This window comes from Hemicordylus capensis, chromosome 1, assembly GCF_027244095.1.
Source record: "Hemicordylus capensis ecotype Gifberg chromosome 1, rHemCap1.1.pri, whole genome shotgun sequence".
In the NCBI taxonomy this organism is placed as follows: Eukaryota; Metazoa; Chordata; class Lepidosauria; order Squamata; family Cordylidae; genus Hemicordylus; species Hemicordylus capensis.
Window position 1 is genome coordinate 147,848,459 of NC_069657.1, and position 60,948 is coordinate 147,909,406.

General features: G+C 47.2%; 1 long non-coding RNA gene across 2 annotated transcripts; it reads left to right on the forward strand.

Annotated features, from left to right (window-relative positions):
* The first annotated feature begins 33,068 nt into the window (after nucleotides 1-33,068).
* LOC128341270 (uncharacterized) lies at nucleotides 33,069-60,584 on the forward strand. Of its 2 annotated transcripts, XR_008314296.1 has the most exons (5): nucleotides 33,069-33,181; nucleotides 33,474-33,546; nucleotides 33,739-33,997; nucleotides 43,163-43,277; nucleotides 59,732-60,584. It is a non-coding gene; the product is annotated as an uncharacterized LOC128341270 (long non-coding RNA). The 2 variants fall into 2 exon arrangements; XR_008314295.1 differs by lacking the exon at nucleotides 59,732-60,584 and having other exon boundaries at nucleotides 43,163-46,445.
* The last annotated feature ends 364 nt before the right edge of the window (nucleotides 60,585-60,948 follow it).

Genomic DNA, 60,948 nt, shown 5'->3' on the forward strand with positions numbered 1-60,948 from the left:
AAAACCAGGATGCTTCATTAGTGGCCTTCAGCAATTCTGCATTGTTTGGTCTCATGTCTCTTATCCTTCTCTTGGCAATGCCCCATAGATTCTCTATGGGGTCAGGTCAGGCGAGTTTGCTGGCCAATCAAGCACAGTACACTGTATACTTTTCAGAGGTCCGATATTGTTCTATTCTTCAATCCTTGTCTTCTTGGTTCCATGTAATATTCTAATTTTCTGAGATTGTGGATTTGGGGTTTTCATGAGCTGTACGCCATGATCATCACAATTATAACAAATTAAGGCTCGACTTATCTCGCTTTGCATGTAATGCATCTGTCTCATATATCAGTTTCACCTTTTAATTTGCATTACTGAAATTAATGGACTTTTGCACGATATTCTAATTTTCTGAGTTTCACCTGTATACGGCTCTATAGCTGGAAGCTCTCTAAGCGGTTTACAATGATTTAGCATATTGCCCCCCAACGTTCTGGGTACTCAAGGACTGGTATAAGCTCACTGCCAACCATGCTGTTTTAAGATTGAATACTACAATGCCTGCTGCATGGGACTGCTCCTGGAAACTGCCCAGAAATTGCAGCTGGTGCCAAATGCATCTGCCTGGCTAATTGGTCCTGACTTTTGGCTTTGGTCCTGACTCCTGATGGTTGATTCCTCAGTTCCAACCCCCACTGCAATTCTAACTCCCAGTTTGACCCTGCCCGCCCCCGGCCTGGCTTCTTACTCTGAGGAAAAAGGAAGCTGCTTTATACAGAATCAGACCATTGGTCCATCTAGCTCAGTATTGTCTACACTGACTTAGAGCCTCCAGGTAGGAGTCTTTCCAGTAGAGATAAGCCCAAAGTGATCCGGTGCCTCTTTGGAGAGGCGCCAAAATGCTTCAGCTCCCTGGTGCTGAAACGTTTGGGCGCGGGGCAAGGGGTTCTCTTAAAGGGAGGGAGGCAGGCAGGTCCTACCTGCCCTTCCTCCAAGTCTCTGCTGGCCTGCCACAGTGCTGTTGAAGCAGAAATAATTCAGTGCAAGTGGCAGCTTGTGCCGCTTGCCCCTTTAAAATTCTGTGCCATGGCGATGGGATGTGTCCCCCGGCATTGATGCACCAACGTGTCGACGCCACACGAGGGATGCCGGGGAATGCATACCATTGACATGGCGTGGCATTTTACTACTACTACTCTACAAATATTTATATACTGCTCTTCAAACAAAGTTCTCAAAGTGGTTTACACAGAAAAATAAATAGTACATAAATAAGATGGTCCCTTGTCCCAAAGGGCTCACAATCTAAAAAGAAACAGATCTAAAAAGACAATCTAAAAAGAAAAAGGCCGAAAATGGAAGCAGAATCTATCTAGACATCTAAATCATATCAGTGATTTAGTCCAGTGCTGTTTGCTATAAGCTAATGAAGTAACGTCAAGAAGATAGCAAAGGTGATGGTGGATGGGCAGATACCAGCAACAGCCACTGGAGGGATGCTGTGCTGGGGCTGGATAGGGCCAGTTGCTCTCACCCTGCTAAATATAAGAGAATCACCACTTTAAAAGGTGTCTCTTTGCTCAGTTAGCAGGGATTTTAAAGGGGAAAGTGGCACAAGCTGCCATTTGCACGGAAGTATTTCTGCTTCAACAGCGCCGTGGCAGGCCAGCGAGGGCTTGGAGGACGGGCAGGTAGGACCTGCCTGCCTCCCCTTAAGGGAACCCCTCATCGCCCTTGGATGTGCACCGAAGCAATTTGGTGCACATGCCTACTTTCCAGACCTACCTGGAGCTGCTAGGGATTGAACCTAGGAGGACCTTTTGCATGGAAAGCAGTCGCTCGACCACCGAGTCACTGAGCTAAGGCCCCATCCTATAAATGAGGATCCCTAGGGCTGATGCCCACAGCCTAGCCTTGAAAGCCAGTCATCGTCCTCTGCTTACTTACCTCAACAAAATTAGCATGGATCCCCATTGTTAACCTTATGCCTCCAATTAAAACAAAAATTGCTTCACTGAAGCAAGGCCGAAAATGGAAGCAGAATCTATCTATACATCTAAAGCACATCAGTGCCATCCAGTGCTGTTTGCTATAGGCTAATGAAGTAACGTCAAGCAGATAGCAAAGGTGATGGTGGATGGGCACACAATGGGGGGGAAATGGACATTAATCCAAAAATAGTCACTTTTAAAGTATTGTCCCTCTACTGCATGCACTTACCTATTCTCCTGGTTGCCGAGAAGTAATATGGGGTAATACTGCCTCCAGAATGGCACTACACTCACATACTCATTGCTTGCATGCATCCTAAAGTAGCTGCATAGATATACTGCCACACCTTTCTGTGAGGGAGAAGGTCAGTGTGCACTGTGGGTGGGTGGCAGTTGGGTTCTGGTGGCCGAAGGCTATGGGTAGCCCCGATGGTTGGCACTTCAAAGGCTTTTCCTGATGAACTTCTGGATGGGTGATAAACCCTTCTGCTTTTGCCATCAGGCCACATTTTTGCTGTCAGAGATTAGTGAACGGGATTAGTGCAGTAGTGTTGTAGGAAGCAGGGAGCTGAGAAACATTAAAATCTGGGGCTTGACCCAGCCTGGAAGCAACTCTCCCACCCATCTTCCCACACACACACACACACACTTGTGTACTGGGCAGGCCTTTGTCCTCCCAAACAGAGCAACACTCTTTCTTGGGGTCAGGGAATGGTCAAGGCAGTGATTCCCCTAGTGGAGGTGAAGCTGTCAGGCATGCCCCAGTGAATAAGGTGACAGTCAGCTCTGGTTCTGGCTCATTACTGGAAGATTAGTCCTTGATCCCAAGTGGCCCAGCCCAGGGGACAGGTACTCTGAGAAGCAGGAAAGGTTAATTTCAGGGAGATTAGGCCTGTGCCTCACTGGGACGTGAAATTGAGGTAAATCTGTTCATCTGAATGAGAAGAACAGCTGCAGCACTCAGCGGGGGAGCTGCTAAAAATAGCCTGGTATTTACCTGTCAGCCTGGACAGACTCTGGAGAAGGCATTGTGGCATGTTGGGAGCATGTCTGTGCAAAGTCTGGCCTTCTCTGGACTGGTCTGTGAACTACTCTTGAGAAAGTCCATCCCATTCCTCATCATTGCGCGGGGGGGGGGTCTTCAAAGCAGAGGGAAGAAGGGGAACAGCATTCATGTATTCTGAGACCCAGCCCGCCCAGCCCCAAGATTTCTTCACACAGCTTGAAGACAACAGGCTTCAGGGGAAGGCAGAAAGGGCTTGTTGTGGCCCAGACAGTGGTGGTGCTTCCTGCATTTCTTAGCTGCCCCCAATGAGCAGTGCTAAGCAGGGGGAAAGGTTTGTCCCAGTAGGAATCCTGTAGAGAGTGTGTGGGAAGAGTCAGAAAGGGAAAGTGAGGGAAAGGAGAAAGAGAAAATGGAGTTGTTGCTGAATACACTTCAATTAAATCTACATAAGTTTTCTTTGAGTGTATTAGGGAAGCAGCTATAAAACACAGTGCCTACGGCCTGGCTGAGCTGTGTGTGTTCTGACACTGAATCTGCAGTGAGACTTACAGCTGTCTGCACAGGTGTGAACTGTTGAGGTTTGCTCTCCTAAAGGTTGCTCCAGAGACCGTTGTGCAGATGTAGCCTTTGCACTAATTTAAGTAAACAGGGCCTTCCTCAAGCAAGACTGGACAGTAATGTGCAGGGTGCTGCTCCCTGTACAGGACCATACAAATATATAGGGCTAAACAGGACTGGGAAAGGGTGCTGTCAAAGTTCCCACTCTGACAGCCCCCACACTCCCTGAGGGCTGAGCAAACTGTTAATCCCCGCCTGCCTAAAAATACTCTTTGATGAAACCTCCTGCTGGGAGAACTCACTGAGTCATCCCTTATCTCCCACCTTCCTCTTCCAAGCAGTTTGGGACTATAAAATCAATCCCATGGGGCTTGAGACAGGGCTGCTAGCATGGGGTGTGGGGATGAGCAATGCTGCTGCCGCCTGGGCTGAGCCGGCACCATCATGGCTGCAGGGAACACAGGGCCTGTCAGGGAGATGAGCCCACAATTACCTGAATCACAGCCCACTAAGATGCCTCCTAAGTGGCTCTTAACAAGATTGTGTTGGGATTTCAAGGGATTTGTGAACGGCATGCCATCCGGCTCCTTCCTGCTCATTTGCAGCATATTGAAGAGAAATGGAGGGAACAATCTCAGGGTCAGCAGTGGCTTTGGGGGCCATTATCACACACTCAAGCTTGTTAGGCAAAGTGGGCCTGAAACATCAAGGACATTTGGTGTGGAGCATTTCAGGCTCCCTGGGTATTCCGTAAAGTTGCCATACTTCAACAGAGAGGATTTCAAAGGGAGGCTCCCACATGAAGCTGCTGAGTTGGAATTAATTTGTAGATTTGACACCACCAGACTTAGACTCAAGTGGCAAGCTCAATGCAGCAAATCATTGCCCCTCTTCAGCTGATTCTTCTGTACACTTTTCCCTTTGCGTAAGCAGTTGGGAGTGGGTCACACCCTCCCTGATTGGATCTTTTACTCTTTTGATGGGATTTCATTTTCATTTCTGCTCTGCATAGTAATGTGACATAGCTATCTCTTGTATCACTGGGCCTTTGGGCCTCACTTTGACAATAGCTCCCCACCCATATACCTGCCAAGTGAAGGTAACTGTTTGTTTGTTTATTATTATTTTTATTTATTTAACATGTTTGTATGCCACCCAAAACTAATGTCTCAGGGCGGTGTATAATAAAAATAGTACAAGTTAAAGCAGAATTAGAACATTAAAACAATTTACAATTTAACACAATATTAGAACTGTGAAAAACTCTTTAAAAACTGTAAATCTAATTAAAAGCCTAGCTTAACAAATGTGTTTTAACTGCCTTTTAAAAATTTGTCAGAGATGGAGAGGCGCTTATTTCAACCGGGAGCACAATCCAAAGCCTTGGGGCAGCAACAGAGAAGGCCTGTCCCTGAGTAGCCACCAGATGAGCTGGTGGTAACTGAAGATGAACTGTATTCATGTATCTGATGAAGTGAGCTCTGGCCCATAAAAGCTTCTGCCACAATCAATCTGTTGGTCTTTTAAGGTGGTACAGGATTCTTTGTTGTTTTCATCATGGAAATCAAACATCACCAATGTGCCAAGCAGGGGCATAGCTAGGGGAGAGGGGGCCCGTGTTCGCCCCTCTCCCCAGCAGCCTCTTGGAGTGAGGGAGATCATGAAAAAATAGGGAGGGGTGGAGCTGGGGGGGGCATCAGGAGCTGGGGGCCTGGGTTCTTTGAACCCATCCCTTCAATTATAGCTACACCCTTTGTGCCAAGTTCTTCAAGGAGAAGAGGAGAGGAGAGCTGGTCTTGTGGTAGCAAGCATGTCTTGTCCCCTTAGCTAAGCAGGGTCTGGGATGGGATGGAGCCACTCTGGGAAGAGCAGAAAGTTTCTAGTTCCCTCCCTGGCATCTCCAAGATAGGGCTGAGAAAGATTCCTGCCTACAACCTTGGAGAAGCTGCTGCCAGTCTGTGAAGACAGTACTGAGCTAGAGAGAACAATGGTCTGACTCAGTGAAGCGATTCTCACAATCACTGGAAAGCGGGCTAAGGGAGCTTAGCCCACTTTCCAGGGATCGTGGGAACCACTGGGCTTGCAGACGAGTCTGGTGCTCCCAAGGCGGCTAGCCCGCCTAACTACCCGTCCCCTAAGATGAGGTTAATGGAGCAAGTACTCCGTTAACCACACCTTTTTGCTTGTGTGTTGCTGCAGCATGCAGCGACACATGAGTAGACCCCCGACTGGGAGGCTACAAGCAGCCTCCCGGGCTTGGGGGTCTCTTTACGTGGGGCATCCTGGAGCTTCTGGGGGCTGCGCAGCCTATTCCCACCGCCCCTGCTGGCTCCATGATGGAGCCAGCAGTCGTATGGACAGCCGATCTGGCCACCCAGCTACAAGTGGCTGCTTGTCTGTGGAGAAAGCGGGCTAAGCCCGCTCTCCCTGCTGTTAGCCCCAAAGCATTTCTCACTGATCGTGAGAAGAACTTCTGTATATGGCAGCTTCCTATGTTCCTAAGGCACCTGATTGTTACCAGACTGAGATCGCTCGCACCTCCTTCAATTAGTTACTACGTCTGGTGACTACACCAGGACCAGCCTTCTCTTTTGCCCCCACCCCCACTGACTCTGGAATGTGCTCCCTGCTGAAATAAGAGTCTCCTCATCTCTGACAACTTTTTAAAAGCCTTTAAAGACATTTATTCACCCAAGCTTTTAACTAGACTTGTGGTTTTAAATTATTTTAAGTTTCTAATTCCTGCTTTAATTTATTTTATATTGATGTAAGCTGCCCAGAGACAGAAGTCTGGGGTGGTGTACAAATATAATAAACAGACAAACAAACAGATATCCCTTTTCAGTCACTCTCCCCCTGTGCCTTGCTATCAAGCTAACTACCACCACCACCACCTTACCTTGGAAAGATATGTATTATTGTGACGGCCAAATGCCTAGGGAGGATTCACTTTCACTCACCACTGACTGGACTAAACTCAGCATCCTTCTGTCTGACAGGTTCTCTGCCAGCTAGTATTTAGCATGACAAAAATGCATTCCGCAGAAAGTTGAAATGTGAATTTGGCTGAAGCCAGGGAAGAGTGAGGATCCAGAGAGCAGCAGCAGCAACTGAGGTGAGTGCTGCAGGCAGCGGGGTGGGTGGGGGCAGGGCAGGGGGCTTGTGCTTGCCACCTCCATCATCTCACCTTACCTCATGGATGAGCCACCCCTGGGTAAAAGAGCATTCAGTTAAAAACAGTGCTGAGCCATGCTGGATGTTTCCTGAGTGTGAGGCAAAGACAGTTTCCAGGCAATGGCAGAAACTAGGGCCAACCCCAAGGAAGGAGCCTTGTGATGTCACAGTGCCAAGTTCCTGGTATCTCAAGGTAGGATGAGGAAAGACCCCTGCCTGAAATCCTAGAAAGCCACTATTGTCAGTACTGACAATATTAACCTAGAGGGGCTATACTGAAACAAGATAAGGCTGCTTCATATGCTGGTCTGATTAGGAAAGCCAACACAGACCTGCAGTTTACAGAAGGGTATGTAACAATGAAAGCTGAGAATGGATCTGAATCAAGGAGGGTGGCACTGAAAAGGCTCTGAACTGACCAAAGGGGGGAATAAGTGGTGTGTTCTTACTGCTTAGAATCTCTGCTTTTGTAGAGCCAGGATTCCCTAAAACTGATCAGTTTGCCTCAGTGCCCAACCATTAACTACACAACCAGCTGGTTCACATGATTATAATTAGGGTAGGACAAACATCCTCCGATTTTCCTATTGTCTGTGAGTAAAAAGCAAGGTAGAAGCGGGAGGAGGTGATGATCTGCTAAGCAGCGGCTGGGTCGGAGGCTTTTAATCCTATCTCATTTAAGAGTTGGAAACAGCTGCTGGGTAGAACAGAGCCCTCTGACTCAGCTGCTACTTAGCAAAGAATCACTTTATCCCACTTCTATCTTGTTTTTTGCTCACAGACAATAGGAAAATGGGAGGATCTTTGTCCTACCCTAATTATAATCATGTGAACCAGCCTGTTCCAAAAAGATTTCAAGCACGTTCTCCAAGGAGATCCTCTTCAGAAATTATTATTTATTACCCCAAGGAGCTCAGAGTAGCACACACAGTTTCCCACCCATTTTATCCTCAAAACAACACTGAAGCTAGGTTAGCCTGAGAGACATTAAGGCTATGTGCACAAGCAGCCCTACCCAGGTTAAGGAAGCCCTACCTGGGTAGGGCTGCTCATGTGCAGCATACACAGTAGGGAAGCCTAGAGCGCACAATTCATGGTGGAATACCTAATGCACCACGTTCACGCTTATCATGCGATGCATTGTGGGATTCTTTGTGAATGGGAGACAGCGGGTCCTGGTCTCCAGGGATCTGTGCTGGATTGTGTGGGTGCTCAGTGACACCCATGAGAACACACAAGGATAATCTGGGGGGGAAGGTAGATGGAACCCTGTCTTCCTCCCCACTGCCTTCCCTGCCCCAGTGGGAAGCATGTGAATAGCTTTATTGACTGGCCTAAGATCACCCAATAAGTTGCATGATTGTGTGGGGATTTGAACATAGGTCTCCCCAGTGGATAGAGTCCAACATCCTACATGGGTTCTTGCCAAGTGCATTCAATGTGGCAGGTTTCCTGTGCCACTAAAGTACTCAAAAGGGTAAAAACAGGTGCTTATATCAACTTGCTGGCCCTTCCCCCTCTTCAGCTGCAGACACTGACCCAGACTTCCATCACAAAAACCCTTCCTCTATGCCGCTGTGATGCCCATTGGTATTGCCACGCCCTGCCTCCCCTTGTTAGTGAAACTTTGCCAAGAATGAGAAATAGCATCCTTCCTCTCCCCCCTCCCTCCCTCCCTCCCTCCTCCCATGTGCCAGCTTTATTCACCGGAAACATTCCCATCAGCATCCATTGATCACCAACTTTATGGCCCATAATCCTCGCCCCATTGACTCAGGGCAGGCAGCGGAGGAGGGGCAGGATGTGGGACTTCTTTCTCTGAGCTATTATACTCTTCTAGCATGATGGACCTCTCCTCTTGTCCTGGCAGCTGCTGCTAGAAGCCAGTGGGGAAGGGGAGAAGGTTACTTTTCTAGCAGCCTGACAGTTGCCAGATTTTGTGGTGAGGGGCAGGAGGGGGGCTAACATGAAAATCTGTCTCCTCGCTATCTGAACTCCTGGCAACAACAGATATGATTTCTACAGGCATGGGGAATTCACAAGAATATGTTTGTGCATCTCCACTTACCTAATGTGTATCCTATAGGGCTGGCTTGGCAGTTTTAGACTGGCTGTGCCCTTTTCATTCAAAGTTGGCAGCAGCACCATCAAACTGGCAATGTGGTCTGCAGCGCTATCCAAGAAATGTTCCTGGACTAATGCTCTGAGGAGAGCCATGCCCACGTACACGTATCCAGACATGGGGCCAATGGATTTGCTACATGCAAAAGTAGCAAGATCAAATTTGCTGTGCCAACTCCAGATGACACAATTTCCTAGGAACATAGGAAGCTGCTATAGACCAAGTCAGACCCTTGGTCTATGTAGCTCTGTATTGTTTACACTAACTGGCAGCAGCTCCTCCAAGGTTTCAGGCTGGAGTAGCTCTACCTGGAGATGCTAAGGATTGAAGCTGAGACTTTCTGCAGATGGTCTACCACTGAGCTATGGCCCCATCCCCAAAGGTGGCATCCATGGGTCTCCCATCCAGGCACTGACCACACCAGGACCTGCTTGACTTCAGCAAGGTGACTGTTTCGTGTGACCTTAATTATGCTCTGGGATCCAGTGTCATGCTGGCTGAACCTGAGCTTACCTTCAATCTGTGTGCCTGAGCTTACCTTCAATCTGTGCCCATTGCAAACTGGTAGCTGGTGCTAGCCTGCAGCCTCTGCTTAAAGACTGATGAGTTTCAGGGAATGGCTCCAGAGTTGAGTGCTGCTCACTGAGAGCCTTACATGTTGATAAGTCCCACCCCACCTGAATCCAGCCTTTGCTTCCCTTTGAATTTCAGAGTGAAAGTCCTGGTGGAGAATTCCCCTTCCTATGCAACTCTGCAAGACGCAGGGGCCTTGCCAGAGTCTGACCCCCAGCCACACTGCCTTGCCTTTATTTACACAAAGTATACCTGCTGGATATGTTTAGCAGCAAGTTTCACAGTGCTGAAGGCTGAAAGTCTTTTCTGTCTGCTCACTTTCCTTCTTGGGGCACATGTATCTCGGGGGCAGTGTGCATGCTTGAGAGCCTGTTCTCAGGTTCCCCCATATGGCAAGGCTCACCGCTGGGCAGTGGAGGTGTTTGCTTCTGCAGGCGGAGGCTCGGAGGCCTTGTGGCTGGTGCTGCTGTGTGCTCAATGGCTTGGAGCCATGCACAGGAAGGGCCTTAATTCAGTGTGACGGCTCCACTCATTGCGATAATGAGAACAAAGTGAGGCTGCCGTGCGGCACGGTGCACAGGTGTCAGGCATATCCAAGGCAAAAGAAGAAGAAGCAGCAAACTCCATGCTCGGAATCATTAGGAAGGGACTGAAAATAAAACTGCTAATCTTATAATGACATTATACAAATCTATGGTGCGCGGCCACATTTGGAATACTGTGTACAGTTCTGGTCACTGTATCCCAAAAAGGATTTTGCAACAGTAGAACTGGAAAAGGTGCAGAAAAGAACAACCAAAATGATCAGGGCTTTAGAGAGATTTATATACAAGGTAAGGCTACAACATTTGGAGTTTTTAATTTAGGGGGGAAAGGCAACTAAGAGGAGACGACATGATAGAGGTTTATAAAGTTATGCACAGTATAACACTAAAACCAGGGTCATCCGATGAAACTGACTGCCAGGAAATTTAGGACAGAGAGAAAGGAAGTGCTTCACACGGCACATAATTAATTTGTGGAATTCTCTGCCACAGGATGTGGTGATGAGCACCATTTTTGATGGCTTTAGAAGGAGATTAGCCAATTTCATGGAGGACAAATCTATCAACTATAGGCTACCTCCAGGAACAGAGGCAGGATGTCTCCTGGAGACATCTGCTGGGCTGCTATGAGATTCAGGATGCTGGACCAGACAGGTCTTGATCCAGCAAGGCTCTTCTTATGTTATGTTCTTGCATTCCAATATATGTTCTAAGATATGTTCTGAGTTATGTTCTGAGACATGTTCCAAGGTATGTTGCATGATAAGTTCCATGGTAGATTCTGAGATATCTCTGAGATAAGTTATTATGCACATTCTGAGAGGTACATTCCACAATAAGTTCCAAGATAAATTCTAAGATATGTTTTGAGGTACTTTATATAAGTTCCAAAGTCAATTCCTTGATACATTCTGAGATGTTCCAAAGTAAGTTTCAAAATAAGTGCCAATGTACATTCTGAGATAAGTTCTGAAGTACATTCTGTGATAAGTACTGAGGTAACTTTTAGCTAGGTCTAAGGTATGTTCCGCTATAAGTTATTCAAAGATATGTTCCAAGATATGTTCCAAGGTAAGTTCCTAAGTATGTTCTGATATAAATACCTGGGTGTGTTTCAAGTTATATTCTGAAATACATTGCAAGATCATTTACAAAGTACATTCCAAGATAAGTTCTTAGATACATTTTGAGATGCATTTCAGGGAACATTCCAAGCCAAGATAAGTTCTTAGATAAATTATTAGATACATTCTGAGATACATTCCAAGACAAGTTCTTACATATGTTACAATATAAGTTCTTAGGTATGTTTCTATATAACTTCTAAAGCATGTTCCAAGATAATTTCTGAGGTATGTTCTTTCATAAGGTCTGAAATAAGTTGATATGTCAGCAATGCAATGTGCATATTAATTCCAGCTCTCAGCAAAAAGATCCTTTATTGCGGGGGTGAGTGGTGGGTGGGCTAAAATGTTGAAACACATAAGACATTTGGTGTAACACACCATCCTCAGCTAAACACACAAATAAGCACAGATAAAAACTGTTCCCCAGCTGTTAAATTACACCAAAATGTCTTATGTGTTTCAACTTTTTAGTTTTTCTTTTGTGCAATAAAGGGTCTTTTTGTTGAGAGTTGGTCTGAAATAAGTTCTAAGGTATGCTCTGATACAATTTCCAAGGTATATTCCAAGATAATTTCCAATATACTGTTTGCTCTGAGATAAGTTCTGATAAGTATGTTTTCGATAATAAGCCCCATATGATCTAGGACCAAGTTTTTGCAAAGACTGCCTGTACCCATATTAACTTACCCAAACATTAAGATCTGCATCTCAAGCCCTGCTTTCTGGATTGCCTCTTACACAGATTTGTTTGGTGGGTACCAGGGTTGGAGCCTTATCAGTGGTGGCATCTTGGTTGTGGAATCCCCCCCCAGAGATATATATCAGGCCCTGACACTGGGTACTTTTAAGCAAGTCCTGAAGACATGTTTGTTTTGTCTTGCTTTTGACATAAACAGGCTGTTAAAACCAGTTTTAATGCTACTTTCAGATTTTATGCTGCTTTTCAAACACTGTATTATATTTACTTTTCTTTTAAAATGTATTGTAGTTCTCATTGTATTGTTCTCATAGCTTTGTGAAATTGCATTTTAAAAGCATTATACCAATGACATACTTGCCAACATGTCCCTATTTTCTCATTAAGGTGAATGGGAAAATAGGGACATGTTGGCAGGTATGAAATTATATAATAACGAATAATAATAAACACTGTAGTCACACCTTGGTATCTCAGCTATATGCACATATATAAATGAACAAGTCTATTCTTTTGCAACTCATTTAAAATGGATTTCCTCCTTAAACAAAAATAGCAAAGCAGTGAGCAAAAGTTTAATAAATGATTAAATGTTCATGTTGTACTTCTTTAAAAAAAGAGGAAAAATAATAATAATAAATGGACAATATGGTGCCTGAATATTGAGGGGTGGAGCAAGAGAGATTATTGTGATCAATTAGCTGATAAATACATCTGCCAAATATTTTGTGAAGGTGTGGAGAAGCCAGGCTTGCTCTATGGGAGACAAAGGCATTGTGAGCCCTGTGTGATGCTGTTTAGTGGTGTATCTGTAGGTACCAGAGCTTGATGCCAAAATGAAGAGGTGAGCACAGAAGTGGCAAAGAAGTGGCAAACACAACTTAATCAGACTATGCCTGAAGTCTAGCTGATCTGGAGTGCTGATTGGCAGGAGGCTGGGAGTGCTGTGGGGCTGGTGGAGCTTAGCACTGTTAATATCATTTGTAGCTCTGCAAGCAGAGATAATGAAATGGCTGTTCTGCAGCAAGCTCTCGCTGCCTCATGGACCAGATCGAGTCCCCACCCCCACTCCTGTAGGCACAGTTCTCCTTTATTTGGGATGGGCTGGAAAGGGAGAAGTCAAGCATGACAGGAGGCAAAATCTGCCATTTTGCCAAAGAAACAGAAGCATCCTTACTCCCGAGTCAAGATTAAGGGATAGAACCTTAGTGAACATCTGAAGCTGCCTGAGTCCATATAGATCAACGTTGTCTACACTAGTAGCAGCTGCAATCCAGGATTCCAAGCAGAGGCTTTTTTTTCTCTGGCCATGTCAGGGATGGAGGCTGGGAGCTTCTGCAGACACGGCATGTGCTCTCACATTGAGCTACTGATGTTTCGAAGAAGTCGCCTCATGGAGAGCTCCGAAGGCTGGAACTGGCAGTCTGGAGACTGGCAGGCCCAAGAGAGCCACCCCAGGGCTACTTCCTGGGGGGCTGCCCTTGGCCCTTGTTTCCACACACAGTCTGGAATGGTTGGTTTTGCTTTGCACTTGGGAAACATCCAGCTTGGCTCAGCAATTATAATTTGTAATTGAGTTCTTAACTAAATGTTTTTAAACTTAATGATCTTTTAATCTGCCACTTTGTCTACCAAACTGCGTTTATGTGCCTGCTTCAATGAACCTAATGCCACAGGACACTCTCCTGTGCTGAAGTGCATCCATTACCAGTTCCAAACAGAGGGCCTTTATTATTATTATTTATTCTTGTTTACACAGACAGGTGTTATTGACTGGTTTGTTTTATCCAGACATCGAGTCCTTCCCAAGGACCTGGGATGGCTGAACTTTATTATCAGTGTTGTTGCTGTTATTATTATAGATATCATCGCAGAATATTATATTATTATTATTATTATTATTATTATTATTATTATTACATTTATATCCCATTCTTCCTCCACGGAGCCCAGAGCGGTGTACTACATACTTGAGTTTCTCCTCACAACAACCCTGCGAAGTAGGTTAGGCTGAGAGAAAAGTGACTGGCCCAGAGTCACCCAGCTAGTATCATGGCTGAATAAGGATTTAAACTCGGGTCTCTCCGGTCCTAGTCCAGCACTCTAACTACTACACCACACTGGCTCTCGTGGCTGTTCCCAGTAAAGTTGCTTCTTATAATTGGTTGATGGTGATTTATTATTATTATTATTATTATTATTATTATTATTATTAATGGTTTACACAGTAAGACAGGTGTTATTGACTGGTATTATTATTATGGTTAATCATCATCATCATCATCATCATCATTCGATTTCTATACCGCCCTTCCAAAAATGGCTCAGGGCAGTTTATACAGAGAAATAAAAAATAAATAAGATGGCTCCCTGTCCCCAAAGGGCTCACAATCTAAAAAGAAACATAAGACAGACACCAGCAACAGTCGCTGGAAGGATGCTCTGCTGGGATTGGACAGGGCCAGTTACTCTCCCCCTGCTCAATAAAGAGAATCACCACGTTAAAGGGCGCCTCTTTGCCCAGTTAGCTGTCCCTTACAGCTGCTCTTCCCACTACAGCATTAAGTCCCCTACTCCTCCCTCTCCTACTTCTGAAGCAAAATGGAATATAGATCAGTGCAGGAGGACCTCCGGGACATTTTCCAGATTACACACTGCAACAGTTTCGCAACGTGTCCGTTAAGCGTCCCTCCGCATTTCTCATGTTGCGACATCACGGTTGCTGCGCTGTCACCAGGGTTCTGTCCATATTTCTGATGCCTTGATTCAGGTTTGATTCAGGGCCAGATTAAGCTAGTGCAGGGCCTGTAGCATATGTTATAAAGGGGCCCTAAATTTAAAAAATGCACATAAATATTAAAACATAAATTATTTACTTGCAACACTTCAGTAATACTATTACTTACATGTAGGTATCAATTTCAAATGTGAAAGTTAAGAAAACTACAATTTAAAAGTTACGTTTTCTAGATTTAGCATGAGCAACCAAGGGTTAAATGTCTGTTGCAGGTAGGTCTCTTAACTGTCCTGCAAAAGACAAGCAGCTACAGAGCCAGGAAGTTCTTGCCTGAGACGTGTTCAAAACTCTAGGTGCCATGACAGAAAAGGCCTTGCTTTTCATGCTTGCCCACTGAACATCTGATTGCAATTAAATACAAAGCAAACTGAGAAATAATACCACTTACAACAGAAGCAGGTATGATCACTGCCTGTGAATATGTAATTGCATAACTCAGACCTTTTTTTTTTAAAGGGGCGGGAGATCCTACATAGGATGGTCTACAACGTAAACCATGCACATGCCCTTCCTGAGGGACAGTCCAGCAGACTCAGAATGGTTCAATGGAAGAATTTCTGCCTTCTAATTGGGGGTACACCATGATGTTTAAGCTGTTTGACCCAATACTACAACAAACAGAAGTGAGTTAATTTGCAGTGCAGACATAGTACAGAAGTTCAGGATTCTTCCCAGAAAGAATGGATATGCAGTTGATACAAAACAGGAGATTATAGCACTGAGGGAGGCATTGGGCATATGTGGAAAACCAATGTAAGGGTAATGGACTTAAGTGGTATCATTTGCATTTGGAAGCATATATAGCTAAGAACTTTGTGACAGTCCTTATGAAGTACACACCTCTGGTCCTGGGTTTGTTTAACATGAGTGAACTCATGTTTGTCTAGACTGTGAATAGCAAAACCCTTAAACTTTTTGCCATTTATATCAGGTTTTGTCCATTATACGCAGTTGCCTAAAATACACATGGAGAGCACAATTGTAAGTCCAGTGTATATAACACATCTCATGAGGATGACAAATGCTGCCCTTGAAGTTAGCTATGTTAGCTAGCTAGAAGAGAATGAGAAGACATGGTTTCTAGAACCAAGTGATTTCTGGTGTCTTTTCCCTGTTACTCTATCACTTGTCACTTTTTGCTTGCAGTATTTACAGCTTCTAATAAATGTACTTCTTGCTGGTTCAAGGGGTTCTTTCTCCCGAATTTAGGCACCCTTTCACTCCCTCTAGGAACTTTCCATTTAAACTCCTTGCATGACCTGAAAGATTACCTACACCCATGTATTTGTATTGTGGCAGATGCTCTGGTGGACTAGAGCCCACCTCCTCAGATACATGAAATCTCAGTTCTGAGGAAATGCCCTCTAGTCAGCTAAAACTTCTGGCACAATGAATCGGTTACAGACAGTGCAATCCCACACGTGTTTACTCGGAAGTAAGCTCCACTGTATTCAATGGGGCTTACTCTTGAGCAAGCGCATTTAGCACTGCACCTTCAGCCTTTTCGGCACCACGGTATTCCTTGCGTGAGTTTGCCGCAGCCCACTAAAACAGCTATCCTTCTGGCACCTGCATGCTCCGGATTACAACTGGAGTGCTCAGTAGAGAGAATCCGCTTGAGTCAGTCGCACTGAATCTTACTAGGTGGGAACAGGGAATGACGGTGGGCAGGGGCGGGTAGACAGTACACACTCCTTTCTGTTCTGTGCATGAAGCAGCAGCCAGTGCACCCAAGGAGACAATGAGCGAGCGGAAAGAGGGGTCAGGACAGGTGCGGCTGCGAGGCCGCGCACGCATGGTGAGAGAAGCGCTGGAGGGAGCGGCTATTTACGGGCAATCGCAAGTGACTTGTGTGTCGCTTGGTGTGCTAAGGTTGCATGCCGCAGGCATGAGGACAGAGGGAGTGCGTGCGCGGGCTCCCCACACCTATCATCAGCCTGCACGAGAAGCACGTAGTGGGCGAAGGGCAACTGGGCAAGGAGGCAGCAGCCAATTGGAAATTGGGTGGGCGGCAGCAGCGGCCAAACCGGGAGAGAAATGGCTGGCTGGACAACAACAATGGACGAGGAGAGAAGCCGCACCACAGCACCTGAGCAGAACAGGGCAGCTGGAAGCCAGGCATGCGGAGCCCTCGAAAACGCGGGGCCCATAGCAAATGCTACATTTGCTAATAGGTTGATCCGGCATAGATTTGACTGATGCATTTTGGCTCCATAATGTTGTTAAACAGTTGCAGGAAAGTGCTGTGTTTTTCCATTGTATGGAGACAGTGTGGTGTGGTCTGGATGGTTCACTTGGATTTGCCAATTTTTACAGCCCCTTTCCACTCATTCCTGAAATAATGTTGTCGCTCATGTAATTTCCCCCACTCAACGCGAGTTCTTGTGCAAGGGTGCAACCCACAATGGTGCAAGGGTGCAACTCGCTTCTCATCTACTTTCAGCTTTTGATTTCGATTGCTCATGTTTTTCATTAAGATTTTTTTTTTAACACATTCACACTGTGGATTTGCTGGCTCATTCAGCAGTTCAAGGATCTGTTGATATGTAAAGCCAACAATAGATTTTTCTTAATATATTGTCACCTCTCTTTTTCATTTCTGCCTTCGGCACTAGGTTTCGGTCACATCTGTCACTGGAATTTGATATGTAAAGCCGATTTTTTTTCTTTTAAAAATATATATCTAATTTATTTCCACTCCATTTCATTTCTGCTTTTGTCCTTGGGTTTTGATCCCATTGGTCTCATACCCCACGTGTTTGGTGGTTCTGCTTGCGCAAAGGAGAAAATTGTTGCACCTTTGCACAAAAGCACTGAGAATTATTATTATTTTTTTTAAAAAGAGTTTGTTGTGTCAGCGGTTGCCCACCCCTTCCGTGACCCTATTGGCTGGAAATGGAAGGGGGCAGTGAATGTGACCCAGGTGGAATATGGACACCTCCTGCCTAGAAAATCCACTGCAGTGGCGGGGAATACGGATGGCCAAAACCCTGTCACGTTGCATAGAAAACTGCATCAAAGCTGCTGCGCTCGCAGTTTCAAACTGCTGCCTAATTCCTCTGCTCTTTGCAACACTTTAAGCATTGCAAATCTCGTAGTCCATAAAACGCCCAGGAGCTTTTTCATACAGGGCTTTTAGTTCGCATCTCCTCCAGAATGGAGTGTGTGCATTCACATGGCCAGATTTACCCCGAAGTTCCTATGAGCTATCAGAAAACACTTCACACACAATTCGGGTTTTTCACTGTGCATTAAGAGTGTAGCCCAATCTATATCCAGGGTAAAAAAAAAATCTACTTTTTGCGTCAGTTTTTTGGGGCAACTTCGAACTCACAGTAAAAGCCTCACAGTAAATATGTGGGAAAAGCCTGCTGTCTGGAAATGCTCCAGGCCCTCTTGCTATGCAGCCACTCTTGCCTGAGTCTTTGACTATCTGTGATTATTTGCCAAAGCAACCAGTTCTGTCCAGTACTTAGAGGAAGGTACCCGGGGCCTCTTAATCACTAGCAGGGTTGATGGCAGTACCTAATGCCCAAGAACATCCTGTTCCCCAAGTCCCTTTAGAAGCCAAGGAGCTGTAATTTTCTGGTTTCAGGAGTCACCTGGCCTCAAGTTTTTGCAGCTTTTCTTGGTTAGTCCAGTTTCTGCAGCTTTTCTTGGTTTAATCCAGCAAGGAGGGAGGCAAGCAGCTTCTCGCTTTCTGTGGCCCCAAGTTCTAAAAGGAGGCTATGCTCAGAACAAATAGGCTAGAGCAGCTAAGCCTGCAGAGAAGCCCATTCTCAGAGCAAAATTGAAGAGTATCCAGATTTTGGTTCATCACAGCCAAAGCAATCAGTTCTGCAAAACTTTGGAGGATCTGATATTGCAAAACCACTGCAAAACCTTGGAGGATCTGAAAACCAAACACAATCTCAATCCACTCCTTGCCATTTGACACTTATTTCTTTTTTAAAATATGGACAGAACTCAGAGCCAAAAAAGCTCAGATCATTAAACCAGACTAGCCTGGTACGTTTGTTGCTGCAGGTAAGAAATCAAAACTGGCACCAGGTGGGGCTGCTCCTCTGCTCAGAGAATGAATGCACAACCAAATAAAGGTGCACAGTCAGATGAGCAAAACTAATGCAGGATCTCCTGCAAAACTAATCCAGAACCCCTGCTAACTGAGCAACGAGACACCTTTTGTGGGGATTCTCTTATATTTAGCAGGGGGAGGAGAGCAACTGGCCCTATCCAACCTCAGCACAGCATCCCTCCAGTGGCTGTTGCTGGTATTTGCTTTCTGTTTCTTTGTAGGTTGTGAGTCTTTGGGGGACAGGGAACCATATTATTTATGTATTATTCATTTATATATATATACTGCTTTGAGAACTTTGGTTGAAGAGTGGTATATAAATATCCGGAGCAGGAGGAGGAGGAGGAGGAGGATCTTGCTCGTGTAAGCACAGGCACAGACTCACGGACACTGACAAGATATAAGAATTTGAAGCGGTGAAGTCCTGCTGCCTGCTCTAGAGTCAGCAATGATCATTCAGTCTACAGGAGAAAGGGGAATTTCGATGGTGGCAATGCGTGCTGTGTGATTATCCCTAACACAGAAGAAATACTAGAAAGACATTTCCTCAAATTGTCAGACATGGTGTTTTCTTAGCCAGCGGTTATAGGAAAAGTGCCTGATCCTAGCAGGTGGCCTCAGGCTACAGAGCAACTGCATCCAAAGAGCAGACAAGACAAAGAGTAAACTTTAAAGCAGACAAGGGAGCTAGAATCAGAAACAAGCGTGGCCCCCATCTACATGACAGTAGTGCTCTGTCCCAGCACAGACCATATTTTATAAGGGTTTGGCTGGAATATGGTATTTCAGTCACTGGAATTGTTTGACAGAGAAAATGCATCTCCTTTTAGCAGGAGGAACAGGACATTACATACTTGCTCCTCCTATCCCTATAAAGTAGTCTAGCCTAGTTAGGAACCTACACCACCCCTTCCATGAGCATTTCCCTTCTTTAAAGCAGGTGACCATGAAATGGAACAACCTCATCCTTAGTGCATCACAGACTCACAGTTTTGAAGTCACTGGCATTGCACGATTCATTACCGAACTTGCATTCAACAAGCATCTGGCCCATCTGATGCCCAGCACGATCATGGAGCTCCTTGAAGTCAAAAGGGAGGTTTCTTTCCCCCTTGCTCTGGTTTAGCTTCTTGCCCAGCATTTCCATCACTTCTGAATCTCCACTTTCAATAATCTGATCATCACTGTCCAGAAAGCCAAGGAACTCTCCTGCCCAATAGAGGTCATGGCCAGAGAGCTGGGAGAAGCGGAGTCGGTTGAGGTTGCAGAGGGTTACTGCTGGAAATATCATGTTGGGGTTGGTCTCTTCCTCCAATGTGGTGGCATGTGGGTACTGGAAGTAGAAGTCCACCCGTTCAGCATAGACGTGGATTAGGAAGCCAAAAGAGCCTAGGAAGGCTATTGTCCACAGGAAGTTTCGGACTGTATAATGCCCATGACAGAAGATGTGGTTGATGCCATGGAGTGTTGACCTACTGGCAAACTCCTCTAGGCTGGGGGCAAATGGAGCACTTGGGGATTGGTGTACAGAATGAGAAATGTCCTCAGTATGCTGGACAGCTTTGGGCAGAGTGGGAAAATGATGCCAGGAGAGCATCTCTTCTGGTCTTGCAATCCCTGGCATAATCGTGGCTTCCTCTTGAAAGCAAGAATAGGGAAAGCCCAAAGGCACACCACTTGTAGGCAGCAGACTTCAGAGTCTAGATGAACTGATGTGCATTTCAGCAGCCCTCTCCATCTAGCAATGAGGTTTGCTCACAGCACAGCATTAACAACCATGGGGCGGGGGAAAGAAGTCTGGCTTCATGCCTCACCTTGGTCCCCTCTGGGAGTTTCAAGATGGTAAACATGCTCGTCTAGGGCAATTAGCACTGCTGGATCCCGGAAAAGCGACTGCCGGGTGGGGGGAGCGAATGCCTCCCTCACAAACCACTGGCTGAGTCCATCTCTGTCCCCTGAGACTGAGGTTGCTAATTAGCCGGAGGCATCATTGATTCACTTCAGCACTTAGTGAGAGAGATTGGGGGTAGGAGAGCAAACATATCTGGCTGTCAGGAACTGCCTGGCATGGAGCCCCAGGCAGGGGGGAATGGAGTACTGGGGCCTGCTCCCTTTGGGTTTAGGGTACATGATGGAAAATGAATATCTGAACTGGAAAGGGACTCTCTAAACGAAGGGGAGGAGCATGGCCAGTATCAAATCTCCACGGTCAGCAGGCAGGGAGTTGAGCCCCACAAACTTTTGTGTGAGGGGCCACAACTACTCTAGGACCATGGACCTCAGCCTGAAAGATTCTGTGTGTGCAGGATTCAGGCTGACAACATTACAAATGGCAGGCCCCCATTGCTTATATCCCAAAGGCAAGTCCCATTTCAATACAGCCTCACCCACTCACTGATTTGTCTAGAACTATTTTTTAAAATGCAGTAAGCGGCTTATATCCGTTTTATCCCACAGGGTCATGTGGGATAAAACAGATATAAGCAAACAAACAAGCTCAGGCTGCTTTTCGGCCTGGTCGTCCGACTGGACCCCAAAGCCAGAATACTACCAGTAGTGTGTGGCCTAGAACAGCAAGTGTCCGGCCTGTCCTGGCAGATCTGTAGCCAGGGCTGTCCTTAGGGCATGGCAAGCAGGGCGACTTCCCTGGGCCCTGCTCTTTTAACCCCCATTAGAATTAACTGGAAGGGGGCCCTGCACTGGCTGATTGGCCCCGGGGCCCGCACCCCACCACAGCTCTCTAAGGATGGCCCTGTCTGTAGCCTTTGCTTAGGTGAAATAAAGAAATTGAGGAAAGATATATTTTTAAATGTGACCAGTGGAGGGCAGGATTTTCCAAGTCTGGGGGTGGAATAGACTTAGTCCCTCAACTGTAGGATAAACATATTCCTTCTCTCTCGAAGTGCAGCGACCACTTTCTCATTCAAACTGCGAGTCACAGATAGGGTGGCCAAGGAAACTATCTTGGCAAGGCTCTCTGAAAAACCAAGGGGGAAAGGTTTGGGGCTAATAGCAAGAGGGCTCAAATGCCTGGGGCAGAAATAGACAAGAACATGCCATTCTTTTGATGGTCCAATATGTACATAATGGCTGTAAACAGAGTGAAATGGTGGAATGCAAACATAGCCAATATCTGTCTCACCCCATCAGCTTAGAGGGACCCAAACATCACAGTATGGAGGGACTCTTATTCAGAATGTAAAAGGTTATAAAGAAAAGTAGAATATATGAATATTTGATTTAGTTCACAGTAGACCAGACATATACCATAATTGAATGAACAAACAAGCTCTCACTTGATGGGTGAAGGGTAATTGATTTGAACTAGGAGCTGGCAGGGGGTAAAGGGATGTCTCCTAGGAAAGATGGAAAGGAACAGCTAAAAGCTTTTGATAAAGCGTTTAAACAGAGTTTGCATGGTACAGAGCATGTGCTCTGGCAAATCAGGGGGGAAGGCCAGATTACCTGGACTCCTAAATGCAGCTCCATGGGGGAGAGGTAAAATTTGGCAAGGGCTGCCACTTGGGTCCTCCTAAGGCAGTCCTAAGTCACTGCCCCATCCTGGACCTAGGACCCCATCCTGCCAAGTCTACCCAGTTCTTGGCAGGTGTTAACCTGGGTAAGTGGGAATGGGGCTCTTTCAGCAGATACAGACTCCAGACAGCAACGCTTAGCTTCAACAAGATCTTTCTCCCCCCGCCCCCCCGCCGCACCTTTAGCAAGGCTTTAAATCCATTAGCTTTGCATAATTAGATTTTTCTCAATTACCAGATTATGATAATTACTGGCTCGTTTTCTAACAGCCAGCTCATAATCCGGTATCATTGCACTTGGAGCGGAGCCAGGTGCGTGTTGCTGGAGTAGTGAGACTGTCAGCCCCAGCAAATGAGCCAGAAGGCTTCGCCAGGAGACACCTCACAGCCCACACTCACCTTGGTCTTGCACCTGACTGTTCAGCAGAAGTGCGTTCCCCTTGCCTTGAACTGATCGTGGCATATTGCACAGCTCCCTCCCAACCACCTGTGTGAGACTTAAACTTACAGGAGTGGGGGTAGGAAGATATGGGTCTGGACATCCTAACCCACATCCTGGTGCCATCAACACACTCAACTAGTCTTTCCCATTTCCTCAGCTGCCTTTTAGCATGGACCATGCTGGATTCCTCTATAACTGTATAGTCGTCCTGTTGCTACAGCTTTTCTTGTTCCCCAGTCAGCAGAACACTGACGGCAGAGAAGTCTTCAACTTCCCAGTGACAGGGACTGTTTTAAGGATGTCTCTTCCCAAACGCATCTATACAAATTACACTCAGAATTAGCTCTTTCTCTTTCATCCATTGATAGGGACTTGCATCATTAGGGGGTGGGGGTTCATCAAAATGCATGTTGAAGCTTTAGCCTGAGGAAACAAGCAGTGCAGCCAGGGGCGTAGCTATAATTGAGCGAAAGGGTTCAAAGAACACGGGCCCCCAGCTCCTGAGGGCCCTCCAGATCCCTCCCTCCCTATTTTCTTCATTATCTCCCTCACTCTGGGGGGCCTCCAGAGAGAGGGATGAACACGGGCCCCCTCTCCCCTAGCTACGCCCCTGAGTGCAGCCAGGTAGCTATGGATTATCAGCATGTCTGTGTCACCTAGCATAGTCTGTTTCCTGCCCACATCATATGGCAACTATTCTGGTCACTGGTGAGATGAATTTCTCTCTCTCTCTCTCTCTCTCTCTCTCTCTCTCTTCCCCACCCCATTGCAAGGGTACAATATAACCTTATCTTATACTTTTATAGTATATCTTATGTCTTATTACAAGGGTATACTATACTCGTATCTCAACCATTTGAGGTGGGCTATTTAGTTATGATATACTATATCTATATTTACTGATGAATATAGTGAAAGGCTCAAGGCAACTTCCAGAAACAGATACAGGACACAGCATAATTCAAATGTATAAAATCAGACTGAGACACAGTGTTTGCCCAGGGTTATTCAGAAAAGGATGTGATCCTCAGATCCAAACCCAACACTCGGCCTTTATGCTTTGGCAGAGAGAATGGAAAGGAGGGTGATGCTAGCTCAAAGACGAGCGAGCAACTGCTTATGGAAAGGACTCCATGTGTGTGCATGCACAGGAGAGGGGGTAATGGATGTGCCACGATCCTGGAGACAGATGTTGCTTGCACTGTGTGGGTTACTGACCTGAAAGCAGAGGCTTGTGCAGTAGCAAACAAGTAATCAAAACAAAAATGCAGACAGGAATTGATCCGTAGTACTAAGCCTTTACAAAAAGCAGCATAAATTCCATAATCCAAAGCAACATTTAGTTCTTAAAATAGCTATAAGGAAAGTATTGTGTGATTCTTTTATGAAACTGAAAAAGATGTGGAATAATTAATTACACAATGTACCTGCTTTCCAAAAGCATATAGGGATCAGCTCCTATATACAGATCTTGAAAGACTTAAGAAGGGACTTGTTAGAAGGTTTCTAAAATTTGTTATAGTCTGGAGAGAGTCCTCTTCTCTCATAACATAAAAACTGGGGGTCACCCAATGAAGCTGATCCTAATGTATGTTTACTATGAAGTAAGACCTGTTCACAGAAAAGGTCCTGCTTTTCCCTGTTAAGTTAGGTAAAGTTGTGCCATTGAGTCGGTGTCGACTCCTGGCGCCCACAGAGCCCTGTGGTTTTCTTTGGCAGAATACAGGAGGAGTTGACCATTGCCATCTCCCGCACAGTGTGAGATGATGCCTTTCAGCATCTTCCTGTATCGCTGCTGCCCAATATAGGTGTTTCCCATAGTCTGGGAAACATGCAAGTGGGGATTCAAACCAGCAACCTCTTGCTCCCTAGGCAAGTTACTTCCCCGCTGCGGCATTAGGTGGCTTCGATTTTCCCTGTTAAAAAGGTAAAGTTACCAGTCCTTAAATTAGTCTTTTCTTCCTTCTTGATTTGCTGTACTTTAAAGTTATTTCCATTTCTCCTTGCTACTGGCCTATTAATCAGTCATAGCCTGGTAGCTCCCAGCCACAATTGGCCCTTTAGTTAGTTGTTTCCTATTTGCTGCCCTGAGCAATTCTAACATTTGCTTGTTTGCCTTTTCATTTTGTTTTTTATTATTGCAGTTGCAAAAATTAACAAAATAGCAAGGCAATGAGGAGATTGCTTGGGCTGTAAATAACTAATTAGATTCCAGTTGTGACTGGGAGCTACCTGGACATGATTAATTAAAGGGCCAGTAACAAGGAGAAGCTTTAATAGCAGTTTACCAGTCCATGCTGGACAAGCTGGCACTTCAGTTGTATTGAAATTGTTTGTTTGTTTTAAGTCACAAATCAGGTCTGAAAAGACCAAGAGGACAACACACAAAAACACTGAAATGCAGCAGTTTGGCAGTGCCGTTGTCTGGATTCTCTGTAAAAATGAAGAATGTTCATTCTGGAGAAAACAGCTAGTGTGGAAGCAATGCTTTCTTTCCTGTCTTTTGCACATTCTCCCCATCCTTCAGTGACAATTACATTTTTGCATTTATGCACTTCTCCCCCCCCACCACCCCACACACCTTTCCTTAAGAAAGAGGCAGAGCTATCTTCACTGAAAATGGTACACGGTGCAGGATCTTTTGGGCCTGAGGGTTGGGGTAAATTATTATTGTGGATAGCTCTTGGTAAACCTCAGCACAATATGCTTTCGCCATTGGAAGTAGAAACAGAATATTAGGGATTATTAAGAAACGGACAGAAACCCATTAAACAAATAATGCCCTTTTACAATACAATGGGCACCCATGCTGAACCCTCTATGCTGGGTGGGTCATAATTCCATCTCAAAAATCTGGGCAAAAGGCCCCACAGAATCATGGCATATAAATCGCCAAACTAGGAAAAGATAAAATGTTTAGCATGGCAACTTAGAAAATAGACTGAAAAGAAGGGAAATGATTGAAGTATGCATAATTATATAGTGAAGAGGGAACAGTTGCTTACCCTTTCACTTAATGCTGGCACAGGAGGGTACCTGGTGAAATTAGTATGCATGTAGCAGGTTTGAAACCAACAAAAGAAAACATTTTACATGGCTTATTTGTGAAATTCTCTGCTTCTAAGGGCTTATCCAGATAATAAGTAGAGATCTCACACCTCTGCAGCATTCTTCCTATCTTTATTTGTGCCTGCCCAGCTCCTTTGCTCTTCTGGCACCAATTGCCTAGGTAAGCTTAATAATCACCTCTGTGTCCCACTTCTGCCCCCTTCCTCTTGTAACTCCCCACCATTGCAAAGCCTTCCACTGGATAATGGGCTTTCCCCCTCTAATACCACATTCAAGCACGTCTGTAAGACAAATCTTTTCATCCTGGCTTTCCCTGGCTGACCCTTCTTTACCTTTTGCCTTCTTTCTCTTTCTTCCTTAATGTGTCCCATCTTGAATTAGATTGTAAGCCTGCGGGCAGGACCTGTCTTTTTTTTTTGTACATCTCTTCATGATTTTAGTTGCTTTAAAGTGTGTGTGTGTGTGTGTGTGTGTGTGTGTGGTGGGGGAGCAAACTGGATGTAAGGAATTATTTGGAAAGGGGTTGTAAATAAAACAGCCAGTATCATAATGCCTTTATATAAGTCATTGTTGTGGCCATATTGGGAGCACAGTACTGTATACAAATCCAGACACCCTGTGTCAAAAAGGGTATTGTAGAGCTAGACAAAAGTGCAGGGCAATGTAAAAGGTCAGGGAAGGGTGTACAGCATCTTTCCTAGGAGAAAAGGCTAAAACATTTGGGCTTTTTAATTTAGAAAAAAAGACAACAAAGTGGGGGAGAGATAACTGAGGTTTATGAACTGATGAATAGATGTATGGAGAGCGTGGGTAGAGAGTAGAGATGTGCAAAACCATTCACGCTCAAAATGATTTGAGCTTGAAATGGCTGTTTTGAGTGTTTCGAAATGAAACACCCTTTAAATAAAGGTCCTGTTTCGAGCTCAAAATGAAATGACCCCATTTCGAATCATTTTGAGTGTTTCGAGAACCATTTTGGAGGGCTGTTTTTCCCTTGCTGCTTGGTTTTCTGGCACTGGCTTCCAACTGGCTTGCGATCTGATCTCCTTGGTTCTTGGTTGGCTTGTTATGATCCAAATCAAGTATTGTCATGGGCAACACCCACTTTAAAGGCACTTCTTCCCCCCCGCCCCCATTAGAGTTAGTGCTTCAATTAAAAAACTGACAAGATGTCTGGGAGGGTGCGAGGCAGAGCCAGGAGCAGATTTCCAGGCAGAGGGAGGGGTAATGCTGCTGGTCATTGTGGATGATGGTGAGAGGGGCCTACTCCCCAAGATGTTCCCACTGCTGTTGTGCCGCACAGGCTCACCTTTCTGGAGGTGCCTGGTCCTGCAGCACAGCGCACAGCCGCCTGTGGAGGCGGAGGTAGAATTAACAAGGAGGTCCTCCCCTGGCAGGGAAGAACCTGTGTGGCAGCAGAGGAGGAGGTGTCATCTCATTGGCTGCTAGCCCAGCCAGATCACTCTCTCCATCCTCCCCAATCCCCATTGGCAGTGCAACCGCCACCCCCACTGTCTGAGATTGAGAAGGAGCAGGAGGAAGTACTTCTGCTTCCAGGGGCCTTCTCAGCCCCCGACTGGGGATGGTGGCGGTTACCACCCAATGCACAAAAGAAATGGGCAAGCAGGTGATTGTAAACCAATTCAAGTTGTTTCTAGTTCCCCATTGTTGCCCAAGGCCAAAACACTCAAAACAAAACCAAAACACTCAAAACACACGAAATGGCCTCAAAATGTTTTGAGTGTTTTGATGAAAAATTTCAAGGATTTTGCGTCTGTTTTGAGCTCAAAATGAAACACAAACTCCATTTTGTGCACTTCCCTAGTAGAGAGAGAGTGTGCTCTCTTGTTCAGAATACTAGAAATTAGGGTTCACATAGCAAACTTGATTGGCAGTAGGTTCAGAACAAAAAAAAGGAAGCATTTCACAATGATTAACCTGTGGAACTCCCTGAGATGACTCTAGAACAACTAGTTTGGGGGAGCAAAAGGATGGTAAAAAACATTATTAGAGGAGCGAAGATTTTACTATGCATTAAATATTTACAGAGGTAAGGTAACACTAGTGTATTTACTTTATTAATGAAGCTGACTGAGGCTGTTGGGACAAGAAAAACCTGTCTACAACTTTCTTCAGATGGAGAGACTGACAACTTTTTTTCAAAACCCATAATGTCCCTTAACTGATCATTTGTTATTAATTCAAGTTAGGACAAGAAAAATCTGTCTACAACTTGCTTCAGATAAAGAGACTTTGACAACTTGAAACTTGAATTAATAACAAATGTGTAGTTTAGGGACATTATGGGTTTATGTTTGAAATGCTTTCTTTTCTTTGTTCTGAACCTACTGCCAGTCAAGTTTGCTAGAGGACCATGGCCACCTAATGGTGCAGCAGGGAAATGATTGACTAACAAGCAGAAGGTTGCCGGTTTGAATCCCCGCTGGTCTGTTTCCCAGACTATGGGAAACACCTATTTCGGGCAGCAGCGATAAAGGAAGATGCTGAAAGGCATCATCTCACAGAGTGCAGGAGGAGGCAATGGTAAACCCCTCCTGTATTCTACCAAAGACAACCACAGGACTCTGTGGGCGCCAGGAGTTAAAATCGACTTGATGGCACACTTTACATTTTAGAGGGTCATAATATACTATGCCTGAATCATTTGATGCAGCAATGACCACTAGCTTAGAGGGCCTTTTCAAGGGGTTAGAGAGATTACCTGGGGACAGGTATATATAAACAGCTAGCTAAATGGAACTTTCAGAGACATTAAAGCTTTGAATACCAAATGCTGAGTACAAGCACTGAGTACAAGCACTTATTGTAGGGATCATATAGGGATCAGCTCCTAGGAGCCCCTGGTGGTGCAGTGGTAAAACTGCCGCCCTGTAATCAGAAGGTTACAAGTTCGATCCTGACCAGGGGCTCAAGGTTGACTCAGCCTTCCATCCTTCCGAGGTCGGTAAAATGAGTACCCAGAATGTTGGGGGCAATATGCTAAAATCATTGTAAACCGCTTAGAGAGCTTCCAGCTATAGAGCGGTATATAAATGTAAGTGCTATTGCTATTGCTATTGCTTTCATCCTCTGCTTGTGGCCTGCTCAGAAGCATCTGCCTAGCCACTGTTGGGATGTGGAAACAGGATGCAGGGCTAGGTGGACTCTATTATGTTAAGGACAATGACAGCAGCAGCAGCAACATGCATTTCAACTGCTTTACTGTCCACATGAGTCCTGCTACTCTCCATTTAAGGACCATAGAGCAATTTCAGGTCTGCCTGTGGATGCAGTGAGGGAAATAGCTTACTGCTGCTCACACCTTAAAAAAACCCCAGGACAAATGTGTGTACTAGTGCCAGAGAGGAATGTATAGCCTTCAAAGAGCCAAATAAAATAAAAGCAAATGGTTCATGAAATAGCCGGGTATTGTTACAGGAGCCAGGTTGTGGCCTTAAAAAAGAGACAATTGTGCAGTGGCGTGGCAGCGCCAGAAAATAATTGGGGGCAGGGGGAGCACAGAAAGGCCAAAGTGCATCTGTGGGTGGGCTGTGTTCCACCTATTAGATTTTTGAAACAGAAACTGGGGTGGCGGTGGAGGGGAAACCACTTGGCCGGGCGGGGGGCACCCGTGCCCCCACTCTGGAGCTACTCTTGCAAGTGTGGACTAATGCTCCTGCACTGGAGTGACATGGAATGATCATTCTCTATTTTTCTTTAATTTAAAATGTATTTTGTAAAACATACACACACACACACTGTCATGATGCATTGAGCCAGTAGGGTGGCGTAGTTAGAATGTTGGACTAGGGAGATCCGGCCTAGTTCAAATCCCCATTCAGCCATGAAATCAGTCCCTCCCTGGGTGGCTGCCTATGGCAGATTAACGTTGAGGGCCCCGTATGCCCGGCTTCCAACTGGGAATTAAAGTTAAAACTTTACCTGTTTTATTTGGTCCATGCTAGATAAAATATCCCTTTTCTGCTAAATGTGCCTTTTAAGAGAAGGCCCAGCACAGCATCTGTGCAGTGGCTGTTGCTGGTGCCTACCACATTTTTCTTTTGAGAGTGTGAGCCCTTTGGAGACAGAGAATCATCTGTCAACTCTTTATTTTTCTATGTAAACCACTTTGAGAATTTTGATTGAAAAACGGTATATTCAAAAACGAGATTTCCACATCTCTGACAGCTTTTAAAAAGTCTTTAAAAACATTTCTTCACCCAGGCTTTTAATTAATGTTGTTTTAATGGTTTTAATGCTGTTTTAAAATATTATTTAAAAATTTTTAAATTGTTGTAATTTGTGTGCCCCCCCATTTTTTGTCTTAACAAATGTTTTATTTTGTTTTTATTCTGTTGTAAACCGCCCAGAGATGTAAGTTTTGGGCGGTATAAAAATGTTTTAATAAAAATAAATAAATAAATAGATAGATATAAATGTTCACTGTTGTTGTAGTAAGTGTGAGTTTGTGGCTTGGTCTCCCATACTCCAAAATATAGCAAGTGGAAAAATTGATTTACTTTACTATGCAAGTAAATAATTTATGTTTTAATATTTATGTGCATTTTTAAAAAAATTTAAGGCCCCTTTATAACATATGCTACAGGCCCCGCACGAGCTTAATCCGGCCCTGGGTGGCTCTAGGCCAGTAATGTGTCTCTCAGCCTATCCTACCTCACAGGATTGTTGTGAGGATAAATACAGCCAAGTACACTGCTCTGGGCTCCTTGGAGGAAGAGCGGGATATAAATTAAAACTATATTTAGTAAATAAATGAAATAAACAAAAAGCACATTTCTCACCACAGACAGTATGTGCCCATAGCTATCACAAACCACACACAACAGTAAAAGATGCATTATGAGGAGGAAGACCCACATTTTCCCATTGACACAGCATTATGGATTAAGTGCTGAGAAAATGCAATTGCCCTGCAGTAGAAGTGCAGCTCTGAGGGACCACGTCTGGGCTCTCTGCATCAAATGGGTAACATTTAGCATTTTTCATGCCCAATGCTGAAAGTCTAGAAAGCCCTGAAAGTCATAATGGCTAGCAATGCAAATGAGTTCATAAGGGCTGCAACCCTGCACATAGGCTGTTGAGATGTCATTAAAACCAATGGGAATTCAGCTGGGCGGGATTGCAGCCTAGAAGCACTACACAAATGTAGGGACAATAAGGATTTAAGCAGCTATTGGGTGGGATGTGCAGGAGCTTCACCATCCCTACACTACAAGATGCTGGCAACATATGATAAGGACTGGAGTACTTTATTAGCAGCCTGTGCTATTTATGGCTTCCTCTCTTTATCCTTTGCCTGGCTACTAGCAGAAACAGAACATACTGCATAATTGCACAGACCCAGAAGGGTCATTCCTGTCCTCTATTACTATATTCAGAACCCCCCCCTGACTTTTGCTTACAGCTTGAGCAAGTTGTATTGTTTGAAATGATAGGTAAGATGGAGACACAAATAAGGGAGAGGGGAGGATAGATGGGTGGAATGGAGAGTGAGGGCTTCTGGGTAATTTGGGGAGTGCTGTGGTCAGTAAAACTCCTTGGATAGGCAGCTATAGGCTGCCTAGGTTTGCAGGGCAGTACCTGAGAGCTTTGTCCAAAAGGCAGACCATGTGGCATACTGGTGCGGGATGCATAAACTCCATTTTATTTATTTATCATATTTTAAACATGCTTTCTCAGAAGTCCCATTGAGTTCAATGGGACTTGCTTCCTAATATATATAGCCAGGATGGTTGCCTTTGTTTGAATTTGATATGGATTGGAGATGTAAAAATAAAGTGGGTTCGGTTGGAAGGAGGCAGTGCCTTGATTTTTCATGGGATCCCATTTCCAAAAGAAAGCATAAACCAGAACCATCAAGCTTTCCCTCTCCCATTTTGAACAATATTTTATAGGTCTAAACATAGCCACCACCACCCCCTCACCCCACTAGCTGGCGGACCAAGCAGCACAGAGGCAGTAAGCTTCGCCTGAACACAGAGGAGCCAGCCTGGTGCAGCAACATCATTAAGTGCATTGTCTGTAATTAGGATGAGAACAAAAGTTGCAGAAAGAAAAACATGTTGTCCTAATCTATGCTTTTGCAAAAAAACAAGGCTGCTAAACATGATTTGACTGAAGTATTAAAGCCAGCTTTATGCTTGCTTTCCCCCTTCCGAAAGCCTTTGCAACATATGGAAATTAGCCGTATTTCCATAGGATCAAAGAGTATATTAGCTTATCTGAACAGTGGGACTAACTATGCAAATCTCAGGGAGTTTTTTCTCGCTCCCCCCCATCCCATCCAAGCCCCTTCGGTGCAGCAGAGTATGATAAATGCCACACAAACATGCAGTTTTGCTTCAGAAACTGGGTGCAGCGGTTTCATTATGGCTTCCCCGTTGTTAGAGATGATCACATAGCCACACATCTCAGAATCATGTTCATTCAGCAAGAAAAGCCCTTTCTCACTATTGCTCGCAAGGACATGCCAAGGAGCAGATGGCTTGAGCCAACCAGCTTCTCCATGACATCGTCAGAGTCACTGGAGATGAAAGGCTAAGTTGGAGACTTGGGGATTATGGGGGAGGCAAATGGGCAGCTGGCCATTTTTTGTCTTGAGGTGAGGAGGGAGAACCTTTCCTCATCCCTATGAAGATGTCTGGGGACGGTGTGTTGTGGTGTGTGTGTTTGTGTGGAGAGTGTGCACTGCCTATAGCATGATAATGATGGGAAAACCAGATGGCCCATTATCCTCTCCCACTCCCATTAACAAATTGGTTTGAGGAGGATGAGGAGGAAACAGGCAGGTTAGGGATGTCACCAACCAATCAGTGCTGTGTGTAGCCACCTTCTGCCATGAATGTATGGGAGCAGCTTCCCCTGAGCTCCATTAGGGAGAGAAGGCTTTAAAGCTATTCACATGTTGCACTGTATGCACATACAGGTGTCCATATTTATATTTATTTTTGTATAAATGACTGTACATGTACTCATTATAAAGGTCAGTTTGGAGAGTGGATTCCTTGAGAATGCAGACTATAGATAGCATGTGCTGCTGTACAGTACGTCGGTGTTGAACTGTACTGCTGAATGGGTGAATAACTGTATACAGTACTGTACACAGATGATACGCCTGTTGTCTGTGGATATATCTAAGTATTGAAGTGCAGTTTCACAGATCACTCAGCACTCCAATAAGGATGCATTGTTTAAAAAGAAATATTGTTCCGTTCTCACCTAAAAGTGATTAGAAGTCACTTGGGGTTTTTTTGTATTTTTTGCTAAATCTGCTCTTATGCAGCTGAAATGAAGACTGGAAATTTCTATTTGGCCATGACCTCCCAAGCCAGATAGCTGCCATATTGGCTCTGCTGTGACATCATTGCTGCTGCCTTTCTTTGAGGCCTGGACATTTTGAGTATGGAGAGTGACGTTTCTTGCAGTAATCTGACCAAAAACAACTGTGATTTTGAAAAAAAACCCAGAAGGTGGTGTATAATACTGCTGTGCAAAAGCACAACAAAAAGCACATGGTGGGGGCGGGAGTGGTGGTGGTGGTGGTGTGTATACCTACCAAAAAGAAGTGATGGAAAGCTTGGGTAGATGCAATGAATGAGAAGAGAAAAGGTGTTCAGGAGAAATCTGTGTTGTTTGTGTGTCAGGACATTTCAGTGTTTGTACAAACTACAAATAAATTATAAAATGTTTATTATCCTCCAATATTTTTGTATTTTTATTTATATTTTTATTTGATTTTTTCTGCCCCCTTTTTTCAAAAAGGAGCCACTATGTGGAGAAAGTGAGGGGTGAACAGTTTCATACCTGTGGAGGAGCAGGGAGTGAAGACCACAAGGTTGGTATTAGAGGTAGCTTTATAACTCGAAAATCTCCCCCACCCTGCAAATTGTCCTCTTATATGGCATGCCAGTATAAAGGGAGATTATTTTTATTTTATGTTAAGGACAATGACAGCAGCAGCAACAGCATGCGTTTCAACTGCATTACTGTCCACATGAATCCTGCTACTCTCCATTTTACCTTGCAGGCTGGCTTGGGGATTCTACAACAACAAACAACAACAACAACAACAACATTTTAAAAGAAAACTTACCAGCGAATCTGGTGGCCTCTGGGACCTAGGCATGCAAGTGGCCAGTGCGCACATGTGGCAGCCTTCAAAATGGCCACTGCGAGCAGGGAGAGGGCCTTAAAAGCCCCCAAACGGCCTGAAATGGCCTTAAAAGGATCGGGTGGGGGGAGCAGGAACCGTTGGAGACCCCCTGTGGCTGCGGAAGCACCCAGCAGTAAGTTTTCATATCTATATCTATATCTATATCTATATCTATATCTATATCTATATCTAGTTGTAGAATCACCCACCCCCTTCAAGCCGGGCCCGAACAGGTTTGTCCTCAAGCTGAACTGGGGCCTGGCTTGACGTGCACAAAACCGAACCAGGCCCGGTTCGATTAAAGTCTGGTCCAATTCGAACTGAACCAGGCTTCCCGGTTTCATGCACACCCCTAATTTCTTGGGGCAGTTTTCACCATATTGAAATCAAAATAGAAGACCTTATGGTCTTTGCTCCCCTCATCTCCACTCCAAGATAATCTTCATTGCCAGTGAAGAAATTTGTGAACATGCAGGAATCTACAAATGGCAGATTTCCTGAATTTCCGTTTACAAATCCTTTTCCAGTAATTTTCACTAATCAGTGGAAAACAAATCCACACAACTCAGTCAATCCTCCCACACATATCAAAAGGCTGCAGGGAGGTTGAGCAGGGTTGATGTTATAATCACCTCAGCCAATGGAAGAACATTTTTGATCTGCCAGGGAAATGTTAATCTTTAAACAGGATTTTTAAACAAACTACTTCATATAGGATGAAAAACATTGCAACACTAACTAATGGTGAGCTGTGTTATAGATTAATACTACTAAACATGCTATACGAGATTTAGGAGACATCCCCATTATATTTGTCCATATGTACCCACACTGCATGTAGATGTGCCTGTACACATGCAAACCTATTTAAACATAGCCATGAGGCAGTTGGAAGGCTTGCTACAGAGGTGGCATTGAGAAGGCTATATATTTCCTGTAATTTGTGTTGTATCTCTGAAACTGGAAGGTGGGGTTGTATGTTCGCCCATTTTGTCAGCTCTCTGGAGCTGGGATGGGTCATTCCTTGTATTGCTCCAAACTCCCTCCATTATTGCTCCTTTACTCAGCTCCAAAGTAAAGTTTTTGAGGGTCCTTTCTAGATCAAAGAGAGATACTCTTCCTTTCTAAAACTGCTGTGTGTTTATGTGTGTGTGAGAAACGTCCAGGAGATAATACCCTGATCTGCAAAACTAAAATTCTTATGAGAATATGTATTGGTGTCATTGAAGATGCCATATCCTTCTGCAGTTGAAGAAAACATGATGCTGAGCAAATCCTTCTTGGGACTTTGCATATCAGAGTCCTACTTTCTTCTTTGGCCTAGAGGGAACCTGATGTGGTCTAAAGATGGGGCCGCCAAGAACAAAGGGCCCAGGCCCTTCTGTTGGGATCAAAAGACAGAGCATTGAAGAGAGTGCTAACAATGCACAGCTGGGAAGTGCACATGATACCTCTTGGCTGGCAGAAGCCAGAATTGCCAACAAACTTAGGCTTTGAAGGATGCTTCGACTGATTGGGTTAGAAGGGGAACATTGATCCTGCTTTTATGTATCCATTAAAAGCCCCAGAATAACCAGCATCTTCAACCACCGACTCTTAATAATGCTGAGGGTGGAGGGAGAAAGAGCACACTGGCTTGTGCAGGAAAGCCCAAAGTGGAACACATTCCTGTTAAAAACCAGCTCTCCCCTCCCCTGCCACACAGTGCGCACACATTTGTGCACTTCGCTCGCCATTTAGAAGAGAGAGAGATTAGCTACTGGGACAGGCTGTTGTGGGAGGGGAGGATTTGCCGTGATTCACAGACTCCAAATCAAGGCCGGGTGCCCTTCGCAAAGAGACGTTTCAGCCAGACACAAACAACTGGACTCTTTCCCCCGTGAGGCTGCCTGTCTTGGAGCTGCCAAAGTGAACAAGCCAGGCAGCATGTCTCTGTCAAAGCTAATCCAGCACCTGCTGGGGTGAGAGTTGCCCAGGCACACACGAGGCCCAGTCCCGGGAGGGCCACTGAGCAGAGGCAGCTGCCTGACTCCGCCATCTATTTGTCCCTTCAGGTCGCTCATTTCCAGTTCACCTCCACCCCATGAGGAACACCCCCCCCCCCCGGGAGACTCGGTCTCTCTGACATTAAGTCTGGAGTGAGGCCGTCTGGCTTCCCATGCAGAGGCACCTTCTACAAGGGACTCCAGGCCAGGAGTAGAGGGGGCTGTTTCTGGGACTTCAAAGGGGTCAGGAGTGGAGATGCCCCCTCTAGAATACTTGGGGTGCTCTGTCAGGACAAGGGAATTGTAGGAGTTACCCTGAAGGCTATCTAGCCCTGTCCTCCACACTGAGACACAATTCATCAGGAAAACGGCATGGGGGAAAGGTGAACCCCCTTCTCCTCCCTCCCCAACATGATCCCAGGTGAACCCCCTTCTCCTCCCGCCCCAACATGATCCCAGGTGAACCCCCTTCTCCTCCCGCCCCAACATGATCCCAGCTGGGTTCATAGCTTATCATCTGGCTGCTCATCATTCTCTCATATATATATATACACACACACACACATACATGCAAGCATGTATTTAACATCACATGCAGTTGTTTGACCCCCTCTCAGTACACTCAGAACTATTATGCTCACCTCTATTCAACATCCCTTCCTTGTCCACACAACATTATTGGTTCCAATGCACAGTAAAATAAAATAAACAAGATGTTTACCAAGGGAAGTAATGACAAAATCTGAGATGAGGTGAGGCTCAAGAGAAGCAAAAGAGTTGCACAGTTGCTAGCCTGTTCATGTACACAATGTTATATTCCCAGCAGCATATCAAGATGTGCTTGTTTTTTTGTGTGTGAGAGATTCTGATGCTCCATCTGTTCATGCTGAAGAATCTCTTCAATGTGAATTGCCCCATAGATAATGCTTGCATTGCAGTGTTTATCGAACTGGAGGTATGTGTGTGTGTGTTGTTGTTGTTGTTGTTGGAGAAAGGGTCATACAACAATTGTGCATGTCTTATTGGCAATAAGTCTTGCAAAAGATAAGGAAGCGATTCCCACAATCACTAGAAAGCGGGCTAAGGGAGCCTAGCCTGCTTTCTAGTGATTGTTGGAATCCTGGGCGAGCCTGGTGGTTCCAAGGCGGCCAGCCCGCCTTATTCCCGCTCCCCTTAAACAAGGTTAACAGAGTGAGTGTTCCATTAACCTTGTCTCCCCCCCCCCTCGTGTGCTGCGTGTGGTGACACACAAGTAGACTCCCGGCCGGGCGGCTGCAGTCAGCCTCCCGGCCTTGGGTGTCTCTCCTGAATGCCCTGCGTGCTTGCAGCAGCTGCAGCCCTGGGTAGCTCAGATCCACTACCCAGTCAAAAGGTGAGGCAGGAAAGAAAGTGAGGACCATCCCACCTCATTTTTTTTTACTGTCTGCAGCATCAGGGTTCTGAAAATGGCTGCTGCCTCTCCACTGCCCACATGGAGCATTGTGGAATGCAGGAGGACTTCTTCCTCTCAATCCCACCTTGGACGACTGTCGCAGCGCAGCTCGTGTGGGTGTGTGCAAGTGGCAGCACCCCAAAGAAACAATGATCGTGTGGGGGAAGGGAGGCAGGATCCTACTTTCTGCTTCAGCCCTCCCCAGCCCAAGCCCCGTGTGAATGAACTCTATGTGTTCTGAAAGCAGGGACAGTCCAAGACATTTTATTGGCAGAGGCAAAGAAGGACATGGCACGCACCCCATCTACAGGCACACCCACTTCTGTGGGGGGGGGGAGGTGCTTGCTGCCCACTGCACCTCTCCTCACACCTACACCTGAGGCAGCCACCTCATCCTGTCTCATGGAAAGGCCATCCCTCACGGAAAGGGGAAAGCAGCTGCTATCAGCAGAAGCAGCACACAAAGTGAGGCTTAAGGGTGCTGGTGCTCAGATCCTGGACTTAAAAAGCGCAGCTCTGAAGAGGAGGAACCAGATTCTACCACAGCTCCCAGAGCAGATAGGGACGCTAGGAGGCCGACATCCCCTGAGGGACAGCCAATGGTCAGCCCTCTTGAGAAAGCTTGAGAAACAAAGGACCTAATGCCCCTCTGTGGAACTGCTGCTCCCCTTCCAGGCCTCCCTCATCATCCCCAGGATCTCAGGAGCAGTATCAACGAGTGGCCTGAGCCAAAGCCCAGACCTGGCAACACAGTGCCAGGGCCCCTTCTGGATGGATTTGCTCAACCCGTGAGTGTGCAGTCTGAAGGGAGACCTGAGGCTAACAACCCCCAGTCCTCCCCAGTGGACCGGCCCTCCCATGAGAGGGATAGCCAGCTGCCAGCAAGCCACGTGGGCAGGGCACCCCATTGTAGCGCCGGGAGGGGAGCATATGTTTGCAGGGGTGGGTTTAAAAGGCAGCCCCAAGCAGGAATTTCCGAGCAGCCAAGATCTATTTTTTTCACTGAAAGGTTGGGGAAGGGAAGCCCAGCCCTTTCCCCTTTGGGGGTCACCAGGCCGGTCAACAAGGTGAGCAGAGCTCCGGTCTTAGGAGAGTGCCCCACTATACTGTGAAGACAGAGGTGCACTGCTCATTCATGAAAGTGTAAGGCCATGGGGACACCCCTACACAACTCACGAGAAGAACCATCAGAGGGGAGGGAAGAGAAGAGAATTGCCGAGCAAAAACTACTGATGCCTGACAGCAAAATTGTCCTTCTCCCGTGGACTGCTCTCTCACGAGAGTGACAGGCCATGGGTACTCTATATCGAGCCAGGCTGCTCTATGGAGGAAAGCCATGGGGACAGGTGCCCCGACTACTGCTGTCCCAGTCTTGGCGACTGTGGCCAACGTGCTGCCAAACGACATTCCCCTGCCAGCTCATCCACCAATGTGGACATGTGCACCCTTGCCCTGAAATGGCAGCCCCGCTGTTCCTGTCCAGGGACAGGGTGTGTGTGGAGGGGTGTTTGCAGAGATTCTGTTCTGTCTTTTATCATGGAGATTTGGAGGCCCCACATAAGCAGGGCCACCTTAGGTGGGTTGGCTCAGCTCATGAGCATGCATTCCAAGGGGAGACATTGTAGGGGAAGAATGACGGTTCAATCCCCAAAGAGCACAGCAAAACCAGTTTGGTGAGAAAGCAGCAAAGCAAGAGGTCTGGAGACAGTTCTTTAGTACTGAAGAACTACAAGGATTTATTTAAAGAAAAGGTTACAAACGAATGTGAAAAAGCCTGCAGCTTAATTTCAGTTGTAGCTCATAGCTGGAGAGAGAGACCAAAACCAAACAGCCATCTCTGGAGAGACAAAATGGAGACTAACGCTGGAAGAACAAAGAGGGAGGAGTCCAGCACTTTTATCCATGACCTTAACCTGCCCCCCAGTGGTTACTATGGGACATTGCCGCTGAGAGCTGGTGCTGCCAGGGTCCTAGCTCCAACAAGCATGGGGCCCTCATAGCCACACAGCCTTACAAAGTAGGCTGTCCTGTGAGAGGGCAAGCCCACTGGCAGCAAGTGGGCCCAGCGGCACAGCCCCTGAGGATCACTGGCAGCACCAAGGAGGCATGGGTGGTTAGAGCAGCCTTCACAAGACATGCATGGGAGCATCTCCCTCTGGCCCAGCCACCACCAAAGGGACGGATACTTGGGCCAGTGTTGTCCTGGTCTTGGCGACTGCCACCAAATAGCTATCAAACTGTGCCCCCTGCAAGCCTTGTCCATCCCAGTGTCTCCCCCATCCGTGCATGCAGACAGTCCGCGGCACATTTCACAGGGAACGGGTTTTTGTTGTTGTTGCACAGATTCTGTTCTGTCTTTTACCATGGAGAGTTAGGGGCCTCACACAAGTGGCAGGGAAGCCCTTAGGTGGGTTGGTTCAACTCGTGATCATGCAGTCCGAAGGTAGACCAGCACCCTCACAGCCTCATGGTTCTCCCCAGTAGACTGGCCTTCTCATGAGAGGGCAAGCCCACAGGCAGCAAGCCGCTAGTGGAGCTGGTGAGGTCTTCATGGACTGCTTTGCCAGGGTTACCCCCGCCCCCCCATCCCAGGTTATGGTGGGAATGATCCCCCAGCAGCCTTTGCCCTCCCTCATCTACATATCCCTGTTGGGAACCCTTGCACTACTGCTTAATACTGGTGCAACAGGAGGAAATCCTTTATCTGGCTCTGGAGAGCTAGTGCTGCTTGCTCAGATCCTGCTGAACAGTTCCCCGCTGGTTCAGGCCTCCTGGCTAAGAAGACCCTACTATTGCCCCCCAGAGTCCACTGGATTGCTTGTGGTCTGATCCTCCTGCCTAGTATCTGCTCCAGCTGCTTGTGTTGATTGCACTGTTCAAAGTGTAGGAGCTGGGCCATATGGCTAAAAGAAGTGGTGTAGGAGCCAAGAGTGAATCTCTTACGCTGGGTTCTAGATTGAGGTAGGTGTGTGCAGTATATTTAGAAAGTTAAAAGGGAGGTGCAATCTTATTAGTTCAAGAAACACGGGACCAAAATGCTTAGAATCCTTTCTGTGGGATTTCTGTGTCATTTGCTATAAATAGTAGAAAATTCCCAAGTCTGATTTCCACCCACCCACCTACTTGTCCCTTGAACCTTTAACATATAGCACTACCTTTCTTCCACCTGCTGACATTTAATGCATCTCTCCCCACTGGGCAATCAATTAACACTTGAGAACTAGACATGGGTATTGCTTTGCTGAAATGCAGAACACAGCTTCCCAGGCTTTTTGGTTGGAAGCATGAGGCCCTAATCAGTTATAATTTAGCACAGGAAAGAAAACACAGAGGAAACTTTGTCTCAAAAGGCTGGTCTTATACCTGGCCTGGCCTGCAGCACATCTGACATGATAGCAAATGAACAAAGAGTCCTTCAGCCAAGGAAGGACCTGAGTTCAAATTGCAGCTTGGTTCTTGGGTAAGTCCTACAGCCTTGGTTTCAGTTATTGATTTATTTAATAGAGAGAAGCACCTCTTTCTGTGGTGTGTACAGATACCTATTTTGTTCCACTGTCAGTTCTGGTTAAGCAGATTTTGCAGGTTTTCGAAACAATATGAATACCTGACAGACCTGTTTACTAGAGCTAGAGGTGAGTGAATGCACAAATGCTATCCCCTCTCCCTTCAACAGTGCCTTCATCTCTCTAAAACAACAACAGCAAAGCCTTTCTGTCTCTAGTTTAAAGTGTGCATAGAATTGCAGATAGTACCTATATCTGATGAGATATATTTACTGATTAGTTTAGATCCATGCAATCCTTTAATCAGTCGTGTGTGCGCGTGTGTGTATAAAGCCAGCTTTTGGAAAGGTTAGGCTCATCCCTTTTCAGGCTCATCCAAGGTAAGCCCTTGATTCTTCTCCAGCCTCTTGGAATCTGAGGTCTGGAGAGAACATGTGCGGTAATGAACACATAAAACTGGGATTAGGTGGGCTCCTGGAAGGAAGAGTTCGAATTTTAAAATATGGATTTTTCAGAAGCCAAATTTGCATCCTTCCTCTTCTGTCTCTGATTTTTGTGCCCAGGCATGCAGTTACTCAGGAGGGTAGGTGGGAATTAGAGCTTGGAGTGGGAGAAAAGGTTCACATTGGTTTTTCTGCAAATTTCATGATGTTAAATTTCAAGAATAATCCTCTGACAGTGTGAGAACACTGGAAAGGTGGGAGTTCCTGAAGCTGGAGACACTGGAGGGAGGTTCCTTGGGGCTTTACTCATGTTCCTGTTTATTGTAGACAAATGTTCTCCCTGTTGGGGCTTCCCCCGCTCTCCTGTGCTTACGGCTGGCTGCACATTGTTCAGGAGGTGCTAGGGCTCCCGGGTGGCTTGCCGTCGCTTTGCTTTGGGAAGCACGGTTTGCTTTCTTCCCCTCCAGCCTCAGCTGCACTTTGCAAAGTCAGGCGCAGTTTTCCTCAGCCGACTGGCTGTGGCTGGCTGGCTGCATGGTTAAACTGCAAAGGGCTCGGTCGCTAATTAGGCCATCTGTTACCTTTGCGAATTCACCTGGCTCTGTTTTATTGAGCTCTTTCGTTATTATAACACTTTTTTAGGCTCATCTGGCACCTAGTTTCCTGGAAAGAAAATGGGGTTATTTCCCCTAGTGATAGGACAGGGTTACAAATAAGGCAAAACAGGCTATGGAAGAGGACCCCAGGAAAACTGGGGGGGGGCATCAGAGCAGATCACACTTGGGAGCTTCCTTGGGTGATGCACAAGATTTGCTTGCTTTGCCTACTGGTTAGGTACACTAGGTCCTCTTCCGATGATGTCTGATAATGACACCTGCGCTTACCTCTGATGATGATAACTAGATTAACTTCTTAACCTGAAACAAAACACAAGAACGTCAAGAGAAACTAACATCACAAAGGTTGTACTCTTTCCCCCTGTCTCCATCCCCACTTCCCACTACTTTTCTTTCTCCCTTGCCTTAAAATGCCTTGCCCTATATTTGATTTTCTCTTCCCTCTCTTTGTCTCAAATGGCCCACTCATTTAAAAATTTGGGCCGAAGTTATGTCTGTATTGCTTAAAAACAGAGGTGTATATTAAACAAAGTTGTGTGCTTTAAGTTTGCGTTGTTAAAAAATGATAGCCTACAATAAACTCTGAATCGATAAAAATGAAGAGCGTGCGGCAGAAACAGCAACTCCTGCCTCACTGCTTCAGTGCCCAGCACACAAATGTCTCTTTTGCTTGCTGGCCCAAGTGGCGTCCTAACAGCACCAGCAGTGGGGTGGAGAGAATGCTGGGGAAGTACACGACTGGAGCACTGGGGCGGGGCGGGGGGGGCGGGCAGGAACCACAGCCGCAGAACACTACCGTGCTGCCATTGGCCTGGCAGAGACTCTGGGTTGAGACTTGGCAACCTTCCATATGGTGCTCCATTAAAATTCTCTGCAGCTCAGAAAATGGCTCCTTTAAAAGTAATCACATTGTAGGGGAGCAATCCCCGCTGGTACTATATCTGGCAGCAGCGATAGAGGAAGATGCTGAAAGGCATCATCTCATACTGCACGGGAGGAGGCAATGGTAAACCCCTCCTGTATTCTACCAAAGAAAACCACAGGGCTCTGTGGGCACCAGGAGTTGAAATCGACTTGATGGCACACTTTAACTTTAATCATCATATTCCCCACTTTGTACTTCTAGTCCAGTGTGCGGAGCAGAGTGTCTGTGTTTTGAGGTTGCCATCCCAACTCAGACAACTCTCCTGCTTCTAACAGGCCTGCACTCATGAAGGAGGATGTGGCTACCAGTGTGTCCTCGGTCTCCCCTCTGCATGTCTCCTCCCTCTGCCCCATTGCCCACCCTCTCTCTCCTCACACCTTTGTTGCTCTCCAGCAGGTGGAGAAGGGGACTGGGAGCCTGAAAATTGAGTTTTCCAAAAAAGAGGTCACCATGGGACCAAAGATGGCCAACCTCAGTTTATGAGTGTTAAGGGATAAGCGCAGGAACTGTAAGTATAAGAGAGACACCAGCCTTGCTGGGCTGGTCATCCAGGAGGTAACTGCATCTTTGGAATGGAGACACAAGTGTTTATGCAATGGGAAGGGCACGTCTCCCCTCATGTTTCATTCCTTTTGCTATGTAAACAGGGTTGAGGGGAACTGGTCTTGTGGTAGCAAGCAACATGATGTCCCCTTAGCTAAGCAGGGTCTGCCCTGGTTGCATATGAATGGGAGACTAGAAGTGTGAGCACTGTAAGATATTCCCCTCAGGGGATGGAGCCGCCACTCTGGGAAGAGCAGAAGGTTCCAAGTTCCCTCCCTGGCAGCATCTCCAAGATAGGGCTGAGAGAGATTCCTGCCTGCAGGCTGCAACCTTGGAGAAGCCGCTGCCAGTCTGTGTAGACAATACTGAGCTGGATGGACCAATGGTCTGACTCAGTATATGGCAGCTTCCTCCTGTGTTCCTATGTTCTATGATCCTATGACTTTTGTTGTTCAAAAGCAGATTGTTGTTTGCCTACAAGATGCACAGTTCTAAATGTCTCTGTCAGAACCTGTGGCGCCACTACTGCAAACCCAGGAACAGTGATGCTGCTGTAAAGGACTGGCAGTCACAATACCAGTCTTACCACAGTTTTTCCTCACTCGCAACAATGGAAAGAAGTATAATTATTCTGCTGGTGCTACTGCTGGTTCTCTACAGTGGTGCTGCTGCTTCCAGGCCTGTAGCAATAGCGCTGCAAGTTCTAACGGAGACTTTAGATCTGAGCATCATGTTGGCCAACAATGATAATGATAGTGTTTCTCTTTTGTTGGGCTGTGCATCTTTGTGTTGCCCTTCCCTGCAATTCAGCTCTTCTCTTTCTTAAATAAACTTGGTTTTCCTTAATTGACAACCACTGGGTACAAAAACATGCTGCGTGATTGGGCGGGGGATTGAGATACATGAAGAGCTGTAGCTATAACTGAGCGGATGGGTTCAAAGAACCCCCAGCTTCTGAAGGCCCCCCAGATCCACCCCTCCCTATTTTCTTCATTATCTCCCTCACTCTGAGGGCCCCCAGGGATAGGGGCGAACATGGTCCACCTCGCCCCTAGCTGCTCCCCTGAGTACATGGAGCAATGTTTCAGCGCTGACTCTATGGAGGCAGCTGTCCTTTCACTGATGTTTCTTCCGTACCTCTAAGGGTTGTGGGTTTAGGGTAGGCGTGGCTACAGTTATCCCGAAATAGAGGCAAGGCTGGTCTAAGTTTGCAAAGAGGTTGGTTGCAGCTCAAGGGGACTGAGGTCAGAGTCCTGATGATCAGGGAGGAGCAAATGGGAACCTGCTTGCCGCTATTTGAGTGAGCAGTGGGGACAGCCAGCATCTGGGGTAGCAGAGAGATTCATGGCCTCAAGTCAAGAGCTTGCATGGTTCATGGGAAAGCAAGACCGTGGATAGGGGTGGGTAACCAGTGGAATCTGAAACCAGAGGGAGCAGGAAGGGAAGAGGGAGAGGGGGAGAGACTGTATTTCCACCCAGTAGAGGAGGCCAAGGACCTCCAGAGCCCTATCCAACTGTAATGCATGTAAAGAAAGCTTATTGGGGAATACTGATCACAACACAGGAGGGAGTTCTACTCTACACCTTCCCAAATCGAAGGTGGCTTCTCTGGAAAAAGTGATCCATCAGGACAGCAGCAACACCGCAACAGGAAGGACAAGCAGATCTCACCGTGGGGGCAAGAAAAGGTGCAAGACTCCTAGACAGAGAGATACTGAGCCCTTTCTCGTGAGCAGCGAGAAAGGGCAAGAGAGTGAGCAGGGAGGGAACCTTAAAAAGCTTACCTCCCTGCAGACGATCAAGGGCTCCCTCTTCGGCCGACCATTACCGGCTGCTGCTGGTAGCTTGGGAGTCGGATTGTCAGGACACGTTAACCCACCCGCAGTGTTCCCACAACGCTCCATGCAAGGTACAGTGCATTATGGGGATCGCCCCTCCCCAGGACTGGCCGGGATCCCTGCCATCTGCCCGCTGTGGCTGCAAGCAGCCAAGGCTGGCAGACGACCACAGAAATGGGGTTAGGAGAGCGCTCACTCTCCTTACCTTGTTTTAGAGGGTGGCTCCAGAGCCGCGTTTGCTGCCAAGGTGCCGTTGGGATTGGGCCCGATCCCAGAAGTACACATGCGCAGGCAAAACTGGGCTGGGCTTCCTTAGCCCAGTTTTGCTTTCGTGTGTGAATAACTTCACTGGCTAGCATCCAGCTGTTGTCCTGTCCATGCTTAGGACATGTAGCATAATCACACTCATTTCTGACCTGGCAGCCATGCACTCTCGGACTCCTGCCTGGCATCCTCACTTCTCCATCCAATCTACACACAGTTCTTAGCCATGTCTAAACCTCTGGGGCTCTCTCTTTCCAAACTCCGTTTCTCTCTGCTTCCTGGGCACCTTCGGGCTAGAGTCCCATTCTCCTAGCACCAGTAGCCAAGCTGTTTAACAAACCAGTCCGTAGCTGCAGTTCCCAGCACACCCCCTTTCTCTGGCATGATCGATGGCCACTGCCTCTGGCCAGTTTCCAGTCTCTGTGGAGCTGGAACAACATGTTTCCTAGACGGCCATAAACCCAGAGGGATCAGCCCAGTTGCCTCCTCTGCACTGATTCACTTGGCAGGCCAGAAAGAGAAGAGATCTGTGAGACTCACCTCCCCCCTACCTCAGACTGTCTGCACCTTATGTCCCTGCCTTTATGCCACCTAGGTGCTCAGGTGCTGCTGGCTATGCTGTCCCGGGAGGGACAGAAGAGCCCTCTAACTGGGTTTTCTTTTTCCTTACGCCAGAACTGGAAGCTGTGAACCCAAACACAAATCCTTACCTGTCAGTCCTCAGCTTTCCCCTCTATCAAAGTCAGGAGTGAGTTTCTTCTCCTCAAAGTTATCCCGAGGTATTCCTGGGGAAGGGATACTTATTTCAGTAAAAAAAACAGCTTCATAAACTTGACTCAGTATAAAGTAACTTCATATGCTCCATTGTTCCCTACTTGATTGGTTCAAGGGAGAGTTATACACTTTACTTTCTTACTCTCTACCTTTATATCCCTCTCTTCCTCCAAGAAGCCTAGAGCAGTATACATGGTTCTGTTTATCCTCACAACAACAACCCTGGGAGGTCAGTTAGGCTGAGAAGTAAGTGACTGGCTCGGAGTCACCCAGTCAGTTTCATGGCTGAACAGGGATTTGAACTCAGGTCTCCCTGGTCCTAGTCTAATTGCTACATCGCCTTGCCAGTCAAAATGAGCAACAATACCAAACTTGTGGTTGCCTCCCTGTGATTACCTCCCAGGAAAGATGGACCATCGGATGGAAACTGATTGCTTTTGGCTGACGTTCCTTCATCAGTGTGGCGGCTGCTCGGCCTCCATAGCAGCTCCCACACTGGCCTGGAAGCATCTAAGGCTTCTGCCCACTTCCTGGGGTGCCAGGTTTTGCTTGTTTGGTGCATAAACATGATGTTGGAAGTAACTGCATGGGCAAAAATCGATGCACACTCCCAGACTAGTGTGGAGCAGCTGCAGAGGCGGCAGGCAGCAGCCACACTGATAATGGAAAAATGTGTAAAGGGCATCTTGCTTGAGGGAGACTGAACTACATGGAAACAGATCCCATGCTACTGTTAGTGCATATGCAGGAGGCCAACCAGGGGGTGACTGTGTGAGAAAGATCCATGTATCCCCTGCCCCTGTGAGCTTGCTTCATTCACACACATTCCCCTGGAGCAGGGCACATTCCCCTGCATAACTTTGATCCTCCAGCAGTTGGACTACAGTTGCCATCATCCCCAGTCACAATGGCCAAGAGTCAGGGATGATGGGAGTTGTAGTCCAGCAACAGCTGGAGGACCCAAGTTGTGCAGCCCTGCCCTGGAGCATGGGGTCACACCAAGGGAAAATGGCACTCATGGGGCTGTGAGTGCCTATGAAGGGAGTCTGGGTCTGTGCCACACACAGAAGCCTGCCACACTGTGGCTCCGGTATCTACCTGGGTGAGCTAGGAGCACTGAGCCAGATTTGCAGGTACAGTATCCCCCCCCGCCACTTACCACCGCAAGCAGAGTAGAAGCAGAACCAGGACCCAGCGGGATCAGGTGGGAAAGACCGAGGAGGTTGGCCTCACCCACAGAGTTGTCGACAGGGATGTCGCTCCTCCACTGCTGGGTGCTGGTGCGGGTGAAAGGGGTCCTAGTCGTGCGAGAAGGAGGAAGCGTGTGACGTGTGACAGCAAGCAGGGAGCTCCCCCTCTCATTCTCTCTCGCCCCCCCCTTCTCCGCCTCTGGCTGCCACTCCATTAACTCCACTGGGATCAGTCGATAGCAGCGGTAATTGTTCCCTGCTAAAACGCATTCCTGCTGTTTAGAAAGGCTAATCCAGAAGCTGCAAAGGTCAAGTGCTGACATTTCCCAGCGCGGTTCCTGATGCAGAGACAGAGTCACTGGGGGGAGGGGGGAGGGCCCCCAAAGGAATCAGCCCAAAGGAGTGGGTGCTGTTTCCATGCAGGGAACACTTGCTCTATTCCCTACTTTGTGAACACAAGTCTGCCTCCCAACCACTCTGGTCAGTCAGAGGCAGTCAGAGGCCAGTCTTCAGCCAGAAGGCCTCAGAAATGCTTGTCGGCCTGGGATCCTGGACCTCTGCCCTCCACCAACCTGCCAGGGAAGAACTGATGCAGCTACGGGCCAGGAGATCAGCCCGGGTCCCTGTAAGCACACACCCAGCTGCCAAGAGACGACTAATTTGCCTGAGGAATACGTGACTTCCTTCAGCCCACCACAAAACCTCTCGAAAGCATATTCCCTAGAGCCTCACTGAGCCCCCCATGTTGCTCTGTGGAAGCGCTGGAAGGGTCAGCTCCTCCGGAGGGGCGAGATGCCTCTTCGGCTCCCCCACTTGCCCCTGGGTTCCTACAGGCCCAGGCCATAGCAAGATTGGCAGCTCCCAGAGAGTGCCGCTGGAAAGCGCTTCGTCTGGAAAGGTTTGCCTTTCAGATGGCTTTATCACAGTCTTGGGTGAACCGCAGGAGCCACTTCAAAGAAATAAGACCAGAAAACCCGAGAAAGTGTCTGTTTGGTGATGGGAAGAAAAACGGCAGGAGCTTAAATCCTTTAACAGACACATTGATGTCTTAACCTGCCTCTCTTCCCCTCATAGCTGCTGCTGCTGCTGCCCGGGGGCTCCTCATCGCCAGCTATGTAGATGCTCCTCATTCTTAATGTGCAGCACGATTGCTAGTCTAGTCCTACCACCACCCCCTTGTTCCTCTAAACTTGGGCTTTGATATCTCCATCAGTATTAAGGACAGAGACAAGGGGCTGCTAGCTCTGAGGCAAGAAATGAAGGCAAGGCTTGCAGAATTCTGCCTCTCTCTCTCTCTCCCCCCCCCCATGCCTTGTTGCGTTCAAGGACAGCCCATAAACTATAGCACAGGTTTAAGAGGCGTATTATCCCTCTCCTCACTTTGTCACACTACAACCAGCCACTACCTATCCCTGTCTCTTCTTTGTCACAACTCTTTCCGAGGATACATGGTACAGCCACCTCGCTGAAGCTAAGCAGGTCTGGCTCTGGTCTGTTCCTGGATGGGTGGCCATCAGCAATCCCACATATGCAGCCTTGAGTTCCAACCTGGAAGAAAGATTGAATATGCATCTGTTAAACAATGAAATAATAAAAATTCTGCTACCCTCTACCCCCTTGGTGCATGACCTGTTTTGTGGACAATCCTCAGGCATAAGAGAAATATATAACATGTACTTGTAACACCTTATATGGCCTGGAAACAGTATTCCTTAGAAATGCTTTCTAAAACTCATTACCCATGACAATCGTCCCGTGAGGCCTTGCTCCATTTTCCATCAAGTTGGGAAAGGACATTGTAGAACTGGAAAAGGTGCAGAAGAGAGCAACCAAGATGATCAAGGGCCTGGAGCACCTTCCTTAGGAGACAAGCCTTCCTTGTGAGGCAAACATCTGGGGCTTTTTAGTTTGGAAAAGAAGTTGTTATGGGGAGACATGATCAAGGTGTATAAAATTATGCATGGAGTAGAGCGGGGGAAAGAGAACATTTTCTCCCTCTTTCACAACACTAGAACCAGGGATCATCCCATGAAACTGATGGCCAGGAAATTTAGGACTGCCAAAAGGAAGTACTTTTTTACACAGTGCATAATTCATCTGTGGAATTCTCTGCCATGGGATATGGTGACAGCCACTAGCTTGGATGGCTTTCAGTGGGGTTTAGACAAATTCATGGAGGACAGGTCCATCAATGGCTACTTGCATGGTGGCTATAGGTCACCTCTAGCTTCAGAGATGCTTTTAAATATCAGTTAAAGGGGGAGCAACAGTAAAGCAGGGGAGTAACAGCAGGAGAGAGAGCATGCCCTCACCTCTTGCCTGTGGGTTTGTCATAGCATAGGCATCTGGTGGGCCACTGTATGGAACAGGATGCTGGACTAGATAGGCCTTGGGCCTGATCCAGCAGGGTTTTTCTTCTGTTCTAAGGGAACTCTATGAGAGCAAGGAGCAGGGCCTTCTCGGTTGAGGCACCTGTCATGGAACTCCTTCCCCAAAGACAACTGTCTCTGCCAAGCACTGCAAATCACCAGTAAAAAGATATAAAACCTGTTTATCTGAGCAGGCTTTTATGCAGCATGTGTGTGAGTGCTGTTGAACTGATGTTGATTTGAAATTAATGTTGATACTATTTTAGCAGATGATTTTTATTTTTATAGAACTGTACGGATACGTGCTTTCTAAGCTGCTTTAAGGCTTTGCAAAAAGGAGGAGGGACAAAAAGGATATACATTTTTTTAAAAAAAATTAATTAAACAAGCATCTCAGTCCTGAATTCTTTTTCTGGAGCAGCATTTATGAGGGCTGAAGGCAGGGATGGATTAACTAATATGCAAAGTACACTTACCCTCCCCAGCTTTGAATTCTGTATGGGCAGAACAGCTGGAGGTATCAGCACAACAGTGTGTTGTGGGAAAGGTCATGGTGCCGTCTATGTACTGTGGTGGGGAGTGTCCCAGCTAGCAAGAGCTGACTCATGAGGTGGGGAGAAGAGGCCCTTTACATTTTGCACTGTGCTCTTTCTCAGTCCCTGCCTGTAAAAGCCCCGAGCCAGGCAGCAGCGATGGCCTCAGTGGGGCAGGGGCTGGCGTGTATATGTGGGGGGTGTCCCTCTCTTCCAGTGCAGCTTCATTTCCCTTTCATCCTCGGCCTCCATCAGGCCCCTTCTGCATTTCCCTTCCAGCTGTGCAGGCCCAGCCCTGGCAACAGTCATTGCTTGCTCTCGGCGCAGAGGAAGGCATCAGACGTGTGAGCCTTAAATGAGAGCTCTTCAGTTAACGACTCCGGCTGAGCATTGAGCACGGGGCACGCGGGCAGATTGGCGCTGAGAGAGGTGGGCTGGTGCGCAGCTGGGCACCGAGAACGTTGGAGAGGCCGCACGAAGCCATTGATTAACTGCAGCGCTCGGGAAGGCTGCCATCCCAGAGACCCCGGGACCAGCATCTGCCTCTGCAGGCAGACCCCTCCTCTCCACGCTGTCTCTGGCCTGAGCACCTACCTCTCCTTCCTTCCCCCTCCACCCAGACACAGTGTCCTTGCCTTTTCTAGCTGGGAGAAGAGCACCCCCTACCTGATGTCCCACCTGCTTAGCTGTCCCCAGTCTCCTTGAGGCCATGCCCCCCCCCCCCGGCAAGAAGCACTTGTCAGCTCCCCCTCACCATCTTTCCCCAAAGATGGATGCTCCCTCTTTTGTTCCTCTGCCTTTGCCACATCTGGGGGGTCTATCACTTCCGGCTGCTCATTAATTGGGCCCCTTGACCCGGCACCCAAATTGGTGGCTGCAGCACACTAAATCAGCCGGTGAGCACAGCTTGTCCAGGCAGAGACTGATGCCCCCGCCTGCTGTCATGGCAACGGGCCTCTGCCAGCACCGGGGGTCAATGCAGGACCATCGATCAGGGGGAGCCGTGGTGATCATCTCCTACGATGACTGTGGTGATGTTGCACTGGCCCATTTCAGCAGCCCCAGGAGCAATTTGCAAGTCCATCCTGTCTGCTTGTGAACCAGAAAAAGAAAACCGAAAACTCCTACTCAGGCCTCCGCAGAAATAGAGGCCTGAATTCCAGAAAGGAGCCCGCTCCAGCCTCCATGCTTTGGGATCCCTTTCGCTCAGCGGCTCAGGGCAGGGATTCCCAGCTGCTCCCTGCCAGGCCCCAAATGGTTAAGCTCATCTGCATTCCGTGCCATGCGCCAGCCGGGAATTGCACTTTTATCGGCCTGCGGTGGCGGCAGTGCTGAATTGGGCTTGGGAACTCTATTTGTGAGCGAGTGCGAGCGCCCCAATTATTCCTGGGGAGATAAACGCAGTGGCTGGTGCCTCATTAACATTCCCCAGCCCAGGCAGCCTTAGACGGAGCTCGCTGGTGCAGCGTATTGATAAAAGAAAGCAGCTGGGAGACGCAGCATTCGCTACACTGAATGCTGTGTAAACACACGCACACTGTTTGTAGCCACACCGATTAAGTCATGCCCATGAAAACACCCTTGCTGCCTGACCACACCGGGTTCACACCTGCAGATTCAAATGCCCACAGCACACACACTCCGAAGGGGTCACCCCAAATAGTTGCACACATGCAGGGCGTGTGCCTGATCAAGCACTGTCTGTGAAGCTGCAGGAACGCCTCCGACATGCACTGATGGCAAAAGACCTGTGTTTGCGGCCAAGGAATTCAGGACACTCTGTCCAACCCTCACCAAAGGGGTGGGGAAGCCAGGAGGTTGGTCTGTCGGATTGCCAACTCTCACTGAAGCTATTCCCGAAGATCCACCCACCCACCCACTATTTTTCACCACAGCAAAACATTCAGATTTCCAGGACTGCTTTGAACAGTCTCCTATAGATGATGCTGATTCCTGAAGCCTCCAGGCCAGATCTGGTGAGCTGGCAACCCTGTTTGTCTGCAACAACTATTGCTGATCTCCAAATATTGGCGGGAGCCCCAGGCCCCGTGGCTCCTCTCTTGCTTTGGACAGGGGCCTTGCCTTGGAGGACTGGGTTCCTGTGATTTTTGCTAAGCTCAGTAATGGACGGGAAGGCCTGAGTCTTGTGCTAGGCAGAGGCCGTGCTTGCTCTGTAGGAGATGCCTTGCTGCAAGGAAGGGATCTTCGGGGCCCTGGGGAACCAGTCACGGGCCCACGGTGGTCCTGTCCAATGCCACATTTATCTGTGGTGCAGGAAACAGGGATGAGTGGCTGAGCAGGCAGGGCATTCCCCCTCCTTCGAGAAGCCAACCCGGATTCCAGGGCTCTGGCTTCCTCAGCAGCTGCAGGGCCTCTGCCACGTGGAGGCAGGGGCCCCGTTGCCTCCCTCCAGCCTTCAGCTCCAGTTAGCAGCAGCCTCAGCAGCCCCCGCCCCCCCCCCCCAGGGCTGGCTATTGGATTCTGCTTTGCTGAGCAGAGCCTATCGATCTCGCAGTAATTAAAGTCGCTCCAAACTCCTACTCAAATTCAACCTTGCGCAGTTTGGTGTGCATGAGAAACACCCTCAGCCTGCAGGGGTGGGGAGAGGCTGTGTGCTACAGCCTGGTTTTCCTCTACTGGCAAGAAGGCACAGGGCTGAGCTCCTGGCCAAAAATGGTTTCTACATCTCCGTACAGACAATCTCTCTATTGATGTAATTCAAGCAGAGGGCTGGATGGTGGTGGTGGTGGGGGGGGCGGCATAGCTCAGTGGCAGAGCATCTGCTCTGCACGTGGAAGGTCCCCGGTTCCATTCCTGGCATCTGCAGGTAGGGCTGGGAAAGACCCCTGCCGGAAACCTTGGAGAAGCCACAGCCAGTTAGCATCAACAATACTGAGCTAAATGGGCCAATGGTCTGACTCATGTTCCTGTGTCCCTTCTTACGTTCCCAGCATATATCAGGTAGGCAGGCCTGCTGCATGTATGGTTCCTGTTGCTATTTGAATCCCATTGGTCAGAAAAGGTCATTCATCCCCCTGTGCCCTGGACTGAGGTCCGCCTCACATATTTATGCATTGACAAAACAGTTCTGAAGAAGTGATAGTTTGAAACCCAGATGTCCTGTGACAGTTGCCCATGTGTATTTCACTCCAGGTAAAGATTTATGTATTGGTCACATTTGCATCCTCTGAAGATTTAAGGGCTGCATAAGTGCATAACCCCTGCTAACTTGGCAAAGAGGCACCTTTTACCGTGGTGATTCTCTTTATTTAGCAGGGGGAGAGTAACTGCCCCTCTCCACCCCCAGCACAGGACCTCCAGTGACTGTTGCTGGTGTCTATCTTATGTTTCTTTTTAGACTGTGAGCCCTTTGGGGACAGGAAGCCATCTATCTATCTATCTATCTATCTATCTATCTATCTATCTATCTATCTATCTATCTATCTATCTATCTATCATTTCTCTGTGTAAACGAAGGGCAGTATAGAAATTGAATGAATGAATGAGTGAATGATAAGTGGAGTTATTCCCATCTGATTGTCTCAACAGCCCCGAAAGTAAGTTAAACTGAAAGATAGTGATTCGCCCAAGGTCATAGCCAAGCAGGGACTTAGAAGCTGAATCCCTGCCTCTCAGTTGAACACTCAGTCCACTGTCCACTATGCCACACATGTGGAGAAGCAGCTACCAATGGCACAGCAGTGAAACAGAGCCTATGTGTCACACACACACACATGGTCTGCACATCTGATGCTCTCCATATGCACTTCCACACTAAAGCTTGCAAAATATGTTGTGAAACAGACCTGAGAGACAGCAACAAGGAGCCCCAGTGAGGGCCAGAGTTGCGTTTTTCAAAGAAGGGGAGTCAGAATGAATTCCTCTCTAGTTTTAAGGAGGATGCTTGCTTGTGGAGGGCTTCATTGGGCGGGATAGAGGGATGAGGGTCCTCTGAGAGCCATCTTCTGAAATCCTACTTGGGAGTCAGTAGCCAACATGCTGCACAGCAGTTAACATGCATTTTAGCACTACTGCCATGTACACAGTCGCACAAGAGTGCAGTTGAGCAAACACCATTGTGCAATGGTAGATCATTGGAAAGAATGGTCTACCATTGTGAAATTGCATTTGTGGAATTCCCAGTGTGTGTGAAACAGCACTATTGCACAACTATGAACACAAGGCATGAAAAGCTGCACAGTATGTCAGCCAGTGATCTCTAGCATTCTTAAGACCCACAATGGACAAGAGTTTTTATCCTCAGCTGGACAACAGATCTGCCTCTGCCCCTTCCGTTGTGGTGGAGTGGCAGTCCATCTCCTAGGAGTTAAGTTTCCCACTCCAAACCAATCACAGCTTGGGAAGTGGTGGGAAGGGCAGGTGGCCCACAGCAGTGCCATGGCACATAGAGCTCCTCTCAGCCATGGCTGAGGTATCAGAGCCACACCTAGGCTGAGATCAAACAACCGCAGCTAGAGCACGAATTGCTCCAGGTTGCTGCCTCAGGCTCTCTGCAGGAGTTTGCACACAATAACATGTGGTGATGCATGTTATTTATAGCTTCAGGTATTATTTTTGTCACCAGGCAGTGTGCCCTGTGATCTTCCGCTCATTCATTTCCTCTCATTCATGCTCATGGCATCCCAATGAGGTAGGCTATTAATAGTGTCTCCTTTTACACATTGGGGGACTCAGGGGGGCAAGAGAGAGTAAATAGGACACAGCACAGCCAATGTATCCATAGCTGAGAAAGGACTTCAGCAGAGGTTTCCTGTAGGGTTGTGCGTTTTGTTTTTTTTCATGTTTTGTTTTTGGCCCGAATCCGAAACACCCCCATTTTGTTCTTTGTTTGAAACCAGCTAATCCGAAACACCCCAATTTTGTTCTTTGTCCGAAATTGCAAAATCCGAATCTGAAACGTTCTGGATTTTTAAAAATGGCCTCAGGGAAAAACTAGTGGGTGGGGGTGGTAGTGCCCAATGGGTGGAAACTACCACCCAAATTTCAGAGGAATTGGGCAAAGGGCTGATTTTTGGTGAATTTTTGAAGTATAGGATTTTTCCCATAAGGAAGAATGGAGGTCTCAGCAAAAGTATATCTTCATGTTGGGGGGATAGGGGTGGCCCAGAGCAGAGTAGGGTGGGTGGTAGTGCCCAGTGGGGGCAAGGAAGCTGCCAGAATTATTTCAAAGGAATTGGGCAGAAGGCTGATTTTTAAAGATGTAATGGAATTCGTGTGTCTGTAAAGTTCTTCCCCATAGGGAATGATGGACCTCCATAATTCCTGCCCCATAACTGCACTTGGGGGGCACCAGGGTGACCCAGAGCAAGTGGTGGTGTAGAGCACATAGGGTGCCAACCACCCGCATGGGTTGCTAACCCATGGGGTACTGGGTTCGGTTGTTTCTGAGATGTTTTGAGTGTAGATTCAGATTCTCTGGTAGCATATGAGAGTGGATTCATGGTTTGTCATTGAAAATCTCATATGCTACCAGAGAATCTTCACTCAGAACACCTCAGAAACATAACTCAGCAACCCATGGGGGTGGTTGGCACCCTATGTGCACCACACCAACACTCACTCCCAGCCACCCCAGGGCCCCCCAGGAGGAGTTATGGGTCTGCTGAAACCTCCATTATTCCCGGGGGGGGGGACATTAAAGAAGCGTAAACTTCCAACAATACATAAGAAATCAGCCCTTTGCCCTATTCCTTTGGAATCTGGGTTGTGGCAGGCACCCCTTGGGGCACTGCCACCCAACCCACTATTTTGCCCCTTAGGCCCCCTTTCTGCCCCGAATCTGCCCCAAAGACATTTCAACTTCAAAAATTCTTTAAAAATAAGCCCTTTCCCCAATTCCTTTGGAATCTGGGTGGCAGCAGGCACCCATTGGGGCACTACCACCTGAACTACTCTTCTGCCCCTAAAGCCCCCTTTCTGCCCCCAATCCACCCCAAATAGCATCAACATCACACATCAACAACAGCAGAGCTTTGGAAAAAATCAGGCAGATTTCCAAAGGTCATGGACTTCCACATCCCCCCCACCCGAAATGCAATTGATCTACACACAACAGTGTGAAACAACAACAATGAAATGCACACTGTCCCACTGGGCAATGAGGGTAAAATTTACCCTTAAATTTGCTTAAAAGGAACAAGGAGGCAATTGCCAGCAGATCAGCCCATGCTTTCGCTGGCCAATCTACGGGCTGGAAATTCAAACAGATGTCAAAACTCAAAATGGAGACTGAAGGAGAAAGACTTTTTGCAATTGCAAAATGGAGTTCCAAAACAGCCGAAACAACAAAACATTTTGTATCCAAAACAGGGACGTTTTGTTTTGGCTACAAAATTTTCTGTTTTGAGCATTGGGTGTTTTGTTTTGGCTACAAAACAGCCGAAATGGCCTGTTTTGTTCACAAAACGTTTTGTATCCGAAACGAAATGCACATCGCTAGTTTCCTGGGCTCAGTCCTATACCTTGCTGTCTGAACACACACACACAAATCTGCTTTGCATGCAGGAAGGTCCCAGGTTCAATCTTCGGCATCTCCAGGCAGGGCTGGGAAAGCCTCTCATTTGAAACCTGCCTGGGGTGCTGCTGCCAGTCAGTGTAAATCAGTGGTTCTTAACGTGGGGGTCTGCAAGATGTTGCTGAACTGCACTCCCATGCTGGGAGAAATCCTTAGGCAGGGGGTAAGGCACAGCTGCACAGGTTGGGGCTCTTTCAAGCCAAATACAGGCAGCCCACCAGCACATGTGGTATGTGTGGTCTGAAGGCACATGATGCAGCCACTTGGCTGACCTTTGCTGAAAGAAAGGCAGGCTGTAGAACAATGAAATAAATGTCCTGTAATCTAGCATGTGAAGGGTCCCCCCAGTAGCCCAAGATTGATCCTATCCCAAGCACTGCAGGTCCGGGAGGGAGGGAGGAGCATTGGGGCACATGAAGTGAGTGGCAAATCTGGACTATGAAGCATAAAGGAGACGGAAGGGTGATAGCTAAGCTCCCCCCGCCCTAGCCCCAGATATACCTGCACTGCCCTGCCATTCCCTCAAGCAATCTGGCCACTTAGCATGCAGGGGGACATCTGTCCCGGAGACGCCCGGCTCACATGGGACAGCACGCACTATCTCTCTGCAGCAGCCAACACAGCACTCAGCCCCAAGGACACCATCTCCTCCAGACGCTAGACAAGGGCATTTGTCTCCTCACATTCCACTGGAACAAGCCCCCCATACACCTCAATGCCCTCTGCTGGGAGATTCTGAGATTGGCATCTCTCACACCTCATTCGGTGCCCTTCATTCCACACCCTCTGCTGGACAGTTCCAGGCTTTGCTGCCACGCCCCCCGCCCCCCCCAGGCTTTGGAAAAGGCACTTCAGAACTACCACACTGGACAGCTCCATGCACATCATCCCAAATATCAGGCCTGCTCTCACACACCCTTGTTCTCATGGTAGTTAAGTTAGCATACGTGCCACCCCCTGGTTTTGTACTCCGAATCATACATACAGGCTAGAAGTCCCATTTTACCCATAAGCATGAACTCTAGGGGTGGGAACATCCAACACTTTAGTTCTCTTTCAGCACTTTGTGAGTATGGCAAAGTGGGCTGAAGTGTGTTAAGGGCTAACTGATCTATATTGGGATTTTGAGTGAAATTGATCTCCAGGTAATTTAGGACCAGCAAACGGAGGTACTTTTTCACACAACGCATAATCAACTTGTGGAATTCTCTGCCAGAAGATGTGGTGACAGCCAACAACCTGGATGGTTTGAAGAGGGGTTTGGATAACTTCATGGAGGAGAGGTCTATCATCGGCTACTTGTCAGAGGGCTATAGGCCACCTCCAGCCTCAAAGGCAGGATGCCTCGGAGTACCAGCTGCAGGGGAGCAACAGCTGGAGAGAGGGCACACCCTCAACTCCTGCTGTAGGCTTCCAGAGGCATCTGGTGGATGAAACATGATGCTGGACTAGATGGGCCTTGGGCCTGATCCAGCAGGGCTGTTCTTATGAGTGTGAGCCTTCTGTACATTTCTAGTCAACATGTTTCAGGGGTGATTCTTTCTGGCACAGCTAAAAAACTGCCACACAGAGGAGGATCAGGGACCAAAAAGCAAAAAGGGAGGGTGTGTGAGAGGGAGGGGAGGCTGTTTGCGCTATTTGAATGTGTAAGTAAAATTCAATACTCAACAGGAAATTTAATTTTTAGCAAATTGGCAGCTAAAAATCTTTGTATTGTGCTACTGCTCTCTACTGGCAGGCAGCAGCATTGCAAGCCCAAACCCAATTCACGGACAGGGAAGCAACCCAGAGAAACCAAAGGGCTAGGAGCCGACTAACCATATAAGCAAACAGCAACCCCATGTGGGCTGATAACAGAGGGATTGTCTAGGGATTCATTTATCCTGGGATTGTCTAGTAGAGATCATGGAAAAAAGACCCATGAGATCTGCAAACCAGATCAGGCTCAAATCAAGGCCTGGGAATGAGCTGAGGGAGCAGAGATTAGGAGTAAGGAAGATCAAGAATGGTCATTTTATTAGGAGTGACTGCCTGTGGGGCACATCCAGCTAAAATGACTTGATTGGTGACCCCCATGCAACCTATTCTGCTCTGCCTCCCACACTATGCACATGACCATTGCCCATGGCATCCAGTCATACAGGACTGGATTTAACATGAACATTTGTCTGCTGTGATTCATGCCTGACAGGGACCCCTTCAGCATATGGCCTGCTCGACTTTGGCCCTCCTGCAGATGTTGGCCTACAACTCCCATAATCCCTCGCTATTGGCTACTATGGCTGGGGATTATGGGAGCTGTAATCCAAAAACAGCTGGGGGGGGGGAGTTGAGCAGGCCTGTGCTAACTAAGGCATACGGTGGGAGGAAAGGGACAATAGAGAGCAATAGGCATAGAAAGGAGATTAGTGGTTTCAAAAGGCTGGTTTTCATTGGTAGAGCTGCTTAGCCTGTTATAACACTTGTCAGTTTCCCCGTTTTATGGGAAAGAGGCAGGAGAGATTAAAACACCCCATCCCAGGATCTCCTGCTGCACTCTCCAAAGCATCTGCAGCTGAGAGAAAGGGGAAGGAAGGGAATCATGCTCGCCACTTCTAACCAGCTCCCTTTTTGTACCCTGCTAGAAATATTGATCCACATCTGTGTCCTCTAGTGAGCCAAAATAATACCAGAATGGTACTGCCAGGCCCAGAATTTAACTCTCCCATATAGGTACAGGCCAGGTTCACATGAACTGTTGTTTCAGTTTAATCAGTGAAAACCAATGTTATCTCTTCGACCCTTTTCACAGAGAAAAGTGAAAGGGGCCACGTTTTCTGTTAGGGATCCAAGACAAGCGACTACTCCACGAGAGGCTGATATTCCAGCGTGCAGCAGTGAAGAGTTTCACCTATTGAATTTCTGTCTCCTGCGTAGCAACCCATCCCTTGCAGCTCTTCAAGGCAGATCAGTCACACCCCAGCAAATGATGTTATGCCATTCGCCTCCTAGCATGGGGATGGTACCAGGAGCCAGTCACTGACTCACAGCTGGACTAATGGATTCTTACACACCTAATGTGATTTCTGAAACTGCATTTCCCCATCCTGCCTTGTGCATATATGGGAAATCAGCGTCTTGACTTCAGGAGAGGAGAAGGAAAGTTCAGCTCAGCCCTCTTCCATTAAGTCTCCTGTCAAAAGCAGCCGTGGGCAGTGCTGCTATCTTCAATTATATACTGCCCCCTATTGGAGAAGGCTGATCCTGCCCCACAACTGCCACTGCTCTCCAGCACCAGCTGTCCTTATTCCAAATCTATTTGACATGGGGGTGGGGGAATTCACTCATGTTCCTGGAATTAGTTCCCTCACTTTTAATTTAGATTTACCCCAGGCCATGGCAACCAATCATGAGCTGGTTATACAATTCTAGTTCCTGGATGTATATTGAAGCATTGACAATGCTGGTTCAACAAGGTCAAATGCACACAAAACAGTAACCCAGCAGGATTTTACACATCTACCTCCCGAAAATGGTCTGTGCATGCAGCCGGAAGGCTTGAGTTGCATTTAACAAAACCAAACCTGCTTCCATGGCTCAGAACCTACCATGTCCTGTGGTCTCATCATTGTTTATGTTTTATATTCAAACACATTCATAAATATTCTCTTCCCTTAGAAAGCCCTATCTAACACCAGCACAGTGTCCCTCCAGTAGCTGTTGCTGGTGTCTGTCTTATATTTCTTTTTCGATTATGAGACAGGGGACCATCTTATTTATGTATTATTTATTTTTCTATATAAACCACTTTGAGAATTTTGTTGAAGAGCGGGATATAAATATTCGTAGTGGTATAAAGGGAAGGAAACAGGAACAGTGCAATACAATTTATTAAAGAGTAGATCCTGGCATGTTTCAAGTAAAACTCCTCTTCAGGGGAAGTGGTTAACAGGGCACGATATCTGAGCAGTTTAGAAAGTCTGTATTGTGCCCTGTAAACCACTTTCCCAAAGAAGGGTTTTAGACGAAACGCGCTGGGATGTACTTTAATTCATTGTATTACACCATTCCCATTTCCTTCCTACCTGTTGGCATGGGGCTTTCCCGTCCTATGCGCTTCTCTCCTTTAAAAAGTTCAGAGCAGATTCTGTCTC